The following is a 66,723-nucleotide window of genomic DNA, read 5'->3' as shown; positions in this document are numbered from 1 at the left end:
ATAGGTCTATTTTAATTATATCGGTAGTATTGTAATCTTACCATCCACAGGAAGGTTATCTTGATTACATTTTCATTTTACCATCCACAGGAACACCATTGTCGGTTGCAATAGTGGAAGTCCAAAGGTATCTAGAGGACAACTACCTCCCAAGAAATGAGGATCCACTGTTGTGGTGGAGCAAGCACCAGCATGTGTACCCAAGCCTGGCAAAGTTGGCCATCAAAAGATTGTGTGTGTTGTGTGTGCCAGCTACCTCGGTGCCATGTGAGAGGCTCTTCTCAAAAGCGGGAAATATAACAGAGAAGCGCACACGACTGAGTCCTCAACATGTGGAGAAATCCTGTTCTTCAACTCCAACCACAGTATAAAAAAGATACAGTAAAGACAACTAGGCCATTTTGTGGGAACAAATTCTGAGTGCGCATGTCACGAAACCGGGTGTATATCTGGAACCTCCACCAGATAGTTCTCCATCTACGACAGGACTGGCATAATTTAACATTAACTGAAAAGATTTAGTACTCATATTTTAACAATTTGAAAGACATGAGGCAAAGGAATGGCAACATAATAATAATAATTACTTCCGTATGTAAATATCATGAAAATATTCACTAATTGACGCTAATTTTAAAGTCACTAGTAGATGCTTACGTTGGTAACGTAATACTGAACCATAGCTACATAGATCACGACATTCGTTTCGATGAAGTTACGACGTCAACAATGGATATAATAAAATATAACTTTGTTATAAACTTTACAAACAATAATAATAATAATAATAATAATAATAATAATAATAATAATAATAATAATAATAATAATAATAATAATAATAATACAAAATTGAGATAACACAAGTCATTTTATTGTCTAAATCTAATCTTCTTCGGGCAGGCATGCAGACTGAACTGCCAAGCATGACATTAATGTATTAAAAAAAAAAACATTATCCGTAATTCTTACATTTCTATTCAATAGAATTCGGGCACTCATTGAATCCTGAACAGATGGAAAAACCATTCTGGGCAACTACTAAATGTACACAGGGCAAATAGAAATTCAAATACAATCTGCTGAGCCATTTATGTATACTCGAACTCAAATTTCTGAAGTCGAAATTATGATAGAAAACCTGAAAAAGTACAAGTCTTCAGCTATCAATCAAATACCAGCAGAATTAATACAAGAGTGTGAAAGCGCATTATTTAGCGAAATTTATAAGCTTGTATTTGCCATTTCGGAACAAGATATTGCACCAGAATGGAAGGATTCCATAATTGTACCTTTTATGAAAGGGGAAACGACTACCTGCAGTACCGTAACTTTCGAGGAATATCACTTTTGTTGACGTTGTACAAAATTTGTCCAATATTCCTTTGAGAAGATTAAATCCTTATTTAAATTATTGGTGACCATCAGTATGGTTTTAGGCGTAATAGGTCGATTATAATCGGCCAGATTTTTTGTATTCGACAGAAATTGTAGGAATAATGGGAGTATAAGAGTACAAAACATTAGTTATTCATAGATTTAAAAAAGGCATATGACTCGGTTAAGAAAGAAATGTTATATAATATTCTTATTGAATTTGGTATTCCCAAGAAACTAGTTCGATTAATTAAAATATACTTGAGTGAAACGTACAGCAGAGTCCATATAGGCCAGATTCTGTCGGATGATTTTCCAATTCACGACGGGCTAAAGCAAGGAGATGCACTATCACCTTTAATTTTCTAACTTTGCTCTAGAATATGCCATTTGGAAAGTCCAGGATAACAGAAAGGGTTTAGAATTGAACGGGTTACATCAACTGATTACTTATGCGGATGACGTAAATCTGTTAGGACAAAATCCACAAATTATTAGAGAAAACACGGAAATTTTACTTGTAGCAAGTAAAGAAATAAATCTGAAAGTCAATCAAGTAAAGACGAAGTATTTGATTATGATTCAATTCAGGAATCCGCTCCTGAGCACGAGTTCTACTCTTCCAGGGGCGAGCTGAAGTCTTTCTATATATATATATATATATATATATATATATATATATATATATATATATATATATATATATATAATATTATATTTTATGTTTAAATAAATAAATAAGTAAATAAATAAAGAAATTTTTCGTGACCAGAATATTGTACGAAATGAAAATATAAAAATTGGAAATCATTCCTTCGAAGAGGTGGAAAAATTCAAATATCTTGGAACGACAGTAACAAATATAAATGACACTCAGGAGGAAATTAAACGCAGAATAAATATGTAAAATGTCTGTTATTATTCGGTTGATTGAGAAGCTTTTGTCATACAGTCTGATCTCAAGAACCCGAAAGTTAGAATTTATAAGAAAGTTATATTACTGGTTGCTTTGTATGGTTGTGAAACTTGGACTCTCATTTTGAGAGAGGAACACAGATTAAGGCAGTTCGAGAATAAGGTGCATAGGAAATTATTTGGGGATAATAGGGATGAAGTTACAGAAGAATGGAGAAATTTACACAACGTAGAAATGCACGCGTTGTATTCACTATACATAATTAGGAACATTAAATCCAGACGTTTGAGATAGGCAGGGCATGTAGCACGTATGGGCGAATCCAGAAAGGCATATAGAGTATTAGTTGGGAGGCCGGAGGGAAAAATACCTTGGGGAGGCCGAGACGTAGATGGGAGGATAATATAAAAATGTATTTGGGAGAGGTGGAATATGATTGTAGCGACTGGATTAATCTTGCACAGGATATAGAGCGATGGCGGGCTTAAGTGAGGGCGGCAATGAACCTCAGAGTTCCTTAAAAGCCATTTGTAAGTAAGTAAGAAAATAAGGGTTCTACAATATATCATGGAATTCTACACAATGTTTCTAATTTTCCCTTCTTGCCAGAGTTGCTAGTACTTGCAATATAATTTTAACTTTTTCAGTAGGGCTAATTCTTGAGTAATATGTTACGGTAGATAAAATTTCTTTATAAAATAAATATCGAACACTGGTTGGCCACAAGGGCAGACATCTGAAACGAATATACTATGATTGTCATCCTCATGTGGTCCTTGTTGCACCAATTTAAACCACACTTACCTTTCGTTAAAATATCAACATATCTGAAATGACAAAGAATTATGTATCTGAAATTATCTCTACATACATAGCTACTTCAGGTAAACATTAGTATTACTGATGACAGTGATAATTTCTTAAGCAATCTCCCAATCTGCCAGAAATCTAAGTCCCCATGCAGCGTTGCCACAATTACAGCGCGGTGGCCTTCCAATGTAGTAGGCCATGGCTTACACCAACAAATTATTATCGATTACTGTAACTAGTAGGGTGAGATATCTTTGAACGTCAGTACATACCAACACTTCTAAATTATGGTACGGCAAAAATAAAATAAAATAAATGAAAACAATTTACTGTGTGCGACAATTTATTCCCCTTATATGAGAACAATCTTTTTATGAAGTCTTTAATGTAATTATGAAGAAAAAATATAATTATTTGATAACATATCTTAATGAAATTATTTTAATTGATTACAGGCCTATTCTTATATTGAAAAAAAGCTAAATATTTGAAGTATATAACACAGGGTCTACATAATGTCAAATCATAATTGTTAATAATGTTTATGAAGTATGATAGGAAAGGTTTCACTGTGGTTTCCTGTTTATTTGATTTCATATATTAAATTTTTATACTACTAAGCAAATAAAATATGGTATTTTTGCGTACCGAAATGGAGTACACTGACGTTCAAAGATACCTGATCCGACTAATCGATAGTGATCGATAATTAAATGTGGATTCTTCAGTTACTGTTTCTATGAACAGATGGCGAAGATAACAGTCACTGATGTCAATTGTAGATAAATATTTCCGGATTATGGAATTCAATTTTTCATCCCATTCAACTGATTGTAACACAACCCTGGGTTTAGCTGGAAACCGCTGATATTGTCAATTGTGATAATAATTACTGCTTAATCTACATAATCATTTTCTCAGAAACATTTTAACTGTCCCAAACATGGTGCCACCTATTGAGAACTAGCGGAGCTATTTCAAGGTTTGTCAATTTTTGTTACCTTTGGTTCTGACTTATCACGTGGCTGGAACAAAGACGTTATATAGTATAGTTGGTACTTTGTTTACACGATCATAAAATCGGATACCTTTGAACGTCCGTGCACATGCTACAATGACTTAAAAAAATAGCATTAATAAATATATAATAGGATGCGAAACTGCGGTCAGCACCATCTAAGACGATCAGCGCCCGAAGTCGTAGGTGGTGAACATTAGAACTACGTGTTGGGTACCACGGCCGACTTGATGCTCCCTTCGCTTCTTTGTATACGGCCTTGACAATAGTAATCTTATTCTGAAATTGGTTAGTTTCTCAATTCCACCACAAGGCGCTGTCTGCCAAGGTCTGGTGTCCACAGAAGAAATGCTCAATATGAATTAAAATAAATGATTAGATCAAAGAGTAATAACAACACTTATAAATAATAAATATTATTATGTTTAGTTCTGTTAATTATGGTAAAAGCGGGAGTTTAAAAGCAGAGAAGGTAGCACATAGAAACCTGTTCAATTTAAGTAACATGCTGGCAGAGGCGTAATTTTTTAGGTCATTCACTGGGTAGCACCACTAGGCTAAACTGCGATGCTTCAAAGTAATAACTTGGGTAATTATTTACCATAACTTGTACAAGCTTTATAATTTCATTCACTGCACTGACACATTCCACTTGATATTGCAGATTCAAGAATCATAGTTTCAAGGTTTTGCGACTCAGTGGGTTATAAGCCGCATTCTTCGAAGGAACAAGCTTTTCAGTTAAAGCTGCTGTAATCTTACCTAGAAGTGGCCTGACAAATTTCACAGTAATGATATTAGTAAGTCGTTTTTCGCCGTCTTCATCACAAATTGGCATTGCAAGAGAGGGCATCTACACAGTAACAGCTCAATTTCTGAACACAAATTTTCTAATATATTCTTGTTTGTTATTCTCTTTCTATGATTAAGAAGGTGATCTAGAATAAATTTTGCATGAACACTGCATTCATCAGCCTCTTTCTTTACATTTTCCAGTTCCTTATGTAACGGATCTCTTTCAATTAGTTGGAGTTTTTCGGTTGTTTTTATTAACTCATCTTGCTTCTCTTGTAACACCTGAGTAAGTCGTGTAATTTTCACATGCAATCTGTTAATATTTCTTTTTAGCTCGTCAAAGTTAACGTTTGTTTGCGCCTTTATGGTCATTTTCAACTGTCAAGAAAGGTATGTCATTAACTGATGCTGAGCCTCTCGAAACATATTGTTCAAATAGAGAAAAACCAATATTACTAAAAGAATTGCGTTTCTTGAGTGGAGGGAGATCACTTTTAGTAATTGTTCATCATGGTCTTTTGATATTTGTCACTTTTTACCTAGGATAATGAGGGTATATGGTTGGCACAGCATTTGGTTTTAATCGTCTAAATTTTTCACTTTTAGAATAATCTTCCCTAGAGTGTAAACTACAAACGACTGAAGATGGGGAGTTGCTTTTGGAAATAACCCTTGGCATGAAATCACTTTTAAATCATTTCCGCACCTTTCACTTATTTACTTACCTAATTACTTACTTATGGCATTTAAGGAACCCGGGGGTTCATTGATGCCCTCACATAAGCCCACCATCGCTCCATATCCTGTGCAAGATTAATCCAGTTCCTACAATCATATTCCACCTCTCCCAAATCCATTTTTATATTATCCTCCCATCTACGTCTCGGCCTCCCCAAAGTCTTTTTCCCTCCGGCCTCCCAACTAATACTCTATATCCATTTCTGGATTCGCCCATACGTGCTACATGCCCTGCCTATCCCAAACGTCTGGATTTAATGTTCCTAATTATGTCAGGTGAAGAACACAATGCGTGCAGTTCTGCGTTATGTAACTTTGTCCATTCTCCTATAATTTCATCCCTCTTAGCCACAAATACTTTGCTAAGAACCTTATTCTCAGACACCTTTAATCTCTTTTCGTCTCTCAAAGTAAGAGTCCAAGTTTCACAACCATACAGAACAACCGGTAATATAACTGCTTCATAGATTGTAACATTCAGATTTTTTGACAACAGACTAGAGGACAAAAGTTCTCAACCGAATAATAACAGGCATTTCCCATATTTATTCTGTGTTTAATTTCCTCCTAAGGTCATTTATATTGGTTACTGTTGCTCCCAGATATTTCAATTTTGCCACTTCTTCGAAAGACAAATCTCCAATTCTTATATTTCCATTTCGTAGAATCTGGTCACGAGACATAATCATACACTTCTTTTCGGGGTTTACTTCCAAATCTATCTTTTATTGGTTCAAAAAATATTTCCATGTTTTCCCTAATCGTTTCTGGATTTTCTCCCAACATATTCACGTCATCCGCATAGACAAGAAGCTGATGTAACTCGTTGAATTCTAAACCCTCTGTGTTATCCTGATCTTTCCTAATGGCATATTCTAGAGTGAAGTTTAAAAAGTAAAGTTGATAGTGCATCTCCTTGCTTTAGCTCGCACTGAATTGGAAAAGCAAGAAGCTGGCCTATATGGACTCTGCTGTAAGTTTCATTTAGACACATTTCAATTAATCGAAATAATTCCTTTGTAACACCAAATTCAATAAGAATGTTATATAAAACTTGTCTCTTAACTGAGTCATATGCCTTTTTCAAATCTAGGAATAACTGATGTACTGTACCCTCATACACCCATTTGTCTCCAATATCTGTTAAATACAAAAAAATCTGATCAATAGTCGATCTATTACGCCTAAAACCACACTGATGATCCCCAATAATTTCATCTGCATATGGAGTTAATCTTCTCAAAATAATATTGGAAAAAATGTTGTACGTCAACAAAAGTGATATTCCTCGAAAGTTACTACCATTACTCGTCCCCTTTGTCAAATAGGTGCAATTATGGACTCCTTCCATTGTTCTGGTATAATTTCCTTTCCCCAAATAGCAAGTACAAGCTTATAAATTTCGCTAGATAATGCGCTTCCACACTCTTGTATTAATTTTGCTGAAATTTGATCGATACCTGGAGACTTGTACTTTTTCAGATATTCTATCGCAACTTCGACTTCAGAAAGTGTGGGTTCGGGTATAAATGGCTCAACAGTTTGTATTTGAATTTCGTTCGGATCATTTCTATTTGGCCTATGTACATTTAGTAGTAGCCCAAAATAGTTCTTGTATCTGTTCAGAATTGAATGAGGGTCTGCAAGTAAGTCACCATTCTCATCATTGATCAAGTTTACCCATGCCTGATTTCCATTCTTATATTCCTTTATACCCTTATATAAATCTCGAATGATTTTATTCTTACTATCTGTTTCTACCTCATTCAGTTTTTCCTTCAAGTAATCTCTCTTTTTATTCCTAAGTGCACGATTTGCTTCCTGTTTTTCGTTGAAATAATTATCTCTATTTGCCTCAATTGGATCCTGTAAGAATTTAAATTTTGCCCGTTTCTTTCTTTCTACTACCGTGCAACAATCTTCATTAAACGACGATTTCTTTTTCTTAGTTTCATAATAATATATGCCCTGTTCAGGTGCAATTTTGATACTAACTCTGATATTTTTCCACATGCTATTGACATCTAACTATTTCTCAACTTCGTCGGAGCTTTCTAATTTTCGACCTGATAATGTTGCTTAATTTCCTCGCCCTTTAATTTCAGGATATTGAATCTACTGTATTAACTTGTTGCTCTACTCGCTTGGCTACTGACAGTGTTTCTTTTAATTCTCCAATTACCAAATTATGGTTAGAATTACAGTCTATCTATTTGGTTGTGTGTCAATCCATCTGGAGAAGTTCAAATATATTTATGTATATCCATATGGGGGAATGTTGTGCTTTTGACAATTACATTTTTTGGTGTCGCAAAGTTGACTAACCTAACTCCATTGTCATTACTAGTTACGTGTAGGCTCTCTTTTTCAATTGTAGGCTTAAGAATATCCTCCCGTCCTACTTTAGCATTGAAATCCCTCAGTAAAACTTTCATGTGATATTCAGGTAACTGATCAAAAGTGTGTTCCAATTCCTTGTAGAAGCTATCCTTTATATGGTCGTCTTTCTTTTCTGTAGGGGCATGAGCATTTATAATTACGATATCGCACCATCTACCCTTAAGTACTAAATACGATAACCTGTCACTGATAAATTCGACCGTTTTCTCTGGTGATTTTATTCTTTTATGTACAATGAATCTGTTCATAATTGGTGATTAAATTACTGCATAGCGTCCTAAAAATGGGACGTGCGTAAAATACTGACTTCTATGGAACTTTTTCTTGTTTAGTACAGTTGGAGGCATTGTTTAGAAGGTAAATTATTACATTGTATTATGGTGTTGCAGTGTTTGAATTCCGCGCGAACATTTGTTCATACCAGCTAATTTTTTACAAGATGGCAGGATAACAGTATTTTGTGATGCACCGCGTGTAGGTTCATTCTTAGTTACTCTGTAATGGTGGTACAGAAATCTGATTTTTATTTTCACATGATGAGTTGAATACTTCAGTTTTCATGTGGTATATAACAACAATAAAATTTTCTTGTATGTTGCTAGGTACAAGGTGAAATAAAGTGCCGTCCTAAAAATAGGACGCCATGCAGTGTGCACTCCTGTAGTATTCTTTATAATATGTATATGGTTTCCATTATATTGTTTTATTTCCAGTCTAACCGTGAGTGAAATTCTGGGGTTAATGGAAAATCAAAATAATAATAATGAGAGTCTAATATATGTGACCCTTCCAGAAGATTTCCATGATACAAATAAATACAGTGATAAATCGGATGACGAGCATGAGGCTTATATGAATAATCTTGGCGGTAAAATGCTACTTAGTAAAGCGGAATTACAAAAAAAAAAAAAAAAAAAAAAAAAAAAAAAAAAAAAAAAAATGTAATGATGATAATGAAGATGACATTGTTGATGAAAGTACGCCAGAGTCTTCTAACCTAAAAGCTGCAAATGATTTTGAAAGTACATTAGACAAAAATGGAGCTGAAGTTTCTCGCACAAGTTATTGCCGTCCGAAGAGAAGGAAGCTAATATATGAACATTTCCAAGACAGGGAAGGTAATTCCAGGTAGGAGGCCATCGTACTACTACAACTACAAGTACTATTATTACTACTACAACCACCAACGTACCGCGCCGTGGCATTGTGGTCTAAGACATCCTGCCTCGGACTCGCATTACGGAATGCACGCTAGTTCGAGTCCTCATGGGGCAAAAAATTTTTTCATGAAATTTCGGCCAGTGTATGGGACCTGTGCCCACCCAGCACCATCATGCATTTGTGGAGCTACGATAGGTAGCGAAAATCCGGTTTCGGAAACCAGCTATAATGGCTAGGGGGAAATCATCGTGCTAACCACACGATACCGCCATTCTGGTTGGATGATTGTCCACCTCTGTTTCGGCATGTGGATGTGAGACCAGCAGCAGGCTGGTAGGTCTTGACCCTTCATGGGCTGTAGAGCGACGAATTTTTTTACAATCACCACCATCAGCACCAGCGCTAGCAGCAGCAATAGCAGCAACAGCAGTACCAGCACTAGCACAGAAACAGCAACACCAGCGTTGGTAGTATCGATGTTAGCAACAGCGGCAACAACAGAGTGGTGGTCCATCTTCGCTTATTTTCTTGATGTTCATAGTAAATGCTTGGTTTCTGTACAGAAAAATGAAGCCTCAAAACTCTTCAGAACCGCTCCTCAACTTTCGCCGTCTCCTGGCTTTTACAATACTGAAAAGGCATGGGGTGAGTTCCCACTAAGGAAAAATTGTTCCCATTCCATCAGGAGACATAAGATTTGATGGTCAACACCACTGGCCAGTTGAAAATGAAACTCTGCAAAGGTGTGCTAATTGTACAGAGAAAGCAAAGTCCATCTGCAGCAAGTGTCAAATTGGACTCCACCCTAAATGTTTCTACCCTTACCACACAAAATACAGTAGTGTTGTGCAATGCGTAGGCTTGTGTGAGGAGGGCAGTTGAAACACTGATTCTAATATGTGTATATGTATTTGCTACATAATAAATACATAACTACTATGGGAACTAAAAGAGGGGTTATTCTATTCAGCTACTGTCACTGACCATTATGCATAGCGTCCTAGTTATGGGACGGTCCTTAATTTTTATCCCAGAGAGTAAATAAAGATAAAAATGGTAAGAAAGCATTCTTAAGTCACAAACTAGCAAACTTACTCAGAAACGCATTTTTCAAGTCATTAATAACTTTATGCAGTAATGGGTTAATGTTTCCTTCCCCATAATACAAGTAATCGCCTATTTGTGATATGCCATTCCCATCTAAACTAACCTCTTGTAGTCCCACGAAGTCTATCCTATATCTAGCTAGTTCTTTTGTTACTAATGTTACGTCACCTGTTCTATAAAGACTAGTTACATTCCAAACCTCGTAAGCTTATTCCTTTGCTATGGTCGTGCCAGAGAATAAGTCTCATTCCGAGGCTTATTGTAAGGTTTCGTAACAAGCTGTTTTTTTTACAGTGATGAGTTGTTAGCCCTTCCCCAACCCCCTAGCTGGAGGACCACACCATATCAGCTGTCCACGACTGCTTATTCAATATATTCGCAGCTACCCTCCATATCTGGAGGCCGTCTCCTCTATCTGCAACCTGAAGACGCGACATGCCGTAGTGATAGGGACCCACAATAGAAAGGAAAAAAAAAATAGGCATTTGCTCTAAAATCCCGTGTCTGCTCATCGGTGATATAACTCCAACCAGAGAAACTGACACACATTTATTTCAATGGCCTTTCACCTCTGTGTGTGTGTGTGTGTGTGTGTGTGTGAGCGTGTTTTTTTAAATATCCCGCTACCGCGAAGCACTTCCCACATACACTACATTTGAATGGCCTGTCGCCTGAGTGAGTGCGTACATGTTTCTTCAAATGTCGCGAAGCCGAGAAAGATTTTGCACACACATTGCACTTGAATGGTTTTTCGCCTGTGTGTATACGTGCATGCTCATTTAAATGTCCGGATAATGAGAAGTATTTCCCACAAACATCGCATTTAAATGGCCTTTCGCCTGTGTGAATGCGTTTATGCTTCTTTAAAACTCCAGACTCGTTGAAACGATTTCCACACACATCGCACTTGTAAGGCCGCTCCCCTGAATGAATACGTGAATGTACATTGAAATTCCATGATCTTGTGAAAGACTTCCCACACACATCACAATGAAATGGCATCTCGCCTGTGTGCAGGAGTGCATGCCTCTTTAAATCACACAATTGCAAACAAGTTTTTCCACACACGTCGCATTTGAATGGCTTTTCGACTGTGTGTATGCCCGTATGTACCTTCAAATTCCCTGATGTTCTGAAAGATTTTCCACACACATTGCAATTAAATGGCATCTCGCCCGTGTGTAGCAGTGCATGCCTCTTTAAATTACTCAATCTCAAGAAACACTTCCCACAGATATCACATTTGAATGAATTTTTCAATGTCTGCGTCTGCAAATGATGTTTCTGTGATTGCGACGCTAAAGAAACCTCACTATAAATATCACACTTGATAGAACTGCGGCTTATGTCACTACAAACTGAGTTTTCAAGCCTGTAGCTGCGACACTGTGTCAATGTGTCTACTTCACGAGCCATGTCATCACACTCTGATGACACTCTCTTCTCAAAATTGTCCACAAAGCTGAAATGAAAATTGATCATTTTAAACGAACAGTCAATGTGAAGATATAAAATATTACAAGCATATATATACAGCAGAAATCTTTTTAACGAGTCTCTGAGAGATTATTCCCCCCCCCCCTTAAATAGGGACGAAAGGCTAAAATAACGTGGCTGTCATAACAAATATTGTAAGTATTTAATTAGGTCTAAATTATTATTATTATTCAATACATTTAATTATAATATTCTTTTGTACATCAGTTTTATCGTTAGTCAAGATCCTGTATAATATGCCACATTACTGCATTAGTGCCTCAAAATCTCACTAACTAAAATGTCACGACTTCTAAAGAAGGCACAACTTGTATCATAAAGTTAATCTCTGGCTAATGCTATAATATAATATCATAACAAACTGTTTCTTCATAGACCTTGAAATCAAACTTCCCGTCATTACAAATCTAATCTTATGTCATTATTAATTATTTCATAATGCTGTCGTACAAAAAATTGCATACGAAGCACATTTATGATGTTATACAATTGTTACATTATGAACTTGTTTCATAATATACTATTCTAACTCTTCTAATGGTGAGGCACGAATGTTTTTCCATTTGTTGAACCTGAACCACACTCAAATTCGGCATTGACAATGTCATCTTTCTTCTTCATTAACTCCCATAATGAATTAGCAAACCATGCCTTTTTTCCATGCGCGATAATGCTACATGAGGATTAACCTCCACATCCCTTATTATTTGTACCTTCTGTCCGATAATTAATTTCTTCGTCTAGTTGCTATTGTAACGATGCATAAACACCTTAAACCAACAAAAAATACTTGGAAACAGGATCCACAAAACGCGCTGGAACAAAGCAAGCAAAGCAACCACTCTGTGAAAGAAACGGAAAGGAAGACCATAAAGAAATATAAAGATTAATGCCGCCGCATAGCGCCACTTTACTTCAATTGAGATGCACTATCAAATATGCTGGTACTATTGATTGTTGAAATTCGATTCGGTATTTCGGACTTTGTTATCACAAAATCCACTTGAAGAGTATTCCTCAAAAGATGAAATTTCCTTAAGTTAGTTTCCTTAAAAGTGGGAAATAAACATAGAAACGGGGTTTTACTGTAGATATAAGTATACAAATGAAAATAGAAATATCGAAGGAATTACAATTCTTATCGAAATAATTTTATTATTATTATTATTACTATTATTATTATTACTATTATTATTATTATTATTTACACAACGCAGAACTGCATGCATTGTATTCTTCACGTGACATAATTAAGAACATTAAATTCAGACGTTTGAGATGGAAAGGGTATAAAGTGTTAGTTGGGAGGTCTGGGGAAAAAGTCCTTTAGGAGGACGAGACGTAAAAGGGACGATATTAAAATGAATTTCAGGGAGGTGGGGCATGACGCTAGGGAATGGATTAATCTTGCTCAGGATAGGGACCAATGGTGTGCTTATGTGAGGGGTGGTTTCCTAAAAGCCATTTGTAAGTAAATATTATTAATATACATTTTGAGGTTACACTGTCTGCAATAATATTTGAGGCTAAAAGGGATGAAGTTACAGGAGAATGGAGAAAGTTACACAACACAGAGCTGCATGCACTGTATCCTTCACCTGACATAATTAGGAACATAAAATCCAGACGTTTGAGATGGGCAGGGCATGTAGCACATATGGGCGAATCCAGAAATGCATACAGAGTGTTAGTTGGGAGGCCAGAGGGGAAAAGACCTTTGGGGAGGCCGAGACGTAGATGGGAAGATAATATTAAAATGGATTTGAGGGAGGTGGGATATGATGGTAGAGACTGAATTAATCTTGCTCAGGACCAATGGCGGGCTTATGTGAGGGTGGCAATGAACCTCTGGGTTCCATAAAAGCCAGTAAGTAAGTAAGTAAGTAAGTAAGTAAGTAAGTAAGTAAGTAAGTAAGTAAGTAAGTAAGTAAGTAAGTACTGTCTGCAATGTGCAAAGTAAATTTAATTCCGAATAAATTTCCTACCATACTATTAAGTCCAACATATTTAATGTTAGGGTATTCATCATCAGTGTACCGCAAGCATTCTGCACAAACTCAGCGACATTATTCTTGAATAATAACCTATTTTTACTGAGTGACTAGATTATCAGAGCATCAGCAGACAGCAGGAACTGAATGAACTCCAAACCTATGACCATAGTGAGCCAAAATTTTGCTATTTGTGGTTCTACAGGCTATAACTCGAAACACCAAAGTATTTTTCCAATAAATGGGCTCATTATTTTTCCACAGGTAACAGCAAATGACACTACCACATTTGGGTCCTCGTTGATCATATTAGGGTTTTCGGAACTCTAATATCGGCTGTTTCACGAACTTCCATAATATCATATCCATGTAAGTGGAAGGAAACTGCGATTGAAAAGGAAAGAAGAGATTTGGATCAATTTTTCCATCATGCATTCTATGTCAAAATCTGTTCACAAAATGTATACATAAATCTAAATACATGATGAATTGGTGCACTTCCGCAACAGTATAGCTGTTAATGCAAGTGCAGTAGAGCATCGATTATCCGAATACTGGTCAATGGAAACATAGGTTAACCGAAAGTGTTCCAGTTGGCAAATTTGAATTTGCATGCATGCGGCATGTACAAGTTTCGCTAGTGCTGTTTGCGAGCTTTAGTGGCAAAAAAAGAGTCTTAGCTCTGAAGCAAAGAAAAAAGAAATTGGACTTCTTTTCCTAAACTGTAGGCCTACTTTAATGACCATTTTGAACTTGTTAAACTAGGCTAGTCAGTTCTCTGTTTCTTTGTTTCATACTGCTACTATGATACTGGTACAATTTCTTTTCGTAAATGATCGGTTATCCGAACACCTCCCGTCCCCAATTGTTTCGGATAATCGATGCTCTATTGTAATTTAGTAGCGACGTTTATCGAAATGTCGGAAATTCCCACTAGCTGAAACATAAGGCAAAGGAAATTTTAGGGTGGTAACTTATGGTACCAAGAGTTCCTTCTGTGAGCATTATAGTGATGTCTTCTTAGCAAATTATCTCACAAACTCCCCATTTCCCAAAATCTATTAACAAACTTGTGAATTCTAGAATGACTTACAACATGCTCACCCGCTGGGTACTCCTGTAGAAATAATCTACTGACAGCATGAGACGATTTTGTACTGACATACAAATAAAAAATTAACAGTCATTGAGGAATAGAATGATCTGATAAATTATTTGCCATGACAATTTTCTTACTAAACTGTAGAAATCAGTACAGAAACACAAGCATTCAGTACACAGTTTAGTATTACACTGCATATACTATATGATCTTCAGCTGCTACCATCAATGTCGGCCAGAAAGGAACCACCTAGCCACTGAAATCTCGTTCACTGGTTCGCAGATAATCTGGTCACAGTGTAAAGGCCATTGGAATAAACTACTGTACAGTATAAGATACAGATTTATACTATGCAAGTACCAGTTCAGGATTCTGCATAGCCTTAAAAATATACACAATATGGTACTGGTTTCTGAGAATAGCTGGTCCAAAACACAGGACATTTGTGCATACTTGCTGTTATGACCTCTTCAAATTAACATTATGAAATTCTGAATGGAAGGTACAATTTAGGACAGTGTAACATTTGGAATGTAAATTAGCTGAAAGAAAAAAAAAAAACATAAATAAGAGGTTTGTATACAAGAATCAGAAAATATAATACAATATTGAATAATATTAAGAAGAATTTTGAATATGAAAACTAATGAATGTAAAACTTACATGAAATAAAGAAATAAGATATTATGAACAACAAGGACAAGTGAAATGATCTGTATTCATAAATCACTAAAAGAACTCAAACATTATGTTATAGATATTGTATCAAAAATACTAAAATGATAACTTTATATAGAAAGAGCAACATTACTAGTCATCACTATTTAGACCTCAGAGAAATTCGGCATTGACAATTTCATGTTTCTTCTTCATTAATCCCCATAATGAATTAGCAAACCATTCCTTTTTGCCATGTGTGATAGCGTTATGTGAGGATTAACCTCCAATCCCTTATTATTTGTACTTTCTGTCTGATAATTAATTTCTTCCTCTAGTCGCCATTGCAACGATGCATAAACACCTTAAACCAACAAAAAATACTTGGAAACAGGATCCACAAAATGCGCGGGAACAAAGCAAGCAAAGCAACCACTACGAAACAAATCATAATAATTTTAAATAATGTTTGTAAAAACAATTAGATGTTGTTGATAAGAAATTTGGATGACAGAATAAGCAAAAATAATTTTCCCAATACAATAGAAAAATTTGGGAAACCTATCACAAATGATATCAATCAATATCATCCATTAACTCCAGATGCAACCATTAAATATCTTGGTGTCAATTACAGTTCTACAGCGGTCTTCGATCCTAGAGTAACAATGGACAAACTGAAACAAAAGCTGGAAGCCATAGCAACATCATCTCTTTTACAGCCATACCAAAAGTTTCTCATCATATCCACCTTTATATGTCCTTCACTTATTTACACCTTTCAAATGACTCCAATGAAGAGAATTCCTTCAAAGTTTCTGTCTGATGCTGACATTCTGATTAGAATTACAGTAAAAGATATTTTAAATCTTCCATCCGACACTCCAGACAATATGCTTTACTCACCTAAGAAGTACAAAGGACTTGGTCTTTATAAAGCAAGTTGGGAAGCTTTTCTACAGTTTATCAATGCTTGCAAATTGCTTGCAAAGACAAACAACATATATGTTTCAAATATACGTGATTTGACCAAAGAAATACAACCAAGTCTGGATAAACTTGGATTGGCAAATATTGACTTCTCTGATCAGATAAACGTACCACCTTTACGAGACGAAGAATTTATATCCATTCAATAATTTTCCTATATCGCATCATCAATACTTCTTCGCCTAACTATCTCTCGGTGCGTTTTAATTTCTTGTCCTCTTATCACAGCCTGGATACTCGTTCTTAAAATGACCCTTTATTATCTATGCCTTGCCATAAAACAGCTCACTATTCTTCCTCTTTCACAGTATCAGCAATTCGTTTCTGGAACTCCCTACCCAGCTCCCTCAGGAACTGTCGAACAATACTGCAATTTAAAAGTAAATTGTTTAAACACGTGACCAGTAGTCATGTTTAATCCTCCCTTGTGTGTGTCTATATATATATATATATATATATATATATATATTTTTTTTTCTCAATTATATATAGTTATAATTTACATTTGAATTTGTTATTCTTGTAATTCGTAGTAATGGTTCACTTACCACTTGCATATGCATTGAATGTAACTTCCAGCCTTGTATTATTTTGTAATTATTATTTAGTATGTTAGCATTATTTTACTCAATTTGTGCTTGTATGACTATGTAAATCTTTTATTAGTGTTCTTTAAATATTAAGGCTGGTTCACAATAAACCGGGAATGGAAACAACAAGAACGAGAACGGAAATATTGTTAAAATAAATGTATTTAAATGTAAGCATTCACAATTAACTATTGTGGATGGGAATCCTGTGTGGCTTAGTGGATAAAGCATCAGCATATAGAGCTGAAAACCCGGGTTCAAGTCCCGGTGCCGGAGAGAATTTCTCTCCATTCCACTACTCTTTGATCGTATGATGACGCAGAATATCTGCATGGAAACTTCATATGTACTTCGGTACATTAAAATAATATATAGAAAGGATTAAGCAGAAGATGTTGGAATAGAAAGATCACAAATGAAGGCTAAAGAAGCAACATCAACAGTGGCAGTTTTAGTAGTGAGTGGTGTTGGTGGTAGTGATGTTGGTAACAGTGGCGCTATCAATTTTAATATAGTTTATGTTTTTTCGATATCAAAGTATCTTGAATCTTTCATAACAAAGACAATCACATACCAGCACATCTACCCATCTTTATACAGCAGATTATCACACCTCAACTTCCAATTTCCAGGCTTGTCAATCTTATGTGTCTCCTATATATCTCTCTATTCAGCATTGCTTGATTAAGTCTTCCCCTTGTCTACCACTTCAAAGTCGCTGTGGTGCTTCCCAATCATAGACGTCCTTGGTCTTCTCTTACACTATTCTTAGTGTATGGCCAGCCATTGCATGCCGTAATGTATTGCAAATTAATGTTGTATGCGATAATATTGTGACAGTCGGGAGTCGATCGCGTACCACAGAGGTCGGGGCGCACGAGAAAACGAGCGACGCAGCGAAGAAGGTTGCGGCCGCTCGGGTCTGGAGAGGACAGACATAAGGGAAATGACGGCACGCTGTTCCGCGGCAGAGAGGGGGAAGTAATGCGTCTGCGACTGAGGGGAGAAATCCAAAGAAGTCGAGAGGCGCCATCTTCTGGGTATCTGTAGAAATTTCCAGTATCGTACTTTCCGGAAACTATGGTTTGGTTATAAATACCAGATGCAAGTGAGCTGAGCAGTAGTTGTTGTTGTAGTATTGGACAGTGAGTTCAGCTTGTGAACCAGCAGTCTGGGATTCGACACGAGAGTGAACTTGAGCAGTGTCCAGGCGGAAGCAATGCAGTGGAAGACTTGAGTTCGAGTGCAGTGGACTGTCCCAGAAGTCCTGAGTTCGAAGTGCAGTGGATTGTTTCTGAAGTTCTTGGGTTCGAGATACTGTGAACTTGAGTGAATGAGCTAGAGGAACTAGCCAAGGCAACGAACTGTGAACTTAGAACTGACAGTTCTGTTTTGTAAATAGTGCTTTCTGAACATTAGTTAAGATTAGCAGTACATTGTTGTTCGCAATAATCCAAGTGAATTGTCATTGTCGTCTGTGGAGTGCAATAACGAATACTGTGTCGCTGTGTGGAGTGGAAATCCCATTGTTGACGGGAGTGTTTAAATTAAATTGTAGAAAGTGATTATTGTTGTGAGAATAAAATTACATTATTAATTTGAATCAAAAGTTACAATATTAATGAAGTAATGAAAGACAGGACAGTGTGAAGACTTGCACATCATACTCACCAATCTGTCAGAATCTCATTCTCCCCTGCCGTAAACTCGAGTTTCAGCTCGTCCTTTACTGTGTCCACGTCACACAACTCTTCCTAAAACATAAAGAGAGAATACAACAGAAAGATGGAGCAACTTTGCACTCATAGTAAATAGATTTTCATGCCATACACTTACTTTGAAATCCTGTTTAGCACGAGTTGAAATTTCAGTGACAAAGGACAGATTTTTGAGCTCACAACTCATAGAGATTTTCTGTTCCTAATGCCCTAAGATTTGTATTTATATTATAAGAATAATCACTCGGCAAATAGGCTACTTCATTACCCAATAACGAACCATCTCAGCATCACAATGTTTAAGAATTTTCTTGCTTCACCACAATACAGAGGGGCCCAAAAATGTATAGCCTATACATTTTCACAAATGCTACATTATACGGACTCTCAAAGTTTAACTGAAATGGTGTGGGAACATGTAGTGTGATTTTCCATTAAAATATAATGCTAGTCGCATAAATGCCATAGCCAACAATGGAACTGACAAGACAGTAACAAAAATATGGCTGCAAGTTTGTCATTAAAGAGGGAGAGTAATTTGCTAGCAAAATGATTTGGTCTAACAAAACACAATTTAAGGTGAAGCACCATTATTGTGCGTACTGGGTTTGTATTTTCTATAGAAAACTCATACATTCACACAGCCAATGTGTGAATTTATTGGGAATCAATGTCAGGTATCCATTTATGTACTCTATGGGAATGAGCGATTTCATTTTCAACAAGATGGCACACCACCACACTATCACCACTATCACCAAAACCATACCAAACCAAAGGTTAGGCCAGTCGAGGTGGGTTCCTCCAAGTTGGTGACCGCAGGGTGCAATGGTGGCTCTCGTGCATTCCTTTCTGCACATTTATCGTATTATCATTATCCAGCCCTTTTTGTTCTCTCGTCTTTCTCTTCACTATTTCTCACTGCCGGCACCATTGCATGTGGAATGTCCACCACATAATCACAGCCATTTCCACCTCTCCATCCCCACTGTATAGACTTGCCATGTCCGCCTACATGACGGGATTTGCTGAGAATTACTCATTAGGCCTCATATTTCTTCCCCTTCTAGCTACTTATATTCATTATTAGGTTAAGTTTCGTAGGCTTATAACTCCCATCTCACCAGCGGGCATCTTTCCTATCTCCGTGGTCCTGTCCCACGGATTCAAGCGTGACATCTGAATTGTGTGGCCCAACAGGGCATCCAGCAACGAAGCAATAGTGGACCCTTCATACTGCCCCTATATGCAAGTTTAGATGCCGAGCCCGGACCAGAGATCACGTACATTCACATAGAGCCCCAATTGGGGCCCAGGGCGATTTAGACGCCCCAGTGACCGATTCTGCTCCCCAGGATGAATATATCGCTCCAATGTGTTACCACAGGTGTCACAGTGTCGCAGTGTAATCAACCACAAGTCCCCTGAAGCTGCGCACGGTCTCAGATTGCTCTGCTTTGGTGGGTAAGGTCGGAGTTTGCTGAGTAGTCCGGCGGTTGTGTTCAGTGTCATATGAGTGTGGGGCTGCAGAGAATGAAGAAGGAGAAAATATTCTTTGTATGGTACAACGAAGCATAACCAGACGACTAGTTTCTCCTCAAAGTGGGGTGTGGATAGCAATGAGTGCTGACAGGATGTAGGAAATGTACACTTATCATTCCGAGTGAGTTCAACATCCACAGACAGAGGACTATGCAGATGGATGCAGTATTTTGCCTGGATAAATGACGATCTTGTGTTTCATTTGTTCATGTATTTCAGTGACGAAGCTACATTTACATTTATCTGCAATGGAGTTTTCAATATGAGTCATTCCACGTTAAATCATACACCAACAAAATATAATCTCTCCGTTAATGGTACAATTTTTTATAAATAGATATATTTTATTATTTCCATACTTATTTCCTCTTTGTGAAGTCATGATTATATCAAATTACGAAAATTATTCGCGCACTGTTACGTAACACCAATTGCCACTGTAAGTCTATGCCTGTATAAGTGATATTTGTGGTGTGGCGCATTTGAAAGATTAAATACAATATTTTGTACTGCTCTAGAACTATCATAAAAAAAACTAAAATTTGTCCTTTTTTATATTTCACAAGAATTTTAAAATAGTGTGCTAAAAATACGATGGTTTAAATGTTGTATTGTGCGTCAGTTTTAAGGAATTTTAACATGCAATACTTTTTAACCTAACAATACCAAAATATTTTAAATAACATGCAGTACCAACGGGGGTGGGGGTATTTGTGATAACCACAAAAATGTTTAATTTTGAAAAAAAAAAAATTAACATTTTCAATTGACAAATAGTAGGTACTATAATAAGTGAGAAAAACTGAAATGAAATGTCATTGTATATTTTCGAACGATTACTTCAAGATAACAGTCTGGAAAATGTTAAGCATTACTTTCTTCACACCCATCCTCACATATTGAACAGACCTCAGTTTTACTACAAAAATGTTTAATTTTGAAAAAAAAAAAGAAAAATAACATTTGTTATCAGCAAGTAGTATATTGTACTATAATAAAAGAGAAAATTGAAATGTAATTGTATATTTGGAACAATTATTTCAATAAAGAGTGATATCTTTTGTACATCTTGACATATTTTCGTATTTTAGTAAAACTATCAGTGAAAGCAATTAAAAATAACACACTAAGATAGAGATATGCAAGAATGGATGTCACTTTCTTGTCGAAAATGAACCAAGACTGTCAATGCATAGCTTAAGACATATACTGGGTGTTCATTTCACAGTGTGTCATGATGTCACTGTTGTTGAGTCATCGATTTGAAGCAAGTTTCACCTTATATGTCAGAGAAATTGCCTATTATTCAAGGCGTTCAATCTGAACTTGAGAACGTGTACGATATAACTTGAACGTCGTAGCAACAGATGGCGGTCTGTACGGTCTGTGTGCTACCATAACCTCTTTCGAACTGTGTTTTACGCGGGCAAATCGTACGCAGGGAATTTGTTATCATCGGTTGCGTACGGCAACATTCCACAACACAAATCAAATGCTCCATGTCCATGTTGACCGTCGAAGTTAATGTCAACAAATACGTAAGTAATCGTCTTAACTCTCTCCCCATATCCTGACAGTACGTGTTTCCAAACAGTTCATGTTCCTGCCACTACCGGCATTACCGTACGTATCGGTACGTACTCTTCAGAATGAACGCCGTACTTGCTAGGCAACTTCTCAGGCTCATAGGTAATACGCCTCTACGGAAGTGTAGGAAGATTGAATTCTGTAGGCTCATCGGCTAGCCACATGACGGCATACAGCGAGCCATGATACACTTTGAACTGAACACCCAGTAGAATGTGCATAGAGAGTTATATGGTATTAACACTGATAGTCATTGTCCAGTAATGATCGGAAAATCTCAGTTAAGCTTCGAGCGCTAAGCATTTCAAACTTTCAATTGCTTCTCCTGGAAAATGTATTCCAAATGACATCCATCATTCTTGCAGTGGACTCTTCAAAAGATATTTTCATATTTTTAATATATAAATTATATACCGTATTTAAAATATAAATTTCGGAGGAGGTGGGCACAAAGTAAGACTGGAGTGCTTAGGTGGAAATAAGGACACACAATAGTTTATTATTTTAAAACGCTTTATTGTTTCTCTGATCTGTTACGTATATGATCACCAAGTTGTACTTCAATAGTGTGATCATAGAGGTCAGGAGTATCCAAAATATAAAGGCGTGCATAGGTAACATCATTACGGTTTGAATTTTCAACATCAATTTTCTCAAAACTTGCATTTCAGAGAAGTGTCTTTCTTGCACCCAACCCTTCAATTGCAATCAGTCATATGAAAGTCAAAATTTGTTCCATTTTGTGCGATTTGATGTGGAATGACAAACATGCAAAATTCACATGTTTGGTCAGAGGAAAATCCCCAAGAGATTGTGATACGTAAGTTCCAAAACCGCTTCAGTTGCAATGAGTGGTGTGGTTTGGTGAAAAATAATTTAATGGATCCATACATTTTCGAGGGTCGTCTTATGGGGAAAAGGTACTTGCAATTTTTGCGAGAGGAATTATGTTCATACCATAGAATACATTAGAAATAACATATTCCCAACACAGTGCCTCGTTGTCTCACTTTCCAGGAGAAGTAATGCATTATATGAAAGCTAGATTCCCAAGATGTTGGCTAGGCTGTGGTGGTCTCATTCTCTGACCACCTCCATTAGAATATTGTTTGCGGGGAGGTTTAAAGACATTGTGTATAGAGTGGGAGTGAACCTATGAGAGAAGTTGAACAACGTATCCGGCTGGCAAAAGAGCAGATTCGCAGAATGAGGTGTGTGCAGATCATACTTGTACAACTGCAGAAGGTGAAGTCTTTCAAAACCGGCTTTAATACAGATTTCTCAGGTCACTAATAACGTGAATGTTCTGTAATTAATTTATAATAAACCCAGTAACATTTTTGTAGATAATTCAAATGCTTAATCTTAAATACCTTTCACGTTTATTATTAATATCCAGTGGGGTGTAGTTCACTCAATTTCTAAAATATCAAATATGTTGATCAGCATAACGTCAGAAATGAGATCTTAAATTATTGTACGATATTCGTGAAACACTCGAGAGAGGGAGGGAGTGGGGGGAGGGCGCGTGTGTGCGTGTGTGTGGGGGGCGGGGGCGCGCGCGCAAGTGAGCACGTGGGTCTGCATGTGTATATATGTAGTATCTATGTAAGTATTTTTAGTAGGTTATTTTACGACGCTGTATCAACATCTCAGGTTATTTAGCGTCTGAATGGAATGAAGATGATAATGTGATAATCCCAGTGAAATGAGTCTGGGATCCAGCACCAAAAGTTACCAGCATTTGCTCTTATTGGGTTGAGGGGAAAACCCCAGAAAAAACCTCAACCAGGCAACTTCTCCCGATCGTGAATCGAACCCAGGCCACCTGATTTCGCGGCCAGACGCGCTAACCATTACTCCACAGATGTGGATTATATATATATATATATATATATATATATACACACACACACACACCATAGTTCAAATTTAGGGTATACTAAATAATTTTACATATAAAATGTAGAGTGTGTCAGCTAGGGCTAGACCAGTGTCAGTGGAAAGTCATATGCGTAGTAACTGCTGGGCCATTGCAGTGATCAGATCTCTTGCTCGCGTATGTTCCGTGTTTAGTTACGTAAACACGTTCACACAGTGAGGGTGCAGCTGTATACTGTACATTTAGAGTGCAGTAGTATGTCGGTTATGAAATATAGCCTTGACAACAAGTGTTTATTTATGACAACTTTGTGAAATACGAATCTTGGAGAACAGTTGTAACAAACTTCCGTCAGTCATTCCCTGATTCGCCAAAGTCTTCTAAAGCAATGAGTTACAATTTGGTGAAGAAATTTCGTACAACTGGATCAGTATTGGATAAGAAACGAACATGTGTGAAGCGTGTTCTAACTGAGGAGATGTTAGATGAAATTGGCCACCGACTAGAGAGAAGTCCTATATCATCATCCCGCTGTGTAGCTCAACAGGTAGGGGTGCCACAGTCTTCAGTGATAAGAGGTACGAAGCAATTAAAATTAAAACCTTACAAAATTCGTGTAGTTCAGAGGTTAATGGAACCCGATTATCAGAGCAGACTTAGGTTGTGCATGTCAGTGTATGATGGACTACTTGACCCCGCCTTTATTTTTTGTAGTGACGAAGCATGGTTCCATCTCAATGGTTACGTGAACACTCAAAACGTCGTTACTGGGACAGTGAAAATTCACATCATTTTCACGAACCGCTACATGACATAAAAATTGGGGTATGGTGTGCAATGAGCGAATGAAGACTGATTGGCCCCATTTTCTTTGAGGAAACAGTCAACACACAAAGATATACACAGTTCATACTCCGTCTATTTTTAATGAGCTGAGCGAGGACGAAAAGTAGCACAGTTATTTCATGCAGGATAATGGCATAGCTCACACTGCCATTCAGGAAGTGTTTGATAAAGGGTGGTAAGTCGTAGATTATGGCCAGCTCGATCGCCAGATTTAAATCCCTGGGATTTTTATTTATGGGGCACACTGAAAAGCAAAGTTTAAGGGTATAACCCACATTTACTTGAGGAATTGAAACAAAATATCTGGCACGAAATTCGAGCCATTTTGGAGAACGAAATGCGGCGAGCTGTTGGACATGTCTTTAGGAGAAGTGCAGCCTGACAAATATCACAAGGACGTCATTTCGAACATGAATTGTGAATTCGGTAAGTACATCATTACTCAATACTAACCGCAAATCCTTCGTATATGGTAGCATTGTTACATATGTGAGTGCAGTTAGGAGTCTAATCCAGGCTGGTTCACCTTGTATTAATGCCTTTTACATATCGTTGCCTGAATGCAAGAACTAGGTAACTTGAGTTTTCATATTTTATGACATCGCCTATTTACTTATTTATTGCACTAAGGAACATATCTCGTTTTCTTTTACCTATTTGTTATATTGGAAAATAGATGTCGCTGGTATCGTTTGATCAGTTACCTAGATCCTGGATTACATTTTGTGCGATTTTTGCTATGCTATAAAAGAGGTAACTAAAAAACGCAAATTTCGAGTTACCTAGTTCTTGCATTCAGGCGACGATATGCTAACATCCCTGTAAGTTCGTTGTTATAGTAACTGTCTGCGAAAAAAAAAGAATACAAGATTAAGACTGAAAGAAGAACAGCCAGTAAACCCACATACCTCAGTTTTACACTTTGTCGTAACAAAATTAGTTGGCATTGCAGTTTCCTCATCTTTAATATCTGAATTGAGTTCACAGCTATGGTCCATGCATTCTGTCTTTATTTCAGCCACGTGGAGATCCAACAAATTCTCTTCCTGCAGAAGACACAGACATAACCATATGGAACATATAACAGCTTGTATTGATGTGATTTCAAGTGCTACATGCTCTATTCTTGTCTTTATAAAAGGGTAGATTGTTAATTAAGACACATGTGAAATACAGTATAAAGAAAATAATTGATGGCAAAATAAGAACAAAACGCTAACAGGTAGATATGATACACAAATGGAAAATGTTTATTTCTAGAATATATCGTAATTCCTTGTCTGCAGAAATATTGATAACTGAAGAGTAGGAAAGACACTGTACTGTGTCTGTAGGCTACATAATTTCTCTGAATCGAAACATCACAAGATACAATTATAAAACATGTATCAACTGAAAGAAGAAAAAAGTGGTGTTGCTGCCTAATTATTCTTTTTCAATATGAGTTACAGAATAATTTAGTGTTAGCTCATCCAGTCTATAACGACGTTCATTAAGACGTGATGAAGACCTGGAGATGTGTCAACGACAATTCTACAAACAGGCAGTAAAACTTCCACTTTACCAAGTGCAAGTCTATCGGAATCCAGTAGTGCATTAGGATAGTTATTTCTGAAGCAGTCGTTTCTAGTTCAGTAAAGGTTGTGGAAATGATCTTCTAATTCCGAAGATGTAATATTACCTGCAGTCCCTCATTGCCAAGAACATGATGGACAGCCCTAATTCACTGATTATGAAATTAAAATTGTGTTATTTGGTAAAGGAACTTGACTTGTGTTTTAGTTTTATAACGTTTTATTTCTCTTTCAGTATCAGTGGATTGCGAATATTGTAGTCGAATATTAAACATTTCATTATTTTTTCCTAGTTCATAATATTTTCTTGCAGGGCATTTAGGCCCAGGAGAAATGCCTACAGCGGTATTAGCCAGGAACTGAGTGAAATTGACAAAGCCTCAATAACACTACCTGCATTTAATTAATGAGAACCAAACTGCAATTGCTTTAATGTCCTGTACTGCAGACATTTCACATCAGTGACCATAGGTTCCATATCTAAAGTTCTTGTTTAGGATTCTTCTATACTCAGTGGAAATATTTCGGTGCCGTTCATCATGTACTAGTCGGAACAAACTATTACTTCCACAGTGACATCATCAGTATACTCTGCAGCAAATATCAGTTGCCTTCCAACCTGATCATTTGTCAGTGTTTCATGGTGTTGACAGTATCGGATAATGAATGCTGACACAGATGGTACTTACTGCTACTTTTCCTTCCTCACTATCTCCTAGTACATATACATGAACATAAATATGATAGCAGAACTATATCACTTAGCAGCATTTCTATGTTCTCAGTAATATGTATGTTTGTGTCTATTTATAAATATGAAGTATGTATAGTTGTCAAAAGAAAAAGTGGCTGCTCTCTTGAAGCAAAGTTCCCTTCAGGTATCTTCGCTACAATTCAGAAACAGGCAATGTTACATGTTGTTGGACCACGTTGCCTGATATCTACAGTTATAATTAAAGTATTCTGTGTGTTACTTAAAGCGTAATGGTAGCGTTCCGGCCTCTCATTCGTGAGGTCCTACGTTCAAATACAACCTCGTGCTTTTTATGTTCTTTTTTAATTTGTTTTTAAGAGAGAGACAAAATATACATAATTGCTCCATTTTCTTTTACGAGTATTTTAGCAATTAACATCAGGTTCATGAATGTATTATGCCATGACTTTATCATTATGACATTGTGGCTATAAATGAAAAGAAAAAAGATTTTATTCTCAACAAAAATATCTTTCGTGGCATACACAAAACAACTGGCATCTGCCTTTGAACATTCAAACAATTAAGCGTTCAAAAAACAAAACAAAAAGCCACAATTCAATATTTAGTCTACCTTCCCCTTATCTCGATCACATCTTGCAGTCAAGTAAGCATGGAATCGACTAGTCTTTGCAAATAGCGACTGTTCTTAGATACGACATTCCAGGTATTCTGAACATACCTACGCAAGTGTTCTGCCCATGGGCAGCATTCTCCAATCTTTCCTATTTTTTGCCTTCTTCTTAGTCTCCGCATATGATCCACATATCCTAATGTCGTCTATTATTCTTCTCAACCAGAGACCCAACTAATTCCTTTTTCTCTTTCTAATCTGTTTCAGCATCATTCTTTCTTCACCCACTTTTTCCAACACAACTTTATTTCTTATTCTCTCTGTCCACTTCACATGCTCCGTTCTTCTCCACATCCACATATCAAATGCTTCTATTCGTTTGTCTTCATTTCGTGGAGTGGAGTGGTGTGTAGGATTGGAGAAAGAAGTGGTGGTAACAGGTGGGAGAAACAAAAGTGGTGGTAACAGGTGGGAGAAACAAAAGTGGTGGTAACAAGTGGGAGAAACAAACGTGGTGGTAACAGATGGGAGAGACAAAAGTGGTGGTAACAGGTAGGAGAAACAAAAGTGGTAGTAACAGGTGGGAGAAACAAAAGTGGTGGTAACAGGTGGGAGAGACAAAAGTGGAGGTAACAGGTGGGAGAAACAAAAGTGGTGGTAACAGGTGGGAGAAACAAAAGTGGTGGTAACAGGTGGTAGAAACAAAAGTGGTGGTAACAGGTGGGAGAGACAAAAGTGGTGGTAACAGGTGGGAGAGACAGAAGTGGTGGTAACAGGTGGGAGAAACAAAGGTGGTGGTAACAGGTGGGAGAAACAAAAGTGGTCGTAACAGGGGTGTCTGAGGCAGCAGCCCCGGATTAAATCCATATTGTTTAAGTATTGCCATTGCCATCATGCGTGACGTCATATATCGCATCATCGATCTCCTATTGGTATGGAGAAAGGCAACTGATTCTTGGATCTTATCGAACTTTTTAATCTTACATACTATATTCATTAAAGAATATAAGACGTTAAAAAATAAGAGGATTTATGAAAAGCGTTGTGATTGAAGGTTATCTTAAAATTGACATGAAACGAGAGTCAATTATCAACTCTTAAAATACTAAGAAAGAGTAGACTCTGCCTATGAAAGAAGCATGTAGCATCTGACATGACAATCAACTCTAGATTTGAAATGTTTTAGATTGTACTGAAAGTCTGCTAATTATAAACTGGGAGACGTTTTCATAAAACTCATGTTATATTCTACAATGTTAAACTTGTCACTCATAGAAATTCCAATCAATTTACCTCTAGTAAGGGCATCTCAGCTGTATCAGTCTCATCACTCCACTGTATAGCCAAAGGGTCAACCTCAGGTTCCTTCTTGATTACATTCATCGTGACTGTAACAGACATTTCAGTGTTGATATGTAAGCTCCTGAAAGAGGCTCATGCTCAGTGGCAAATACTCTCTAATAGTAATACGGTTAAAGTGACGAATGACTCACCAGTGCTATCTAGAGGCAGGGATTATAGGCAGCCATGATGTGTGGCATTGTGCGGTTAACTGTGACATGTGTTTTGTTCTTCAACAACTAGGTGGTGTACGGAATACCACCTATATTGGTGTAAGTCGTAAAGATTATTCTCAATGCTGTTGCACACAATGTCAGGGAAATGTGGAATTGTTTGTTCTTTGTCGTTCTGTAAAAACTATGCTTGGCAAAATATACAGATAGGCGAGAGAATCCTAGAAAAAAGTTTAAAATTAGAGGACCATAGGTATGCCAACTTTCTGTTAGCTGATTCCTGAACATACTTCAAATTGTACATTTGAGCCTAAATGGAAATACTGACACGAAATAACCATAGAAGTGTATATACTGATCATGAATTATAATATTTAATAGCACCCACAACCACAACATAGCACAATGGAAATTTGAAATGCAGGTAAACAATATTAACTTTTTAAAGAAAAATCATCATTAATTCTCTTAAACCTGTATTTATTTTCATGTCTTCTGCAGAAATGATACTAGGGCTGTCCTTAAGAAACAGAACATGATACTCTAAATTAACGTTTACTTGTAACTTTGCCTTGATCAGATTTTCAGACAGTTTGTTTCAGTTATCTGTCCAGATATGACCAAGTAAACTGTAAATTCTTTCACAGAAGGCATTAGATACTGAAATTGGCATTAAAAATGTTACAAAATTATTAATCCCAGCATATCTACAGACAGTTCATCAAAAGCATTATGAAGCATTATACACACATCTTAAGATACAGAGGCCAACATATCATCTAACTGGATATTCAGCTCGTCCAGACAGCACAAAATCTCAATTTCTGGATGTTTCGGCATCCAGGGCAGGGTCAAAATGTTGTCTGGACGAAGAGTCCTTTTTCTAAACTGACCACGTAAAACGTGGGCGGTTAGCAACCCTAGCAGGACATAATATCTGTACAAAAATTATAAAATATATTCAGATCACTATAGATTATTGGACTTTAGTAACAATAATAAATTTGAAGTCAAGAGTAAGTAAAAATGAGTTGTAATTGGAAAAGTACGAGGCGCATCCAGAAAGTAAGTTTCCCGATTTTTTTCCCCCTTCAATGTAAACGTAATTAGCCGTGTAAATTACGCATGCGTAATAGATCTATGACGTATCAATCATGTGCCAGTCGGACAGATCCCACCTGGTGCCAGTAGCGTGGCAGCAGTGGTCCGAAATGGAAGCTCTTATTCCTTCTCCCGCCGCCTGCGAGGTTCGGTCGGCGATAAAGTTCTTTAATGCACAAAGCATTGCACCAATTGAAATTCATCGGCAGCTCTGTCAGGTCTATGGGCCGAACATTATGAGTAAGCAGATGGTGCGTCACTGGTGTAGGCAGTTTTCCGAAGGTCGTCAAAGTGTCCATGATGAAGAGCGCACTGGGCGACCATCCCTCATCAATGATGATCGTGTTGAGCTGGTGCGGCAGTGCATCATGGAGAATCGTCGCTTCATGATTACGGAGCTGAGCAGGCATTTTCCGCAGATATCGCGATCCTTGTTGCATGATATTGTCACTAAGCACCTGCTGTTCAAAAAAGTGTGTGCCAGGTGGGTGCCGAAAACCTGACACCCGAACACAAAATGCAACGTTTAGGAGCAGCACTGACATTTCTGCAACGATATCACGATGACGGCGACGAGTTCCTCGACAGGATCGTCATGGGCGATGAGACTTGGATTTCGCACTTCACCCCGGAAACCAAGCAGCAGTCAATGCATTGGCGACACAGTGGATCTTCGGTCAGGATGAAATTCAAACAGACACTGTCGGTACAGAAAGTGATGTGCACGGTGTTCTGGGACAGGAAGGGCATTCTGCTCATTGACTTCCTTCCAAGAGGTGAAACAGTGAATGCTGACCGTTACTGTGAAACACTGCGAAAATTGCGACGTGCCATTCAAAACAAGAGGCGTAGAATGCTTACTGCAGGTGTTGTGCTCCTCCATGACAATGCTCGTCTACATACAACTCGGCGCACAGCAGCTGTTTTGACTGAATTTGGCTGGGAGTTGTTTGATCATTCACCCTACAGTCCTGATCTTGCTCCAAGCGATTTTCACGTTTTCTTGCACCTCAAGAAATTCCTGTCCTCCGGTGAGCGTTTTGGCAACGACGAAGAGCTGAAGACGTCTGTCACACGCTGGTTCCATTCACACGCGGCAGAGTTCTACAACAGAGGGTTACAAAAGTTGATCCCACGATATGGCAAGTGTCTCAATTCTGATGGTGGCTGTGTTGAAAAATAGCTGAAACATTGCTGTACCTGTTGCCAATAAATGTTTTCCTGAAAGTGTGTGTTCGATTTGTTTTAAAAAATAGGGAAACTTACTTTCTGGATGCGCCTCGTATACCGAAGTTTCAAATCAGCCATAGGCTGTATTGTTCAATATTTTGCTTAATAAGAAAGACACTCTTTCAGCTTTCCCAATAACGGGACTGCCTCATTGGACAAAGCACAACAAACACAGAGTGAAAAAAAAAAAAAAAAAAAAAAAAAAAAAAAAAAAAAAAAAAACAGACCACAAAAGAGAAATGTGGGGAACGAACAAAAAAGGGAAATTAAGGAAGAATTTAGGTAAGACATCAGAGACGTTGTTATAAAAGTAACACCTATAACTGAAATCAATTGGTGTTCTCCATTAACGCTGGAATGAAACGAGTTACTCTGCGTGAATTTTCTCTTCTTGTTACTTGAGTTCTGATTTGATGCATTTTAATTGGTTTACAATTTACCATAGAAGTAAAAAATGTAACTCATTATATAATCTCGAAGAGACCAGTAGTCATCAAATAAGTTATATTTTGCTTCCATCTTCCTGAATTTTTTCCTTCCCTTCATTCTGAAGGCCGTGAGTGTTTTAGGACCTTTTTGCCTCGTTACTTTATCATTTGCTGTAACATAAGATTGCCCTGTATTTTGCTTCCTCTTCTTCTCCTGTTTGTAAGTTCTGAATTCATTTTTTGGTCTAACTAAGCTCTCATTCTCTGACGCTCCCTGTCCATAAATACATATCTTAAGTTTGTTGTTATTCTCAGCTGAAGTGTTACTAGTCTCGTATAAAAATGATATTTCGTAAGTGATTTATAATTCATAGGCCTAAAAGAGTTAATTCTGTTTTTGAATTGAACGTTTTAAAGCATTTTATAAGAATACAGTTCTGAATTTACATTTTATAACATTAGCTATTGTTACAGAAATTACTAACTTGCCTTTATTTTAATCTCTAGCCTATTCTTTTCAGGTATTCTTCTTTGCTCTGAGACATGATGCTATTTCACAGAGACCATGTGCACAATCTAAGATGATAAGATGCATTCAAGTGTCAACAGTAAATAGGAATGCAAAACTGGGCAAAAAACCACTCCTGCTTCAAGCACGACTTTCAATATAGCTCCACTCGAGTCACATCCACAGCACACAAGCGAACAAAATTATCAGACTTTCAACATAGAAATATTAGAAACAACAATCATGGTTATTCGGAGTGGGATGTTACCTTTAAGTTTGCTTATTTTAAATTTCTCTATGTACAATGAAAATCAAGTGAATTACATTAGCTAATATTATTAAACTAATCACTGTAGTCAAACATGGGAGAAGTAGTAGGCTGTAACTCAACTTATATTCTTTGGATAATCTGTTTAATAACGTATAAAGTAGTATAACTCAACTTATACTGTTTTGCCCAGACACGGAAGATATAAATGTAGTTATAATGTTTGGTTCAATGATAATGACTCAGCGAAAAATCGCTACACAGCTATACCACTTTGCCCAGACCTGAAGAGCGATATAATACATCCCTGGAAACACATATCTCATTTTCTCAAATTTTTTACTTATACTACTTTTCCCTGACATCACAGATATATTTACTGTTATAACAGACAGGGTTTGGAATTGAATGGGTTACATTAGCTGCTTGTCTATGCGGACGTCGTGAATACGTTAGGAGAAAATCAATAAATTATTAAGTAAAACACGGGACTTTTACTTGAAGCAAGTAAAGACATAGGTTTGGAAATAAATCCCGAAAAGACAAAGTATATGATTACGCTCGTGACCAGAAATATAAAAATTGGAAATTTATCCATTGAAGAGCTGGAAAAATTCAAATACCAGTATTTTATTTTAGTTGGTTATTTTACGACGCTTTATCAACATCTTAGGTTATTTAACGTCTGAATGAGATGAAGGTGATAATGTCGATGAAGTAAGTCCAGGGTCTTGAGGAAAAACCCCAGAAAAACCTCAACAGGTAACTTTCCCCGACGGGGAATCGAACCTGGGCCATCTGGTTTCGCGGCCAGACGCGCTAACCGCTACTCCACAGGTGTGGACTCAAATACCGGTATCTTGGAGCAACAGTAACAAATATAAATGACACTCGGGAGGAAATTAAACGCAGAATAAATATGGGAAATGCCTGTTATTATTCGGTTGAGAAGCTTTTGTCATGCAGTCAGCTCTCAAAAAAGCAGAGAGTTAGAATTTATAAAACAGTACCGGGTGTTCTGTATGGTTGTGAAACTTGGACTCTCACTTTGAGAGAGGAACAGAGGTTAAGGGTGTTTGAGAATAAGGTGCTTAGGAAAATATTTGGGGCTAACAGGGCTGAAGTTACAGGAGAGTAGAGAAAGTTACACAACACAGAACTGCACGCATTGTATTCTTCACCTGGCATAATTAGGAACATTAAATCCAGACGTTTGAGATGGGCAGAGCATGTAGCACGTGTGGGCGAATCCAGAAATGTATACAGTGTTAGTTGGGATGCCAGGGGGAAAAAGGCCTTTGGGGAGGAGAGACATAGATGGGAGATAATATTAAAATGGATTTGAGGGAGGTGGGATACGATTACTGTAGAGACTGGATTAATCTTGCTAAGGATAGGGACCGATGGCGGGCTTATGTGAGGGCGGCAATGAACCTGCGGGTTCCTTAAAAGCCATAAGTAAGTAAGACATTTCTCTTTCGCCTATTGATCTCAACAAACAACCACAACCCCTTACTGTGTACGCGTATAACCTTGTTGCATCTCGTATTACTACCGACCATTGCATAAATATGTCTTCACAGAAGAAATACAACGAAGTGTTCGATCACACTAAGCAAGCAAATGTATTTTACACGCATCCTTCCCTCTCCTGCCGCGCTACCGCTAGACACGACCACTCTACTCCCCGCGCCACACTCTTTTAGCTGCCCAGATAAGTTTCGCGGACAGTAGATGCACCTTAAGTGACACTAAGTCGAGAAATGTTACAAGGTTAGTGGGTTAGTTGAGGGGATTATTTAAGTGATACGAGACCAAGAAATTATGTAGTGTGAGGAGATACCGAAGTTCCACGCTATACACTTGGTTATTTAACGATGCTGTATAAACTTTTATTTAGAGTTATTTAATGGAATTAGTGATAGCGAGATGAGACCGAGAATTCGCCATAAATTACCTGACATTTGCCTTACGGTTGGGAAAAAGCACGGGGGAGGGGGGAAAGAACTAGATAACCAGCCCAAGCGGGAATCGAACCCGCGCCCAAGAGCAACTCCTGATCGGCAGGCAAGCGCCTTAGCCGTCTCAGCTACGAGCAAACTTTCTATTTGTGCCCTCAAGAAGTGTAAGCTATAACCATTTAAATAACACATTCACCTTATGAAAAAGCATGAAAATAAAATTAATGACTATAACCGCTCAATAAGGGGACTAACACATGAATGATAACTATAGCAAAGACAAAAAGTGACAATATTAAAAAATGCAGACTTACCTCTATGAAATATTAAAATTAAAATGAACCACAATTTATTACCGATACCATCACTCTCCGCCACAATGCAGATATGATGCCAGGATATATTATGAACACTTCCACTACGATCAAATGTGCCGTGATGATGAAGAGCAGTTTTAACCCCTTCGAACAAATGCTCGAAGTTTAACCCTGGAATAGTGATGGGCAAAGTTGTTCTTTTCTCCAAATAGATCCGACAAAAATAATATTCCAAACAACAATTAGAAGTAGTGATGGGATAAAACGTGATTTTTCACTCACCGGTGAAGCAGTGACCGAGCCCATACCACGCCGTAGCGAAGTGAGAAATGTGTTCCCAAATTGAAGCCGCGGTTATTTAGTAAGTCCAAAAAGTTTGTAATATTACAAACTCTTTGAGTAATTCGAAATTTTTTCGGGCTTCCAGCCAGGTCATAAGTTGGTGATCCACCGACGTTTCGAGGATGTTCATCTTCCTCATCTTCAGGGTTAAGTGATATCTGAGGGCAAGACGCTGTCATCTGTTGTTCGATGACAAAGCATGTGAAGGCCGTCGGAAGAAGCGCCGTGAAATCTAAATCTGCAATTTGAGAGGTCCCTGTCCTTTCAATTTGCGACTAATTGAGTGACCTCGTATATTTAATAGACAATTTATATGTTCTGAACTAGGGCATACGTCGTTTATAATAAAGGGGAATATATATGGGGAAGGGCATATAGGTCCGTGGCCCATTTCTTATAGGGCTCATCCCGACATTTGTCTTACGCCTGAGGAAAACCACGGAATACCTTAGGCAGGATGTGTTGTCTCATATATGAGACTAGCCAATCTGGCTATTATGTAGGAGGTGATTGTTGTCATGAGCCTTGTTGATTCGTCTCAATTTCGAGACCAGCCATTTGGCTATATTATGGCTCAATTACGAAGAGGGGGGAGAGATGTAATTGTTAATTAATTTACAGTTAATTAGGGAGATTCATGGGGATATGAGTGCAGGTCCGTGGCCCATTTCTTTTAGGGCGCATTCCGACATTTGTCTTAGCGCCTTAGGAAAACCACGGAAAAACCTTAGGCAGGATGAGTTGTCTCAATATCAGAGACTAGCCAGTTGGCTCTTAGGTTGAATGACTCTATGAATCGATGGATCTACACTAGCCAATTGGCTCTATGATAGTTCCATCGATCAACAAAAGTAGATATTGTTGAGGGATTTTGTTTAGCCCAGTTAAGACAAGGTCATTTTAAAGCGGTTGCACTATCCAAAGAGTCTCATGGAGTTCAGTCGTGGCTACCAAAACCTGGGAGTAACGCCAGCCTCCCTGTCCTCCTGTCTCAATAGTATAGCTAATGGACCTGTCTGGTGTCTACGCCGTAACCTAGGATCATACTGGCCGAGGCCAGATATGAGCGGGTTGGGGTTAGCACGAGCTTCCGCATACAGGTTCCTAGCCAGTCGAGCAATGAACTCGTCTATGGTTGGCAACTCTAGTTCATCATGGAACTTTCTTCTCGAGGCGACTCGGGGGAGATGGGTAATGAGTCGAATCACCTGGTTTTGGATAACTTGGAGTTTACGGAGATGGTACACTGCCGCAAACCCCCATGCGGGTGCGGCATAGGTAATGACAGAGCGAATGAGGGACTTATATATGGTAAGTCCTACCCTCAGGTTGTCAGGAGTTAAGGCCGCCAGAATTGGATAGTGTCTAACTATCAGCCCGTTGGCCTTACGAAGAAGGGATTGGATGTGATCTCGGAAGGTGAGATGAGAGTCCATAATGATCCCTAAATATTTAATTTGGTTCATCCACGGCATTTCTCGTCCGAAAAGTGTGGGTGGTATGTCTTCGAGCCTCGCTCTTAGTGAAAAGAGTATGGCCTGACATTTCTCTACATTGACCTTGATTCTCCAGTCGTGGAACCACGGCTGGAGGTGATCTAAGATCGACTGCAATCTACGGGACGCTAATCTATAGGTTTTGCCCATCGCCAAGAGGGCAGTGTCGTCTGCATAGATATACAGATGACTACTTCTGCCGTGAATATAGCGAAACGGGAGGTCATTAATGAATATATTGAAAAGAATGGGCCCGATAATGGAACCCTGTGGGACTCCTGCGTGAATTTCACGGGGGGTGGAGAAACTAGTGCCTACACGGGTTTTGAATGTACGGCCTCGGAGGTAGTTAGAAATGAGGCGTACCATTCCATCTGGGACTCCCATGCCCAGTAACTTAACGAGGAGTCCCTCATGCCAATCCTTGTCGAATGCTCGCTCGATGTCCAGGTAAGCTGCAGCTACTACACGCTTCGTGCTCATAGCCCAGGTAATGTCCTCCGTCATGCGGAGTGCCTGGAGTGTAGTGGAACGACCAGGGTGGAAACCGAACTGCTCGTTCCTGATTTGGGGCAACACTACTTCAGTAAGGCGTCTATGTATGACCCGCTCCGCCAGTTTGCTGAGACAACTGAGAAGACTAATAGGCCTATAGTTGCTTGGATTCGTCTTATCCTTTCCGGGCTTTGGAAAGAGAACTACGTGAGCTTCTTTCCAGGGAATGGGATAGTGACCGGAAGCCAAGATGTTATTAATTATCTCTGCTATGCGCTTCATAGCTGACTGAGCTTACCGAGGTCCTGGTAAAGTGTGCGGGCTATTGGGATAGAAGAGTAAAAGAAACCCTGGCCATAGCGGCGGAACGCGGTAACCTGAACCGGGACTCGGGTCTCCAACTAAGTGCGGCATGGTCACCGGCTATTAAATTTCTCACTGCCCGGACGACGGGCCGTCATCAGCGGAGAACTCGTCCGCCGAGCCCACCGTGAGGCCCAAGGTCATTCAGCCGGAAAGCACAAAGCAAGACGACACGTCGGCAACGTTCTCGCCGTGGTCCGCACTAATAACAGCCAATCGGCGCACAGCTCCTCGGCTGACTCCCTCTGGCACTATAAATTAAGGAGCTAGGTACCCTCAGATATCACTTAACCCTGAAGATGAGGAAGATGAACATCCTCGAAACGTCGGTGGATCACCAACTTACGACCTGGCTGGAAGCCCGAGAAAATTTCGAATTATCACGTCGCCAGGAAAGCTTCAGTAGTTACTCTTTGAGTAAGTCTATGGCAGTGACAGCTCATTTTCGATCACGGTGATTTTAATCAGTGATCCAGTGATCAGAGGCGATTTCCAGTTGTCAGTGATGACAACTGCGCTATAGAGCGGCCTTGAATCAGTTGATCACTAGTAGAGCACTAGTATTTGTCTATGTAGATCAGTGATCTAGTGAGTGGGGGCGATTGGGAGTGATTTCTCACTACGAAGTGCTAGCAATCAACTGTTTTGAATTAATATTGGAGAATGTGATCTTATGGGTCCATTGACAATGCAGAGAAGAAACAGAACTCAGAAAAAACATATTATCACAGTTTAGTATATACAGTTGCGAAGGTCAATACTTACTAAATATGCAAACATAGACAGTTGAAATATGCATTCATAGATAGTTGCTAGCCACCAGGATCGCTACTATCGCCTCATCACAGACTCTTTCCCTAGCAGACGATAAAATGTATTGTACTTTTGATATCGTGTTCTTTTGAAAAATTAACACCTTCCTTCCACTAGTGAAATACGAAATACATAAGGTTTATATATTATTTTCATAAAGTATATATTATATTTTATGAACTCACCTTCCTGGATCTTTCGGAAGGATAACTCTGACCTCTTTTCCTTAGAATTTGTAGTGCAACAAACGTCTCCTTGTCCCATATTATTACTTAAATTATTGTATTTTAGCCATTTACAGTTATTACAACCCATAACAAACATTTCATAGTTTACACAACTTTTCACAATAAAGCGAAATACGGCACAGTCAATGCTTTTTCGATCTAGACCAGGCCGTAATATATGTTCGGGTTTTCTATTTCAGTGTATGGAGCTCAGTGAATTATTATATTATAACTTTATTGCGTATCATAGCTAAGCTTTATTTAGTGTAATGTGTCCCTAAGTTCCCTTTACTTCTTGTTGCATAATATGTAGCAGAAATAATTACAAAACTATGTTATTTTAATGTGAAGAGAATTTTACACGTTAACATAATCTTTTGCATCAACATTTTAAGTTTAGAATGGAAGCTATTTTGAGGTTAAATAAAAATGAATTTATATTGTGATTTTAATTAGCACATCTACCTTCCTTGATAAAGACAGAAAATTTATCATACCACTCTTATGAAATTAGTGTACGTACGATTGTTACTTCGTCTCTTAGGTAGTAGATTAATACAATAATTCAATAGTCAATTGTAGTATTAAAATACAGACAAATTGAATGTGCGGAGTATCATACATGACATTCTGCTTAATTATAATGTATAACTGCGAATTTAGGGATATAAGATATAGTAAACATAACCTATAATATTTCCATATGAATGGCCGGGCACAGGAGACCACTAAAATTAGACACAAAGGGGCAACTGGGACAGTAAACATAACCTATAACTTCAACATATCTAAACATTCGTGCGGTGAAAACTATTGAATCGTGCATAAATTAATGTACAAGAATTTCGCAATATTTAATCGAAATAAAGGCAGGTAGGTCTATTACACATACGAACAACGTAATTTTCACACCAAAAATAATATTACACCTTAACTCGCAAGGAATTATGTCTGAAGTGTCTCCTAATCATTGTTTTAAATTTCATCAATGCAATTACACTACATTTTAGAGAAATATATGTTACTTTTTATGCATTCCAATTAATTTATATAGTTGAAACGCCGCCCTTCGTGATCGGGTTAAGCGAGACACATGGTCTCCCTTACGGCCTGTATTAGATCACGATGGCAGTGACACAGTCTATTGTTCCTAGTACACACAGCGCTCCAAGCGGCTAGCAACTATCGCGAGAAATGCAAAAAAATCACCCCAAGTTTCGCGACTGTATATACTAGACTGTGATATGATGAATTCAAAACATTGAGATTATTTGCGGAATTTAAAAATAGAAATATTCAACTTAAATATTACCAGTATTATGTAATTTTTATTTGGCAGCATATAAAATAAAGGTGGTATTTGTAGGCCTGCATTGTTACATTAACCATAATAATTCTAGCCTCACCTTCCATTTTATTCATACGTTCCACATTTAGTAGGGTTAAATGACTATAATATAGGTAAATATTAGTGGCATCACTTCATTTCCCCCTTTGATTTGATTACCTGGTTGGAATTTTCCGAGGTTTTCCCCAACCAAAAGGCAAATGCCGGGTAATCTTTTGGCGAATCCTCGGACCTCACCTCATCATTGTAGAAAATTACATCGTAAAACTGTAAAAATTGCTAAATATTTTTATTTTTTTTTATTTTAGTTGGTTATTTAACGACGCTGTATCAACTACTAGGTTATTTAGCGTCGATGAGATTGGTGATAGCGAGATATTTGGCGAGATGAGGCCGAGGATTCGCCAGAGATTACCTTGTATTCACATTACGGTTGGGGAAAACCTCGGAAAAAACCCAACCAGGTAATCAGCCCAAGCGGGGATCGAACCTGCGCCCGAACGCAACTTCAGACCGGCAGGCAAGCGCCTTAACCGACTGAGCCACACCGGTGGCTGAAAAATATTGTAAAAATGTAATTGTAATATTGTAGAATTTTGACTTGTTCCACATATTAAAGCTTCATTGCTCATGCAAGATCTATGGAAGATAATAAATGAATGAATGAATGGCAATTCTCCAGGACATTTAAAACGTGTACATGTAATGTTTGTTCTCCGTGTTACGTAGTAAAAAAAAAAAAAAAAAAAAGCATTAATACTTATTTTTACTTTTCTTAATGCTTAGTTATAATAATAATTATATTATAAAACAGATATAACTATATTTACATACTTGCAGTAGTGAAACCTGAAACCCCCAAACTGGGTTAGTAAAATGTTAGAAATGCATCTGTACCAGTGTAATAATTCAAACTTCGCACCGCATCTACTCTGTCATTAGTGTCAACAGTGGCGGCTTGTGAACTTCTGGAGTGGGGGATCTGCAGAAGATTTTGGTAGGCCTACATACAAATTTCATTGCTTGATATCATTACTAATAAGTATAGGACAAAAATAAATGCAGTATATATCGAAAAACCAAAACTTCCTGACTTAGTTGGGAGACGTCTGTGGAATCATTTGCCATGATCGCTAAAAAAACCTAATACCATCGATTTCAGTCTGAATTTCAGATCGGCAGATACTCAACATGCAATTTACCAGTTCATTCCGAATTGTTTTATAATTACTACCTTTAAACATAGTGGCATGTTCCAAATGATTTTTGAGAGGCTCGTTTAGATTACTCACAGACTGTAGTAACCCACGAAATACACCAGAGTTCTTTGAATCGCTTTTTTCATGTCCCCTAAGGAGAAGTTCATATAGGCCACAAAATTTAATACAGTCAATATATTTTTTAACAATTTCACGATTTTTTTCAATTCTTCGTTATGTTCAAGAAAGTTTGTTCTGTACGCTTCGCTTAATTGCGCAGCAATATTAGTTTTCCCTAACATAACCAATGAAACAACATTTTTCAGGTGAGACTGCGAAGATTCGTGCTTTTTAATTTTCAGGGGTAAATGTCCTAAATCTGTCACATCATTCCTAGTCCATGTAGTATCACCACTGAAGAGGAGGCAAGGAAAACAAAATACAGCATTTTTTTTTTGTTCACATCTACGTAACCACAAATGCTTAGCGTAAATTTCATTGTTACACTTCCTTACATATAGGCTATGCACTATTTCGGCTGGATGAATCTAGAGCAGCAGTGACCAAAACTCGACCTGCAGTGTTACATGCGACAGACAGCCTATGAAGTAAGGAGATGGAAGAAAGGTATTACAAGGATAGCCTGGACAGCACTACATTTCTCTATGCATATTCATAAGAAAGCTAACAGAAAATAAAAAGAATTAGTCTACATAACCCTTGTTCGGTACACTGCTGTGGAGTAAAACTTAGCACATCTGACCATGAAATGAGTGGGGCCAAGTTCAAATGCTGGTTGGGACAAGTTACCTGGTTGAGGTTTCTTCCAAGGTTTTCCCCTCAACCAATAGAAGCAGAATTGCTGGGTAACTTTTGGCGTTGGACCTCAGATTCATTTCGCCATCATAATTACATTCGTCCTCTTTCATCATCAATATCATCTCCTTTTCCTTCCTAGGTTTCGGGTTTGCTTTGATGTAGAGTCAGCTGTAGGCCACCACCGAATTTGGACCCCGTGAATATGTGGTCATTCGTTGTAGGTGGTAGCACTATGGCCTCACTGTAACTCGTGGGACCGCAGTGAGGCCTATAGGGATCATGTAGGCTGTAAGGGAGTTCGGGGTGGTGTGCGGGAGGACCTGTAGTGCAGGGGCCTTAGGGCATGTAAAATAAAACTGTATTCTTTACTTTAAGCATCAATGTAACAGAAATTGAATAATGGTGTTTTCTGCTTAGATATATTACAGCTACTTTCAGTATATTAACTTCAATCCTCCTATAGGAGGTTAAAAGTTATAGCACTAATCTAGATTTACGATGTAAGGGACTGCTCAAATTTGAAAGAGTAGCCGAGATATTCACAATGTTGAGGGAGAACACAGGACACATTTCTGATGAGGAAAGTTCTTATGAAGTTCAGTATTTCCCCAAGTATAATTTCTACCCGTATCGGCAGTAAAAGAGGTCGAATTTATCAGTGACAGGTTATCGTATTTAGTACTTAAGGGTAGATGTTGCGGTGTCGTAGTTATAAATGCTCACACCCCTACAGAAGAGAAAGACGACCATATAAAGGATGGCTTATATGAGGAAATTAATCTTACTTTTGATCAGTTATCTAGATATCACATGAAAATTTTATTGGGATATTTTTAAATCTATTATTGTAAAAAAGAGCCTACACGTAACTAGTAATGACAATGGAGTTAGGTTAGTCAACTTTGCAACATCAAAAAATGTAATTGTCAAAAGTACAACATTTCCCCATAAGGATATACATATACATACTTGGACTTCTCCAGCTGGATTGACACACAACCAAATAGATCACATCTTCATAGTCAAACGGAGACATACTAGTATATCAACATTCGAACTTTCAGGGGGGCAGACTGTAATTCTGACCATTATTTGGTAATTGGAGAATTACGAGAAAGACTTTCAGTAGCCAAGCGAGTAGCGCAAGAAGTTAATATTAGTAGATTAAATATCCTGAAATTAAAGGACGAGGAACGTAAGCAACATTGTCAGATCGAAATTTCAAATAGGTTTGCCACTTTAGAAAGCTCCGACGAAGTTCAGAAATAGTTACATGTTAAAAGCATGTGGAAAAATATCAGAGTTAGTATCAAAATTGCACCTAAACAGAGCATAGATTATTATGAAAATAAGAAAAAGAATCCATGGTTTGATGAAGATTGTTGTACGCTAGTAGAAAGAAGGAAACAGGCAAAATTGAAATTCTTACAGGATCCAGTTGAGGCGAATAGAGATAATTATTTCAATGAAAGACAGGAAGCAAGTCGTACACTTAGGAATAAAAAGAGAGATTACTCGAAAGAAAAACTGAATGACTTAGAAACAAATAGTAAGAATAAAAACATTCGAGATTTATATAAGGGTATAAAGGAATTTAAGAATGGATATCAGGCAACGATAAACGTGAACAAGGATGAGTATGGTGACTTGCTTGCAGACTCTCATTCAATCCTGAACAGATGGAAGAACTATTTTGGGTAACTACTAAATGTACATAGGCCAAATACAAATGACAGGGACGAAATTCAAATACAAACTGTTGAGCCATTTATACCCGAACCCACACTTTTTGAAGTCGAAATTGCGATAGAAAATCTGAAGAAGTACAAGTCTCCAAGTATTAATCAAATTTCAGCAGAATTAATACAAGAGGGTGGAAGCGCATTATCTAGCAAAATTTATACCCTTGTACTTCTTATGTGAAAAAAGGAAATTGTACATAAGAACAATGGAAGGAGTCCATAATTATACCTATTTTTAAGGAGGAGGACAAGACTCATTGTAGAAACTTTAGAGGAATATCACATTTGTTGACGTACAATATTTTGTCCAATTTATTTTCAGAAGATTAACTCCATATGTAGACGAAACTATTGGGAATCATCACTGTGGTTTTAGACATAATAGATAGACTATAGATCAGATTTTATGTATTCGACAGATATTGGAGAACAATGGGAGTATAAGGGTACAGCACATCAGTTATTCATAGATTTGAAAAAGGCATAGGACTCGGTTAAGAAAGAAGTTTTATATAACATGCTTATTGCATTTGGTATTCCCAAGAAACTAGTTCGATTAATTGATATGTGTCTCTATGAAAGTTACAGTAGAGTTTATATAGGCCATCTTCTGTCTGATGCTTCTCCAATTCACTGCGGGCTAAAGCAAGGAAATGCACTATCACCTTTACTTTTTAACTTCGCTCTTCGCAATTGGAAAAGTTCAGGATAACAGAGATGGTTTGAAATTGAACGGGTTACATCAGCTTCTTGTCTATGTGGATGACGTGAATATGTTAGGAGAAGATCCAGAAACGATTGAGGAAAACAACGGAAATTTTACTTGAAGCAAGTAAAGCCATAGCTTTGGAAGTAAACCCCGAAAAGACGTAGTATATGATTATGTCTCGTGACCAGAATATTGCACGAAATGAAAATATAAAAATTGGAGATTTATCCTTCGAAGAGGTGGAATAATTCAAATATCTTGGAGCAATAGTAGCAAATATAAATGAAACTCGGGAGGAAATTAAATGCAGAATAAGCATGGGAAATGTGTGTTATTATTTGGTTGAGAAGCTTTTGTCATCTAGTCTGCTGTCAAAAAAAGCTGAAAGTTAGAATTTAAAAAACAGATATATTACCAGTTCTGTATGGTTGTGAAACTTGGACTGTCACTTTGAGAGAGGAACAGAGATTAAGGGTGTTTGAGAATAATTACCTTACGAAAATATTTGGGACTAAAAGCGATGAAGTTACAGGAGAATGGAGGAAGTTACACAACGAAGACCTGCACGCATTGTGTTCTTCCCTTGACATAAATAGGAACATTAAATCCAGACGTTTGAGATGGGCAGGGCATGTAGCATGTATGGGCGAATCCAGAAATGGATACAGAGTGTTAGTTGGGAGGCCAGAGGAAAAAAGACCTTAGGGGAGGCCGAGACATAGATGTGAGGATAATATAAAAAGGGATTTGAGGGAGGTGGGATATGATGACAGAGACTGGATTAATCTCGCACAGGATAGGGACCAATGGCGGGCTTATGTGAGGGCGGCAATGAACCTATGGGTTTCTTAAAAGCTATAATTAAGTATCTGCATAATGAAGCTACGTCTCACACAGAATATTCTAAGAACAAACTTTCGGCTGTATCAAGGAATCATTATCACACTGATTATACATGACACATTTTCGGGAAGTGAATTACAGTTGTATTGGTTTTAATAATTAACTTTTCATTTCGTAAATGGAGAGTGCATGCCTATGATGAAGAAGTAATTAACGAAGTGCATGTAATATATTTGTCTTCGTGTTCGCTTTTTTTTTAATTCAAGACTAAAAAAAAAAATTCCCGCAAAAATGAGAACTTCTACGAAGTGCGTACACGCACTTGCTTTTCGAATCTAACAGATTGAGCTTGGTTTTCCCACATAAAGGCCTCCGCACAGCAACGCGAAATATTCGCAGCCATGGCAGCGACGAATATTTCGCGTATACGGCGGCAACGAAATTCGCACATTACCCCACACCGACGCGAAATATTCGCAGTGCTGACAGAGACCAAATTTCGCGTATGCAGAGGAATATCATGTCGTAGCTCCTATGATAATCAATCAATCGCACTGTTATTTTTATCATTGGCAGGTCAACGTCTGAGGAAAGCAGGGAATAAATTTTGAAATCAAAATTGTTTTTAGAACGCGGAGGGGAAAAAAAGTTACTAATTTGGAAGTGATCTGTTGAAAATAGACATTTACACCTTCAGAAGTGGTTAGCAGCAAACTATTTTATTTATCACGTTAGGTGGGGGGGGGGGGGCAAAGCGAATGAAATGTTGAGAGATAATGGAAATTACTTTTAATAGTTGCCGCTATTCAAAATATTTACTGGCTTTTAAGTTACAGCGAGTTAAAGAAAAGAGTATTTTTTACTTGGCGAATAACTCAAGACAACCTCTTGTCTGCTAATACAGAAATCTTTGCTCTGATTTCAAATCTACTTACACAATACTTCAATCACTTAAATTGTTATAATTACTCGTAGGTGTTTTGAAATGTAATAATAAATATTAAAATAAATGTAATTAAAATATAAATAATACAATTAAAAAAATTAATGTAATCAAAATATTAACAAAAATGTAGTTACAATATTAAAATAAATGTAACTGAAATATAAGAATACATTTAATTAAATTATTATTGAAAGAAAAGAATCAAAATGACGAACATTAATACCTAGTATTTAGCCTTAGATGTTGTGCTTCCGGTTGCAAACGTTGTCAAAGAACTTAAATCTCTGGATGAGAGAACACATAGGAAAAAGAAAGAAGTGTGGGTCAGAAAGTGACGTCCACGTAGAAAAATACAAAAGTGCATCAGAAACAAGAAGTTAAAGATATCTGAAAAGATAAATTACCTATGAAACGAATATTCAGAGAATCCCTCATAACATGAATTACCATCCCAGCACATATAAATAATTGAAACTGTGAAATGAAATAAAAGATCCTTTATTGGTAATATATTTTTTATTCCTACTCAGAGAGATGACAATGGAAAATTCTAGGTCATTTAGCAATTTTCTTGGAATTGATGAGAGTACGTTCAACAAACTCCTAACATGATATAAATCATTTTAGTGCTGTGAAATCAATTTTTTTTAGTTGGTTATTTAACGACGCTGTATCAACTACTAGGTTATTTAGCGTCGATGAGATTGGTGATAGCGAGATGATATTTGGCGAGATGAGGCCGAGGATTCGCCATAGATTACCTTGCATTCACATTACGGTTGGGGAAAACCTCGGAAAAAACCCAACCAGGTAATCAGCCCAAGCGGGGATCGAACCCGCGCCCGGACACAACTTCAGATCGGCAGGCAAGCGCCTTAACCGACTGAGCCACGCCGGTGGCTGTGAAATCAATACATTCACATTTGAAAATAATTATTATACTCCAATTGTCCGCGTTTCTATTATAATATAATATAATACGTCTAAACCCCCTCAATAACATATTTATCAAGTTTTTTTTTCCTCATTAAATACAAAAAGAAAACCATACTGACTTTTATTAAACTTTTTAGCAAACTAATACTCCCTTCAATGTATAATGGCTACATTCACTAAAACGCGCTCTCAACGCAGAAAGTATCGTAAAATTCATACACTATTTGCAGTTCTAAATATATGATAGTGCAAAAATAGTATACAATACATGTGTATTAAGTGCGTAACAAAATCTCGAAAACAGAAGAGACTACTTCGTCTCGTCTATTCTAACTTTTCTTTGATTCTGTTATAATGCACCCTTCAAGAGAAGGAAGACACGAGATGATGCCAAGTCTACAATCTGGGAGGGGTTTGTCCCAAAAGTATTGATATTAACATATAGTTAATAAAATTATCCTGAGTAAGTGTGAAGCAGTATCTGCTAGGTGTAGATTTTTGCTAATTTTTTCGGCGATGTATGCAATGGAGGGGGAAAGGAACTGGCTACCCTACTCCATTATCTCCTGTCCTCGTTGCCTCATAAGTGGTGCCTTCTTGGTGTCATTTATGAGATTTACACTTGTCTTTGGAAAATTGACTAAGCAACAATCCTATATTATATTTAATATTTAAAAATTAATTGCAAGTCGATTATTTTAACATTATGCAGACAAATATCGCATAATAAAATAAAAATATTAGCCTAAATCCAAAACATTGATTATTTATTATTGATAGAGCTGTAGTGACACCAAACGCGAGTACTAATGTTAAGAGATACAGCGCGAATCCGTAAGGTTTAAGGAAAATAATTAATAGGCCTATTTATATTTATTGAAACGACTCTCCTATACTGGCTAATATAAAAGCTCCTAGAGTATTTCACAGGAATAAAATATGAATGAGATTAGTTTTGACTAAAAATTGCTATTAAATATAGGCTTACATGTTTGCTTTTAAGAGTGAAACCTTTCCTAAACCAAGAAAATTATTAACTTTGAACTATTAAACCTTAATAAGCTGTTAAAAGACGCAAAGTTCATATAGGTAGGTTCTGTAGAAATATATTTCTCTACAAGCAATGCTATGATATTCTGAAGGACTGATAAAAGGCAACAAATACGCGAATATGAAATTATTACTTATAGACATGCCGTATGTAGGTTAGAATTTTTCTCTTAAGATATGTGAATAATTTACCACTTTCATTTAATTCCAAATGGATTGAATCTCATATTGCCCTTTTTCCTTACTTACTTGTAATCCTCTGGAATAAATCGTACAATACTGGATGTTGGCTTACAATTTCTCACAGAACGCCATCATAAAATTCGCGGCGGCAGCGAATCTAAATTTTAACGCTGCAGATTCGCAGACGTCCGGCAATACTTTCGCGTTGGTGTAGGCACACTGATAGACCGCAATGTACACTGAGACAGTTGCAACTTTGCGAAGCGAAACATCCGCCATTGGTGCGAATATTTTGCGTCGGTGTGGGGAGGCCTTAATATGAAGCCAAAATTTTCTTCCTACATATATCACAACTACATGGCTTCTAACCTGTATGTATGCGCGAATGCCTTTTGAAATTACTTGATGCCAAAAATTTCTTACCACATATATCACAACTGAATGGCTTCTCGCCTGTATGTACGCGTGCATGCTTTTTCAAATTACTCGAAGCCAAAAATTTTTTACCACATATATCACAAGAGAATGCCTTCTTCCCTGTATGTACGAGTGTATGAGCTTTAAGAGTGTAAGAATGCGAAAATTCCTTTCCACATGTACCACAACTGAATGGCCTCTCCCCTGTGTGTACACGAGCATGAGCTTTAAGACTACCACACTGCGAAAATTTCTTTCCACAAATGTCACAACTGAATGGCCTTTCTCCTGTGTGTACTAGTGCATGAACTTTAAGACCACCAGAATGCGTAAAATTCTTTCCACAGATACCACAATCGAATGGCTTCTCGCCTGTATGTACGAACGCATGCTTCTTCAAATTACTAGAAGTTAAAAATTTCTTTGCACATATAGCACAACTGAATGGCCTCTCCCCAGTGTGTAAGAGTGCGTGGGCTTTAAGACTACCAGAATGGGAAAATTTTTTTCCACATGTATCACAATCGAATGGCTTCTCGCCTGTATGTACGAGTGCATGCTTTTTCAAATTACTGGCAGTCGAAAATTTCTTTGCACATATGTCACAACTGAATGACTTGTCCTCTGTATGTAAGAGTGCGTGTCTTTTTAGATGATCAACCTGCAAACTATCGTTTCCACAAACCTCACAAATAAATGGTGCCTTCTGCATGTGTGTGAGCCTTGCCACGTCAAAAAACCATTTTCCACAAACCTCACATTTGTGTGTCTTCTGCATGTCCTCACCTTTTGCAATGCTGTCGCAGAAAGCTGGCACTCCAATGCTGTGAAGAAAACGTGCACTTAGCTCGAGCAATACAGACTAACACAAAATAAAGCACAAAAAAATCGACATTACATTCAACATGAAATAATAGCAAGCAAAGTGGAAAAATATTTCGATGCATGTAAATTTACTCTATCTAAATCTCATAAATAGTTTTAAATTCCATCACTTCTTGACAGTAGCCTGCTTCTGACGCAATACATTTGTGTTTGTCTCAAGGTTTAGAATATGAATCTATGTATATGAAAAGTAATGAATGAAGTGCATGCAATATATTTTCTCTTGAAGCGAAAATCCGATATTAATCACAACTCACATCGGAATTGCTCAATATGGTTTATTGGAAGCTTTTCCCTAAATGGCGTTTGCAAATCAAACAAGTGGCAGCACTTGTCTCAACTATGCCAAGAGGCCATATCACATGCATATTGGTATCCGCAGTATTGGATCTCTCATGTCTGTAGCAATGGCACTGTCAACATTCGGAGTACTCTGACAAGTTACATTGTTTCATGACTTCACTACTGATTCCACTAGCATACGTCTCTGCCTCATAGTTTTGTTAATGTAAACATCATAAAATCTGTAATTTGTTGCACTCTAGATCCCGGAACAAGAGCCTATATTCAGTGTGTGGAAACCTGTACTATATGTCAAAAGCAAGAAAAGAGCTTATATAGGTAAATTACTTATATTATGCATGAAAATCATTCCTTATATCAGTAAAATATTATAAAGGCACAGCACATCAGAAACACATGATTCGCATCCAAGAGAAATGTTCAGTTACTGAGCCAACAAGGAATTGACCTAAGAGACGTATATCATTTCAGTCACTATCACATACGAATCTGATGATAAAACTTCCAAGAAACTCTGTAACATCAGGAATCGCAAAATATACACGAAATACACTTGAAATTAAAATTATGACATGCTTGATGTAGTACTGTAGAGCAAACGATGCCTTCATATGCTAAATAGCATTAGAATTATTTCTGCATCAGAAGCTGTTAGAGATAGAGTAAAAATTGTTTTAAAACAGTTAAATAATATAGTTTCTCATATCTAGTGTACTGCGTTTGATATTGAAGTCATTATGAATATTCTGTATCCAAAGATGTTTCTATTTCAACTCCTGCACAGACTTCTATGTGCTGTTCATACATTTTCTCACGGGGACTTAAATAGGCACATGCATGGTTTTGTGGGTGGCAGAATATATGTATGTATTGATTGATAGGAAGCAGACAGACACAAAGACAGATAAAGGGACGGATGAATGGATGGACAGAGAAAGAGAGACATTTACAGAAAAAAAGAGAAACAGATATATAGATAAACTAATACAGACAGACTTATAGGTTGACGATATTGAGTCGTTGATTTGAACAACAATCATGTTCAAACTAATTACGAATTTCTATTCATCGTCATTATTTAAACCAACAATGTAGTGAAGGCTCACACACTTCACTCACCTCTCAGTTAACACTTCATTCTCTTCTGCTCTTACTTCCAGTTTGACCTCGTCCTCCTCTTTGTCTAACTCACATGCCTCGTCCTGTAAAAGATTATCTACAAAGGAGCCATAGGACAAAAAAAAATAGCTGGATCAATGGATGGCAGTTTAAATCCTGCAGAATTCATTTTATACCTTATTTAAACAATGTAAACAATTCAAGCATTGTTTGTGTAGAATTCTAATGAATTTAAAAAATACAAAACCATATTATGATATTTTGTAACAAATGTCCGAGTTTAACTGAGAAATATATATAAACAATGAAGTTGATTGGAAGAGTATATTACAATTGAATCAGTCGGAGCTAAAAGGAATTAAGTCAAAATATGAAATTTTGGGTTATGCAACAATTTGAACAACTGACGTCATGTGCATCGAACGGTGGAAGAAGGAACTAAGACTTTTAAATATTCTTTTGTCTTCTATAACATAAAAATATAATATTTGTGTTATTAGTGGAATATTTTTTGCTTCTGAAAAGTTGTCAAAAGTGACTTTAATTCCTCTTAGCTCCGACCGATTCAATTATACTCGACTCATATCCTGAGTTTGCCACAAGTGAGTAGACTGTTATGGTAAGATTCGTAATGAAAAATTTTTGGTAAGGTGATTGGGAAACATTTAAGATATTTCTGTATGTATAGCAAGCATTCAACTAAACTAAACAAGCGATAGTCAAACTCTAAACTAATTTAAAAAACCAGAGAAAATAATTCGCTTAGAGCAAACAACAATTGTAGAAATTATCATCTCGTGTGTATATTCAGGGACACTTTCCCATCTTCTATGATATTCAGTTACTTCACTTACGGCCTTTTTAACTTTTTACTTTTTCAGAGTCTCGTTAAATATTACTGTTCCCAATACAGCCTGTTGGTTTATTGGAGGAGTATGCACTCGACACAATTACAATTTTTTATTTATTTAATAATAACCAGACATTGGATTTTAGGGAAAATGCCTATTAATTTGTTGCTTTAGGAAAAAGAAAAAAAATAATGGTTAATATTTACATTTCATGCAAACCGAAAACTATAGTGTTTGACAGTGCCCTAAAGTTACTGTTAGAGCATAATTTGATAATATTCGGCTTAAAGTGCCCAAATCGATGTCAAACTTCGTTATTTCACTATTTACTCACATGCTCATAAATGTAACCAATATTAAAGATATTTTTTTTTTATGGATTAACACTACAAGGAAATGCACCAATGGAAGGTTATTGTTTCGTCAAATAGAATTTCAACAATGCTGTATAACGGTTAGTTTGTATGTCTATTAGATGTTCCTTATTTGTGTTGAGAAGTTTTAAGTGGCAGGAAAGATAAAAGTGCAACATCTATGCTGATCCGGCAATGGCTAACAGAATTTACACAATTCACTTTATATGGAAAAATAATATTCTGCGAGGTTTGTAGCAAACAGATGTGTAACAATATTTCAAACATGTTTTAATGGGTAGGCTTATTATAATATTTATACATCGACTGAGCTATGTTGAGGTTAAATTCTTCTAACGACAACTACACTTTAAGGTTTCAAATTTCGAAAGTTGCAGATTTACAGGTCATTGAAATTTTGATTGTTCGAACCAAGTAATCACGGTTTGTGATAGGAATACAGCAATACAACATTTAGGATTATAATTCAGTTAACTTCTACACTTTTTAGATTTCGCATAAAAGAAATTCATCTGAGGCAGGATGTGCAAGAAGCAGGACGTAAAGTGAAAGCTCAGCAGAAAAATCAAATGAAACAAACTCTACTGGCACAGTCTACTTCATCCAAACTCAGCAGGAATTTCTATGCAGACTTAACTATTCTACAATTTCTCACTAAGTACTAAAGATTACATAAAGCACTGTAATTTGCACACAGTCCTAACATTTTCGCGTATTTACAGAATGTCTGGCTATCTGCACTCCGGAAAGTGACAACTCGAAATCTGTTCATAGACAATCATAGCAAGGTGAGACTAAATAATAACATCACAGCACTCCAACGAATTGCTAATGGCTGAAAACCACACAGCACAAATCACTACAGACGCAGAGATTTAATTCTTTTAATGTGTTTTTGAACATGTCAACTAAGTGATTAATGACATTCATCTTTGAATTTTACCAAGCATTACTTGCTAGTGTTTTAATACTTAAGTTTTATACATCTGGGCCAGTTGTTCCATTTACTCAGTTTGTGTTTTAATCCATTACGAAGTGATAGTGTATAACCAACAGCTGTGTGGACATAATATCACATAAGTCCATTTAAATCGTACACAATGATTATGTCGCGTGTCACTCATGTTTCACTATTGTTAGCACATATTAAGTATGTACAAAGACTATTTTAACATCTGAAGATGGAACAAAATGATGCCGAAAACGTTCATGTTGTATAAATTGTAACATAATATTATATTAGTAGATAAGCATTTGACGGTCCCAGTTATTCAATACCTATTACACTTAATATGGCTGCAGTTTCAGCAGATTGGCATTATGAAGTATGAACAGGAAAAGAAATAAGCTTGATATGGTTTCAGTTGCAACAGGATGGCATCATAAAATACGAACAGGTAATTTGTTAAAATACTTATTCAACTATCCGGCAAAATCTCGTATCTGGAACTTGTCTGGTCCCATAGGTGCCAGTTAAGAAGGATCCTACTGTACTCTGAAATAAATCTAACAAATACACAGAAACATCAAACGTATATAAATACAACCCCCTTCTTTTCTGTCCTTCCGGTCTCATGTTATTCCTCCTCAGTCTCTCACTGGCTCCTTCTCTACGTCTCATATACCTTCCTTTCTTACTTACCATTTTGTCCATCATATCTTCCATCCTCCTACCTGTTCTTTTCATCTTTTCTCGCTACAACGTTTTTCTTTCTACCTAGCTTTTCTCTTATAATTTATTCCTTCTTCTATATTTTGTCCTCTCCTTTGCCTTTTCGCCTTCTTCTCCTACATATATTCTAATACTTTGCCTCTTGTTATTGTCTTCTTTTGTGTTCTCATATTCATCTCACTCTTTCCTCTCCGTTTCCGCCTTTGTTCTTCTCTTCCTCCCTCCAATTTCCTCTTCATCCATGTCCTCTGTCTTCCCAGCTTCGCTTCTCTTTCTTCCCTCCCTTCTGGACAGTTTTCTCTTTAAGCTATTCTCCGATTCTCTCTAGTCCTTATTTTGTTTATCATGAATGAATTTTCTCCTTCCTCATCACTTTTCCTGTCTTCTTTATCTCCTCTCTTTTGTATCTTGATCTTTCTTCATTTCTTCTACCTCCTCACTTTCATTTTAGTGGCGTTCTTTTTTTGTTCTCTTTTTTCTCTATCACTTTTCCTTCTCTCAAGCTTATTACTTACAAGTCTACCATTAATTCTGAATTAACGTTTTCTCTGTTAAAAACCCCGAGAAAAACTCCAACTGTTACCTGGTAGTAGACAAAGCAGATGCTGCAGACGTTTACTCGAGGTACTCCCATTTCCCATCAGCTACGAACAGCGCATTTATATTTAAGATAATTTTTTGAAGACAGATTCGCATTCAACAGTGCACTTGGAGATAATGCTTTTTAGTTCCAAGTTACATTAATGCGCAAATTTGATTTTCAAAATTAGCGCTTTTGTTTCATTTATTGACTCACGCATTATAATTAGTTAAGGTTTTTCTGAACCTATATATTTTACAATACTAATGTATTACTAAAGTTATTTTTAATAGTGATAATTATTGTGTGGAACAGCGACATAACCAGAAATTTAAAATGGAGAGGACAAATTCTGGGAACATAACTTGGAAAATATGCCTATATTACGCGCAACAACACTAATTATTGTCTGTTGTTGTTTAGTCAACTGTCCCAAGACAGGTTTGAACCTCACAAGTAATATCAATAAGGCATCACTCATGAGACAACTAAGTCAGCAGATAATGAGGTAGGGTGACCAGTTCCTTTCCCTCTCCATTGCATACATCGCTGACTTGTAAAATATTTCACTAATCAGACTTGAGATATATACAAACAATAATTGTTTAATAATGTGAAATTTAAAATCAATTTACACTCACCAAAATTTGTCATAAAGCAAAATCTGTTTTCCGTCATTGCAGAGTGAATGAACAAATGCCAACCCTGAATAAAACTAGTTATTGTACTGGGATCAGTAGCTTCATTTATTTATTTTAAAATCATTGGTCAATTTAAGACAACTAGTCAGCAGAAATAAGAATGATCTGTTATTCTAAATATTGGCCATTGTCAGTAGAAACAGTCGAACAATATTTATCTTTCAGTATCGCATTCACAACACCAATTGTAGATTAGTCCTTAAAATATTTTCTGAAAAAATGAGGGGTTGGTGCTTCAGCTCGGTGACCCCCTCCTGACTATATGATCTCTTCATTCACTTTCATCAAGGCTGCATTTGCCCAGTTTCCTTAGATCTGGGAATAGTTAAACCGTCTTTCTTTTCTGAATCACAAAATTCAATTACATTATAATTGTACTATATTCCTCTCTTTTCCACGAAACACACGTATTGTTTTACTGTGCGGCGCTTATCATTCAGATATACTCTTTTGTGTACCGCATAGAAAGGAAATATACATGCACACATGCATTGTGCTCTGTGAGTAATAAGACTGACGCCAAGTGCTTAGTTTGGCATTTCTCCATTACAGTCCGACGCTTGGTCGCACAGTACATACTTCATAGACTAACATTTAAACACCAGGATAAGATACTTAAGAAGTAGGCTACATAAAGATTATAATAATAAAGTTAATAGCAATAATACTAGTAATAACCGCGATAACCTATGCCACAAAAATTGAGATGAAGTTGAGACTGGTGATGGATTATCATCACTATTAAATATGGTCCTTCACTTGTAACAGTGTGAGGTTGCTACTACAGAGAGGAGCAGCATGGTAAAGAAGCTCTGAAGTACCGTAGTCTCTGTTAATTGTGACATTCATGCATGTTTACCAACATCTGGTCCTAATGAATTAACATCAATCATGTGAACCTCAACTGTCAAAGGAATTTAAAACGAAAAGTTACAAGGAACCTAATTACTGTATTTCCTACGACCAGGCACAAACTACAAGTTTACTCCATACTACCCAATTTAATTAAGACTACTGGGCTGTAAATTAAATTAGAAGTGGATCTGGTAAAAATTATCAGCAGTGATTAAAAAGTTTAAAATGGATATGAATTAGCAAACATTCAGCATCACAGTCTCTACCATAAAAATTGCATGGAGAAAATTCACGAAGGACTACAGGATGAAGAAATGGTCAACATGAGAGCAACAATTGCACATGAATGAGCAGCCACATCAGCAGTGAGAACTATCAACCAACACACTTTGTAAACTGCACTCACCTCAAATTCACTTTTTACGATGGCAAAGTCAATTGGCACAGAAGTTTCCTCAGATGTGATCACTGATTTCAGACCATAACTTTGATCCATATATTCCGATTTTATTTCAGTCTTGCGCAGATCTAATACATTTCCTTCCTACAACATAAAAATCAATGTAATAATACGCAATATATCACATGTAGTCATTCATGACTATTATCAAATCCTGATGTCAAGGAATGCATTTAACACACTCCAAAGTCAATAGTGAAATAATTTGTATGAAAAGCCTCGTCTATATTGATTTTATAGATCCCAATCCTGTACGCTGCTTTATTGAAGACATGATTAATTCTTCCTCCTCAAGTAACAGTGTGAGCATGCTGGATGCAGAAGGATGGAAAAGGAATATGAAGTAGTCTTTGTGATTTATGACTTTAGTGTGTAGTTACAAAGCATAGGTGACAAGAAATATACATCAAATATATGTAGTTTGCCTAATAAATTTATTATATATACGAATCAAATTATTAGTGAATGGAAACAATTGCCTCATGGATATATACAACTCAATAGACATTTACAACTAGATCCATTACTTTTTGCAGACGATTTAGCTCTGGTGGCATCCTCAGAAGATGAATTACTACGTTCAATTTTTTATTTTAACAAAATTGAAATTAAATATATGAAAATCAATAAAGAAAAAACAAAAGCAAAATATGTTTAGATTAAAAAATATTAGAAAGGTTAAATTATTTTACATATCTCGGATATACATTATCTTTTTTCGATGAAGTAGACTTTTACAGAAAATTTCTAAATACACCAAAACAATGGAAATAATTAACATTATAAAATCTTCCCTAGTACAAAGGCAGACTCGAATTCGCCTTTACAAGACCTTGGCGAGATCTGTACTTTGTTACGGCAGTGAGGCATGGGCATTGAGGAAGAAAGACGAAAGCAGAATAAAGGCTAATGAAATGAAATATATGAGATATACAACGGGATATACGAAATGGGATCACAAACGCAATGAAGATGTAATGGAAGAATTACAACTAGAAACTGTAATTAATCACGTAAAACAATATCGGAACAACTGGATAAATCATCTGCATCGCATGCATAGAGATAGAAGCCCAAAAGTCATGCTCCACTATCGTCCAAATGGGAACAGATCTCTCGGTCGTCCAAAGAAGCACTGGATTGATAATTCAACTGTGAGATCGTAACATGCCCTTTGGCCTAATACTTGAAGGGAAGAAGAAGAAGAAGAAGAAGAAGAAGAAGAAGAAGAAGAAGAAGAAGAAGAAGAAGAAGAAGAAGAAGAAGAAGAAGAATTTAAAGTAGCACAATTAAGTGTATTTCCTAAACCAGATGCAAAACATCAGTTCTGCCACCTATCACAGGAGTAACTGACAGTGACCCCATTCCATACTGGACTGTCAATTAAATTAAAAGCAGACATGGTAAAAATTATCAGTGGGGATGAAATCATCAAAATGCATATGATTTAGTGAACGTTCAGCATTGCAGTTTCTGTGACAAAATTGGAGTGGAAAGGATTCACGAAAGATAAAGGATGAAGAAATGTACATCATGAGAGCAAAACTCGTGTCCCCTGGTCACCTGAATCTAGCAGTCGTACATTAGAGAGGGAGAACTACTGACTCACTTCATAAACTGCACTCACCTCAACTTCACTTTTCACGACGGAAAAGTCAACTGGCATAGAAGTTTCATCGAATGTCATCTCGGTTTTTACATCACAGCTGTGGTCCATACATTCTGTCTTTATTCCAGTCACCTGCAGATCTAATACATTTCGTTCCTGCAACACACAAAACATAATAATTATGAAATATATCATATGTAGATGTTCACTAAAAGCCAAATACTATTTTGATGTCCCTCCACTCCATTATATCAATGAACGCAAGTCAGTAGTGAAACAGCTTGTACAAAAGGTCTCGTAACATAACATGTAAAAAATAGCTCTATAATATGATATTGTTTTGTTAAAGTACATGCTTACTACATTTTTATATTCCCACATACAAATATATTTCATTTCTGAAAGTCTGTTAAATTATGCTAGGAAATATGAAACAACTTTTAAAATGAGTTCTTGTATTAGGCCTAAATGTTTCTTCTCAGGGTAATCAGTGACAGAAAATAGCAGGGCTGTTCTCTTAAATGTTGATTTGAAGAGCAATTATCTACGACCACTGACATCTCTTATTATATTACTACAGGAGACAAGTTCGAATGGAGGTTATTTAATCTGTAACTCAAAGCTATAACCACGGTAAGAAATAAATGAGTGCCATTTCTTAAGCAGCGACATCTCCGTGCTAATGAAACTAGTATCCAGCCGTCATAAATAATCTATTCTACCAGTTTAAGTACTGAATTTGTCAGGAGCAATAGCTGATGAGTCTTCATTGAGGTACAAATTTTGTCACGAAACTTTAACCGTTGTATGATACCGCATTCTGATGAGTTTGAGCAACTACAACAGGTGGCAAAATGTGGTTCCGCGGACCAGCTATAGTGGCAAGAGACAACATCACGATAGCCATAAAATGCCCCTATACTGTTGGACGTTAGTGCATCATCACTGAGGTATGCGCACGTGAGGCCAGAAGTCGGCTGATTGGCCTGATCCCTGTGCGGGCTGTCACGCCCAAAGTCATTCTAGGATGCTTTTTCGCCACACAAGCTATATTGCTATAAACGAAGTGTTTAGAAAATAAATTGTAAGTAATAATCATTATCACTATAGGATACCTCGGATAAAGGTTTCTCTTCCACTATAGACCTATCTGTGTTATTACTTCTTTCTATTGCCAGAAGGTCGATCTCACGTTCCATCTTGATCACCTCCACCATGACTGAAAAATAAAATAATAAGAAACTTAAATTGACAAGGAATAGGCTATGTCAGCCATTTGGATATAGGCCTACTCACTAACATGTGTAATAATAATTTAAAATTTCCCTAGTAGACACAACACAAATAAGCACAGACGAGCATGTTGATTCTAAAGCTGTTACTGTATTTACCGTACAAACAAAGCCGGAGAATTGAAGACAAGTTGTCAGAGAGATTAATCGCTGACATATATCATATTAGCAATTCACGATAATGTAAAATAACAGTAAGCATAGCATAAATGTTTCGGTATTTTCCTAGTACCCGGTACTCGTTACATAGACCACTCTTACACTAAACCTGGAGTAATTTAAGCTTATTAATAAAATAAATGATTCTACTTACTGTTTTTCATATGCTCACCTGTATGTAATTTCTATTTTATACATATTTCATTGTTATTGCCCATCCAAAGATCATTAAGAACGATGAATATTACTTAATATCTCCTATCTTTCTTCAAATAGTGTTTATATGCCATGTTAAATTTCATTTGTTTTCATAAGTTAACAATGATGCACATTGGGAGCAACATATAAGAAATTATTTTCCTACACAATCCTATATTCACGTTGTTTTGAAATGATTAATCGAAGATGGTTTGCTTACTATTTATTACACGCACATTTGTTTGTAATTTCTATTCCATACTTTTTTTTTCTATCCCACGATCATTAAGAATGGTGAATATTACTCATGCTTGTTTCCTGTATTTCTTAAAATAATGTTATGTGGCATGTTAGTTTTTATTTGTCGTTATTTACGTAAAAATGATGCGCCAAAAATAATAATAATTTCGTACACACTCTATATCCTATATATTCACAATATTATAATATACCGTGTCGAAAGCACTTGATCCTCGTAAAAAAAATACGCTTATGAATATTAAGTAACTATTAAATCAGTACAAAGTACCATAATCCCAATTTGGCGCTGCCCCTGTACGGAAGCGCGTCCTAATTTGCTTTTCAGTGATTTATTCAACTCAAATGTGATGGACCGGTTAATTATTATAAATTAATTGCATGAAGGTTTGGGGGCTAAGTCCCCAACAGCGGTTTTAGGGGCGGAGCCCCCTAAAACAAGAAAGAACACGTTATAAAATGTAACTCGTACCTTCAACCCAAAGGTGGTGGACCGGTTAATTACCATAAATTAATTGCACGATGGTTTGGGGGCCAAGTCTCTAAAGCAAGAAAGAACACATCATAAAATATAAGTCGGGGTGTCGGGCACTGAAAAGTGCCTTCTGGAAAGCATGGTGATGCGCATTTGACAAACGCAGTGTACGTACTTGCTAATAATCCCATTTTATTTGTCGTTATTTACGTAAAAATGATGCGCCAAAAAATAATAATTTCGTACTCACCCCATTTCCTACATTCACATTTCTTTTTCAGTGATTTATTAAATAATGTACCGGTATTTAAAAGACTAAATTTAGAAACATGTTACATAAATCACCCTTGTGCCAAAAAAAATGCTCCCTGGACCAAATTGTCGTATTTTGCAGTGGTCGTCAGTATTCGCTGAAATGGGTAATAATATAATATAATTATGTTGTATGTAGCAAGATCGATTATTCAATTGATAAGATATTTTATGAGGTTGTCACGACTGAGATATCTATTGTCATTTGCTTTTATTTGTCAGAAGGCCTTGACTGACGGGTATATAAGGACTGGCGCTGTTAGTGGTGGAGGTCGGGGTTTGGGATGGCTCACAAGCAACAAGTTATATTAAATATGTTAAACATAAAAACGACCTATGTAACGAGTACCGGGTACTAGGAAATTACCAATGTTTCAAATGTAAGTACGTGTTTCAGTTGTGTAATTTTAATATACGAGTGGGAAGAATGAAATAAATTTCTCCATGAGCAGACGTAAACCACATAGGAAAGATGGGCCGAAATGCAGGTGGAAAATGCCTGGACCCTGTTCACTCCAACATCTTATTATGGGCCAAACTCCGTCTGTGAAGAATATATTATGTAACTTACGCTTATGTAGAATACAATTTGGTGAATGTTACTTATGTCCCGTCCACTATAGGAGACATAGGCCAGTTTTACACTAATTCTAAACATCTTGACGGGATAATAAAAACCTAAACTAACCTAACCTAACCGCGTCGGTGTCTATTCCTAAATCGGCGGAAGTCGCTCAACGCTCCTTTAACCAATATTCGTTCAGTGGGCGGTGGATACTCTACATTTACCTACAATTTAACCTATATGGTAGAATATAATGGATTTACATACCTGCTCCAGCTCTGCAGCTTTTGCCACATCCAAAGTAATAATGGGTATAATATTGCTATTTTATTTTATTGCATGTTCAGGCAATCACTTTCACAGTCTTCTTGATGCACGAGTTTTTCCAACGGTCTACACAACAAGCACAGAGGCTTCTCATTGGTGCAGAACGGTTTATCATTACAGGGTTGCCATATGTACGACTATAGACGTATGCATACGACTATTTTGACTAAATGTACGAGGTACGACCGCACTCTATGTCGTACGCAATTTAATTTTGTACGACTATTTCACTGATGAGAAAAAATTAGGAAGTTATAATATTTGTTCATAATTAAAATAAAATTGATGGTTACCGGTAATTCGTCCCTTTTAGACAAGTTTTCTTCATGTAGTATGTTCCTGACCAATAAGAAAGAAACATGCTTTTAAGGGGGGGGGGACGAAGTGCTTTGAAAATAGATCTGGTAACTATGCTTGCCATGCAAATCATAATTTGTCATCTTGAGCCCTAGGTCTCACGTATAAGGCGCGGTTATGTCAAAGTAAGGCCCGTAACACACTTGCAGAGTTTTCGCCAGCGAGAAATGTGTTGCGAGAAAATTAAAAAATTGATAACATGGATTCAAATGGACGTCCACACACTGGAAGAGATTCTGGCTCCAGGCAAAAACCTCGCGCGAGTTTCTCGCTGGAATCGGTAGCTCAGCGAATTTTCTTGACACATTTATCAAAGATGTTTGACATTTATACTCTTTATGACGATTGAATGTAGAAAAAGATATCACAGGCGATGAATTGTATTGTTTTTATTTGAAAATGAGGAAAGATGGCGGATAATAGCAGTCAGAAACTTATCGAACTTGTACTACATCACCCGTTTGCCTATTTATATGATACACGGGATGAAAACTATAAAAACACGAAACTTAAAGAAGAAATCTGGAGACAAATATCAGATTATCTGAAAATAAATAGAGCTATATTTTATTTTGGGCATGCCTTATTTTGATGAGATTTAATAGTAATGATCAGGGAAAGGATTTATATGTAAATACATATTTACTTATAAAGCTAATATAATTTATATTTTGCATTATCTTTATGTTTCACAATGTGTAGGGTTGAAAAATCCTACTTTTATTTTCCATATTTTTCCATATTTTAGAGTTTAGTACATATTTTCGTTAATTTCCATATATTTTCCATATTTCATATAAAACAGTCCATATTATATTAGGTTTAACAATAAAACAAAACAAAATTCCATTAACTTTTAAAAATACATTTCAACAATAGAGATTTAAACACATGTTCAGTAATCCCTTTAACATCAGAGTTATTTGAAAATTAGCAGTCCTATCAACAATGGGAAAGTAAGTTACAAAACTGTATTAATTTAATTTAAAATTTTTAACAGACTTCAGTTGTGCAGCTCAACAGTTAAATGCCAGTCAGAGTACACATAGGTTCAGTTTTGTAAATCATACTATAAAGACGGTAAATATGCCAAAAGTACGTCATTCAGTCAATTTAAAATCAAAACTAACAAGTTACATTTCAGAATTTAAAGAAGATGGTTTATCAACTGACAATAAAATATTATTTTGTAATTTGTGTCAGTGTGCAGTATCATCTACACAAAAGTTCCTGGTGCAACAACACATTACAACTAGTAAACATCAGGCCAACAAACAACTAAATTCCAAGCAGAGACAATTGTTTTTAACACAACCAACAACATCGAATGTAAGATCTGAGTTTAACATCGACCTGTGCCGTTCTCTCATCTCTGCTGATATTCCTCTCTACAAACTAAAGAATAAGGTCTTCAGGGAATTCCTTGAAAAATATACTCAACATACAATCCCGGATGAGTCAACACTTAGGAAGACGTATGCTCCATCCATCTACGATGAGACAATACAGAAGATAAGAGATGAAATTAAAGATAGTTCAATTTGGGTTTCCATTGATGAGACTCCCGACAAAGAAGGTAGACTTGTTGGTAATGTAGTTATCGGTTTGTTAAGTGAACAATATTCTGAACGAATTCTTTTACATTGTGATGTTCTAGAAAAGTGCAATAACAAAACTATAGTTAAACTGTTCAACGAAGCTATGGGTATCCTGTGGCCAAAGGGTATTATGTACGATAATGTGTTATTCTTTATTAGCGATGCTGCCCCTTATATGGTCAAAGCTGGACAAGCATTATCTGTTGTATATCCTAAATTGACTCATTTTACTTGTGTGGCGCATGCATTTCATCGTGTGGCAGAAGTGGTCAGAGACAATTTCCCTAAAGTAGATTTGTTGATTTCATCAGTGAAAAAAGTATTTCTCAAAGCTCCCAGTAGAGTTAACGTGTTGAAAGAAATGTACCCTGAAATTCCATTGCCACCAAAGCCAATTTTAACTAGATGGGGTACATGGCTAGAAGCAGTTGAATATTATGCCGAACATATAGACTCTATTAACAATGTTCTCCTTGCATTGGACTCTGAAGATGCAGTCTCGATTGATACTGCGAAAACAGTTACCTGTGACATAAGTGTGAAGAATGACTTAGCTCACATTCAGCATACATTTTCATGCATCATAAAAACGCTCAAAAGTCTCCAAAATAGGCACCTTTCACTATCTGAAAGTTTTGAAATTATAAATAGTACTGTGGAACAACTGAATCGTGGTAGAGGTAAAGTTGCAGATGCAGTAAGAGCTAAGGTGGACACTGTACTTTCAAAAAACCCTGGATATGAAGAACTACAAAAGGTTGTTGCTGTGATGAGTGGTGAATCAACAGTGAAGATTAACTTGGACTTATCCCCAGCAGACATTGTGAAATTGAATTATGTACCAGTTACTTCTTGTGACGTCGAACGCTCTTTTAGTCAGTATAAATCTATCCTCAGAGACAATAGAAGAAGATTCACTTTTCAGCACTTGAAAGAAATGTTTGTAACCTATTGTTATGGTAACAGACAATAAAAATTGTGTTTTGTTGAAACTACATTGGAAGATAAGGTACGTCCATTATATTTTTTGTTTAGTTTGATTAAAATGTACCAATATTTAACGTACATAGTCATTTTTTTATAATTTTAAGTCCATATTTAATTCCATATTTTGGTAAAAATCCATATTTAATTCCATATTTTGGTAAAAATAACTACATATATATTTACATATTTCATATATTTTTAGTCCATATAAATCCGTTCCCTGGTAATGATTAAACATTTGAAATAATGTATCTATACAGTTTACATAATCAGAACATAGCAAAGAATCCTATCATGAACGGCAAACAACTAAGGTCCATTCAACCTGAAATAACGCCTAAACGTATCATCATTCAAATCGAAACCAGTGTCAAAAACTCGCCCTTATTTTCGTAAGATACAATGTGATTTTCAGATATTTCTGGCTTTAATTTTAGGCCTACTTCTTCTTTTCATTAACAAAATATGTTCATGTAACTCCATTTCCTCATCATCTGAATACTCATTCAACATAGCGTTCGTATGTAATTTGTAAAGTACGACAATATACTTACAGGTTATATATTTAAGTACCTAAACAATATACGTAAATACATAACCTATAACATTCCTCCCAACGAGTCATTACTATATTCAGAAAAATGCTTTCTGCATGAAGGCAGTGCATAGATGATCATAGCGAGGTGTGATCTGTGATAGCGAGAACTCTCCAAGTGTGTGGAGGAAGGCTCTTCGCCTCTTTCTCGCAACACATTCTCGCTGGCGAAAACTCTGCAAGTGTGTTACGGGCCTAACACACGTTTAATTTTTTTTTTATGAACTTCCTTGTTCATTCGACAAAGGAAGTCTGTCATCAATGAAATAATACTGCAGTAGCATTAAGAAGTCTAAACGCGCCGACATTATGGAGGTGTCGGGTTTGAGTCGACTGTAGACGAATTAATTTGATATAATTTTCAGCATCTATCTGCCGCCGCGCCGGCCAAAGATCAAATTTCTGGCGACTTTAAATATGACAAAGTCGTTTCTAACCAAGTGCCATCGTGCACGCTTTACTGAAGTTAACCAGCATTTGCTCTTAATGGGTTGAGGGGAAATCCGGAAATAATCTCAACCAGCTAACTCGTCTCATCCAGCATTTGCACTCCGGCCCGCTCGTTTCACAGTCAGACATGCTAACCATTACTACACAGCGGTGGACTAGTAGGGCTAATATATTAGGAAGCTGAAAAATGTACAATTTTATGCTGAAGTACGACAATTTTCATAAGTTAGAACGACGGTTTCGGTTGCTTTATCTGGCAACCCTGTATCATTATAACGTTGTCAGTTCCTTCTGCATTATTTTAGATACCAGACCTGTTTGTTTTGTCGCACATTTTAGAGCATTGGACAACTTTTAAATCTTTAATTTATTATAGAATTTAATATGGCGGATCTTCGATATCTCCAATATTAAGAGATTCTGTTTTCATCATTGTAGACTGAACAACTGAAATATTAGAAGATTCGACTTCCTTACCTACCATAGGTGTGTATATGAGTGTGGAACATTTTCATTATGTATCGGGAATACTCATTGATCTGCCGCTCTTATGCAAGCAAGTCATGCTCATGTTATGTTCAAATCTAGGCCTAATAAGTAGGCTAATGAACTCGTCTGTTTCGCATACGTAATTAACTATAATACGGCATTGTGTTACATTTGAAGCCACCCGCTTTTCATATATGACCAGGGTGCTAATTAAGATTTCTGATGAGTGGGAGGGATAGGGTGACCAGATTCACATCGATAAAATAGAGGACACAGAGCTTCAAAAAGGAGGACATTGTTTGAAAAAAAGAGGACAGAAAGTATTATGTACGAGATATAGGCATATTTATTTATTTTTACTTTGTTATTTA

At 36.9% G+C, this 66,723-nt stretch overlaps 1 protein-coding gene across 8 annotated transcripts; it reads right to left on the bottom strand.

The window, feature by feature from the left end:
- Positions 1–10,105: 10,105 nt before the first annotated feature.
- On the bottom strand, positions 10,106–62,839 carry LOC138710300 (gastrula zinc finger protein XlCGF57.1-like). 8 transcript variants are annotated; one of them, XM_069841092.1, is made up of 7 exons: positions 61,817–62,150; positions 59,406–59,509; positions 58,291–58,446; positions 56,628–56,765; positions 51,189–51,271; positions 49,668–49,705; positions 30,230–31,345 (listed from the first exon to the last, which is right to left on the bottom strand). In XM_069841092.1, the coding sequence occupies exons 2-7, from the start codon at positions 59,505–59,507 to the stop codon at positions 31,329–31,331; spliced, it is 534 nt and encodes a 177-aa protein (XP_069697193.1). In that variant the 5' UTR covers positions 59,508–59,509; positions 61,817–62,150; the 3' UTR covers positions 30,230–31,328. The 8 variants fall into 8 exon arrangements, with proteins under 8 accessions (XP_069697189.1, XP_069697190.1, XP_069697191.1 ...); XM_069841088.1 differs by lacking the exons at positions 49,668–49,705; positions 51,189–51,271; positions 56,628–56,765; ... (1 more) ...; positions 59,406–59,509; positions 61,817–62,150 and adding exons at positions 10,106–11,784; positions 18,821–18,903; positions 25,633–25,770; positions 28,920–29,014; positions 34,951–35,234 and having other exon boundaries at positions 29,120–31,345; XM_069841089.1 differs by lacking the exons at positions 30,230–31,345; positions 49,668–49,705; positions 51,189–51,271; ... (2 more) ...; positions 59,406–59,509; positions 61,817–62,150 and adding exons at positions 10,106–11,784; positions 18,821–18,903; positions 25,633–25,770; ... (1 more) ...; positions 29,120–29,361; positions 34,951–35,234.
- Positions 62,840–66,723: the final 3,884 nt, after the last annotated feature.

Source organism: Periplaneta americana, chromosome 12 (assembly GCF_040183065.1).
Source record: "Periplaneta americana isolate PAMFEO1 chromosome 12, P.americana_PAMFEO1_priV1, whole genome shotgun sequence".
In the NCBI taxonomy this organism is placed as follows: Eukaryota; Metazoa; Arthropoda; class Insecta; order Blattodea; family Blattidae; genus Periplaneta; species Periplaneta americana.
Note: the sequence above shows the minus strand (reverse complement) of the source record. Positions and strands in the feature narration are given on the sequence as shown.

Bases quoted from the DNA above. Each gene is read 5' to 3' on its own strand.
- LOC138710300 (XM_069841086.1), bottom strand. From the start codon at position 59,507: ATGGTGGAGGTGATCAAGATGGAACGTGAGATCGACCTTCTGGCAATA. The intron at 56,766-58,290 runs GTGAGTCAGTAG...TTTATGTTGTAG, and splicing joins AGGTGAGTGCAGTTTATGAA to GAAGGAAATGTATTAGATCT. The intron at 51,272-56,627 runs GTGAGTGCAGTT...AATCTTTTACAG, and splicing joins TCGTAAAAAGTGAATTTGAG to GACGAGGCATGTGAGTTAGA.